Source organism: Lepidochelys olivacea, assembly GCF_965140295.1.
Source record: "Lepidochelys olivacea isolate rLepOli2 genome assembly, chromosome: 8".
NCBI lineage: Eukaryota > Metazoa > Chordata > Testudines > Cheloniidae > Lepidochelys > Lepidochelys olivacea.
The window spans coordinates 22,081,117-22,146,561 of NC_140418.1; the positions used below are offsets into that span (position 1 = coordinate 22,081,117).

The 65,445-nt window shown below is 52.1% G+C and overlaps 1 long non-coding RNA gene across 1 annotated transcript; it reads left to right on the top strand.

The window, feature by feature from the left end:
* The first annotated feature begins 5,796 nt into the window (after positions 1 to 5,796).
* LOC311525118 lies at positions 5,797 to 32,696 on the top strand. Its single transcript, XR_014712689.1, has 3 exons — positions 5,797 to 5,967; positions 25,759 to 27,119; positions 27,778 to 32,696. It is a non-coding gene; the product is annotated as an uncharacterized lncRNA (long non-coding RNA).
* The last annotated feature ends 32,749 nt before the right edge of the window (positions 32,697 to 65,445 follow it).

Sequence of the window (65,445 nt, forward strand, 5' to 3'; positions counted from 1 at the left end):
CTCCTCTTGGAAGAATGCTTTGCCCCAAATGTTTTTCTTACCGAGTTGTAACAAGACAAGAGTTGTAAAGATAGTAACCTCCTAAACATTACCTTATTAAGGCTTCTTAGAAACCACGGGGCATGACCCCTCTGGGTCATGGAACAAGACTGGAGCATCCAGCGAACAAACAGAGGGTAACGTTACATTTTTCACTTCATTTAGGAAACCTGGTTTCTAATTATAGGGTTTGTTTAATGGCAGAGTTTATTTGTGTTTCAGTCGGAGCCAGCTCGTCAGTGAAAGAGATGGCTGGGGGGCTGTGTGTGGGTGGGAACAGGAGCCAGAGGGGAGGGAGGGGAAGGAGAACTGCTCACAAGCTGGAGGGGCTTTCTATGTGGTGGATAGACTCAGAAAGCCATGGGGAGAAGGAATGGATCGAAGCAGTTCACCAACAGCCAGGGCTAGGGAAATGGGGGTAGAGAGCGTAAAAAATCATACAGAATTAGTACTAGAGGCATCTATCTACTATCCCCATATTCTCTATCTATTATCATCACCATCATACCTAAGTGTCTTTGGAAGAGCCCCAAACAGCTTTCAGCTGTGTTACTGAGGTACTTGGGACCATTTCTCTCGGATGGTCTTTCCCATCTGTTTCAATACTGTGACCCCGTCCCATCTAGCCAGGACTTACCCGGGTCCCCTGTCATTTAGCAATATGGGCAGGAGAGGAACGTTAATGCAACCCCCTGCCACTAGTTCACAACCTCCTTGGAGGTCGTGACCTCAGGCTGAGAACCCAAGCTCTAGAACAAAGATGGCTAAAGCAATGAGCTCATTTGAGGCTGATGGGCAGAGCTGGCTTTACCTGCTGCCAGCCTTCTCTGCTTTGAGTCTGATGCAGTATGACTTTGCCTGGAAATGGGCTGTCAATGCACTTTAATGGGTCCAGCACAGTGCCTGCTGCCTGGTAGTGCAGGCAATGGGCACCTGAGGCAGGGCACGGCCTGTGATCCAGGCCAGCAGAAGCAAGCAGGACTGCAAATCCTTTTCCAACCCAGTTTCAATTTCATAAAAACAGACTCCAGCGAGAAACTGCTGAGCATGAATTAATATGCAAACTAGATACCATTAACTTGGGTTTGAATAGAGACTGGGAGTGGCTGGGTCATTACACATATTGAATCTATTTCCCTAAGCTAAGTATCCTCACACCTTCTTGTCAACTGTCTAAATGGGCCATCTTGATTATCACGACAAAAGGTTTTTTTTCTCCTGCTGATAATAGCTCATCTTAATTAATTAGCCTCTTACAGTTTGAATGTCAACTTCCACCTTCTCTCTATGTGTATATATATATATTCCTACTATGTATTCCATTCTATGCATCCGATGAAGTGGGCTGTAGCCCACGAAAGCTTATGCTCTAATAAATTTGTGAGTCTCTAAGGTGCCACAAGTCCTCCAATTTCATATGGGCTCAGCTCTTCACACTGAGGAGGGAAAAGATGTGTCTATGTGGTGGGAGACGGGGGGCTCGGGTGATGGGAATGACAAAGCAAGAGCTGATAGGAGCTAATTGCTCCTATGGCAGTGGCAGATGTGATGGCTATCTTGCTACAGGGACTTAGGCCACCCGTGGATGGGTAGAGAGTCAGCTGTGGTTCCCCAGGGGAGGGAGGGGAGTGCCCATTAGCTCTGCCTGTCTGCAGCAGCCTCACTAGATGGGCTTCATATTTCAGGATTCAAACTAAATGCCTCAGTGGGTGGTGGTCTCTCCTTAAAGGCAGAACGGGGAAGGTTCTGTTCATACTCCAGACTCAATCATGCTCATTGCTGGGATGCTGCAGAGCCAGAGCCACTGACCTTCAGGTGAGCAAGTCAATCAGCCTCTTGCCTGCACATCTCTAGTGACTGGCCAGTTGAGTAGAAGATCTCATGACACTTTCCCCATGTCTAAAGCCACTGGCAAACTTTCCTCCCTCCACAGCAACAGCTCAGCTGCTAGTGTGCCACCGTGGGCAGGAATTAGTGTGGAGCACAAGGTGGTTGGTCCACTTCCCTGTTTGGACACGCCACCCTCGCATCATGCACATTGCTTTGTGAAGTGCTGTCGGCAGGGGCAAGTGCAATCCAAACCTCAGACTCTTGGGGCAACTTCCAAAAGTATTTTGGGCATTGTGGGCCAAGTCCATCCCAGGTGTCACTCTACTGATACCAGTTTGGCCCTCTGATGTTTCTTGGTTTATGTGCACCATTGCTGTCTGCTAGTGAATGACACCTCCTCACTTAGCTGTTCCTCCCCCATTCCCCCACTCAGATAGTGGAGTTGCCCCTTACTCTTACCAGCTAGAGGCCTGTGTTTATTGAGATGAAGGTCCATAGTTTGCAAACCGTGCTACCTCTGCAGTGTGAAGTATAGCAAGCTCAGCTGGTAGCACATGCTGTAGCAAAAGGCTCAGTTCTCCCACTCTCCTTTTTCATAATCTTTTTTCCACTGTTTTTTTCCCTGGCTTATCTCAGCCCAGTGGTGAATGTTTCCAGACTCGTTGATCATTCTTTCCTGTGTATTCTGATCCATATTTTGCACACAGAAGATTCAACAGTGGCTGAAGGGAGAACCACCAAGGGAGAATTTGGCTTGTTTTATAGATCTCACAGGTCAGACTTTGAAATAACTAAGTACATGATTGCTTAATGTAGTCAGGTTATTTGCATGCCCAGTTGCCTGATTTGCACATGCAGTTGTGATAACTAGACACATATTGTTTGTATGCCAAAATTGCTTGAAAATCTGACCCTAAACATATTCCATATATTGTACATATGTTGTTGACTCACTGGAAGCCCTGGTCTCTATTTGTGTGTGATGGTACATATGAGGTTGATTGGCGGCCATGGTCTCTGTATTTGTGTGGCGATGGATTGTGATGGGCAAAGCTCTGTAGGGATTGCCATGCTTTTACCTTTTTAAATCCTGGTTCTGGTTTGAGGAGCAAGGAGGAATCAGAAGGGAATGACTGCCCATTACACTGAAACCGTACAGTTTGCGATGCTGTGTGCAGTGTGTATGGATTGAATCAAACCCTGTAACCAATGTCAGGACAGGGACCTCATTCCTTGAATGTCCCAGGAGATGGGTGTAGCATTAGGATCAATTCCAGGAGCTGGTAATGATTCCGGAGAGTGAGGTGGCAAATCAGGTCTGGTACCCTGAGATGGAGTTCGAACACTGGCACGATAGTAGTGGGAAGCTCTGTATTTCACAGTAGGATGGGAGGAGAATCCAGCCTTGTTTCCAGGGTCTGCCTTTCCATCTGTCCCTTGCATTGCACAGGACTCCTGGGTCCTGAGGGAACTGGAGACGGTGTGAATAATCCCCTTCATTGTTTTCTTTATATGTTCTCCTTCCCCATGCCATCAGGCACTTGTTTATAGCCTGTTGCCTTACTTAGAGGAGTGTATCCAAACTGCCAAGGAAAATGCAACACCAACTAGGACCCTTTCCTAATGCCTCACATTCCCTTATGAGAAATAGCCCTGGAGCAGCAGTTTGTAGTGATAGCAAAGTAGGAGAGGGCCGCAAGGGGGAACAGAGAGGGTCTCCCTAGTTGGACTATAACCCTGGATGGATCCTAGCTGATCAAGACCATTGCACACAGCGTGATGGGTTATCTCCTGCTGTGTGCAGTGCATAGACGTTCCCAGGCATGTCAGTAGCTTCCTCTGCACGTAGAATCTATGCAGCATTTGTAACTCTGCTGGTCACTCATGGGCTGACCCTGAGAGGCACCTGGGGCTGCTCGGAGCCCTGAAGATCAGACCTTTGCTTTTAATAGGTGCTGATACCTCCTGGGAAAACATGGGGCAGAAGCAGCCGGGTCCGCTGTTAGATAACTTCTGGTTCTCAGCTCCCCATTTGTTGTTATTGTCTATTGCCAAGGACCTATACTTGAAAGTGAGATCTCTGAACCCTTAGGAAAGGCAGCATGGTCTACTGTTTAGAGAGGGATTCAGGTGACTTGGGCTCTGTTCCTGGCTCCAGGCCAAGGCACTTCCACTGCCTGTGTCTCAGTGTCCGTGTGTATGAAATGGGCTAATGAACCTGGCCTTGCACGGCATGAGCTCTGTCGAAAGGCCAGTTTACTATCTGGAGTCCTCCTTCTGCTCTACCTGCTTATTCCTCAGTTGGCCCTTATGACCCTCCATCACAGCTAATTGCTGTGGAGGTGACTGTGACACTGCAGGCAGGGTTATAGCCTTGAGGAATTTGGGTTGGGGGGATTTGCATCAAAAGCAGATGAACCCCTCCCCCCACAAGGGACAATGACTTTGGATTCCTGCAAACGTTTCTCGTGATGGAGAACCAGAGGGAGAGAAATGCAGGGACCAGAGAAATGGGGGGGGGTGTCTAACCTGAGTGGTTTTCAGGAGTTGCCAAGCAGTTGCGAATTAAATCATTCTCTGGGAATGGTACATGCCATACATGGGCTTGCATTCCACATCTGGGCATGCTCAGACTCTAGGGTGCTCTTTGCAAATGTGGGAGTTGGGGGCTCCTCAAAGATCCCCTGAAAAAGACACATAGGACTGTATCTGTGGGGCCAGGCAGATAAGATTGAAGGGAAGGCCACCAAAAGCAAAAGAGAACCCCCTTTCCACCCTGTACCCTCAAGACAGCAGTCCTGTCTCCCCAGCTCTGGGGCGTTGGTTACCCTCAAAATAGTTCACCTTGAACATCCAGGATTGCAAGCCCAGAGCCAAGCCTCTTGGGTCTGACCCGCAACTATGGGGCCCTCGTGAGGAACACTTGCTTTAGTGGTTGGTGGTGCAGTCTGTATTGAAGCAGCAGGGTGAGGTGTCCAGCCCATTACTGATGGCATTGCACTCAAGGTCCTACACCTCCCTGAGGGGTGACAGGCTGAGGAGGGTCAACGGGGGCCTCTGCTGGGCAGAAAGCCACTATTGCTCCAGAGAAGAACAACTCAGCTTCTGTCAGACTGGTAGGTCCCCCCGAGCACGCACTCAGCACAGGTCAGGCTCTTTCACTCACATGCTCAGATGCTCACATGCCTAAATGCCCTTTTCAAGCTTGACCAGGTGGAGCTTTTCAAAGTAATGGGAATCACAAGACACACTAAGCCAGGCCGGGGAGAATCTCCACTCCCCGCACTGCCCTGCAATCGGGGATGCAGCCAGCCAGGAGGAACGGGCAGGGGCTGCATCTGAAGTTGAGTATTTCCCCTTAGCTCCCCAGTGCGTTCCTCTCCCTCCTAGAGCAGCAGGGGGTCCTGTTGCCATTGAGGCAGGAGTTATTCCTTCCGCGCACAGTTCTCAGGGCTCCTCTGCTTTCCCATATGGGGCAGGAGGCCGGAGAGGAAGTCAGTTATTACAAACAACTTTCTCTGAGTGAGTTCACTTATGTTCCCAGGCATGTAGCTGGCAACTGCCACAGGCCTCTCTCCCTCTCCTCCCCCTCTTTCCCCACCTCCCCTCCTTCTCTCGCTCTCCCTCTCAGACTTAATGACTTCCACATGGGCCTCTGGCATCCTGAGCCAAGCCTCCCAGCATTGTCTGAAATCTCCAAATTTAGAAGAAATATGAAAATTGTCAAATGCTCCTTCCTTAGGGGGTAAAACCAACACTCAGCTGAACTGTCGCAGGTCAAGGCAGCAGGCCCACGTGATCAGGCCGCAGCCAATGGCTCCCCTCGACGCCCCTGACAGATGTGGCCGTCTGCAGCCTGGCCTCCTTTTTCAGCTCATATAAGGTAAAAGAAAAAGGTTTTCCAGATTCTGAGCAGCGTGGAAGGAGTTTTCGCCGAAGACCCCCATGCCAGCTGCTTAAAAAACCCAGGCTGGCAGCACCGGATCCCAGTAGCACGTTATATTTTGAAGAGTGGAGGTGAGGCCCCCCCTTCTTCCCCGGCTGGGGCCTAGTGCACAGCAGGTGTGAGTGAGTCCTTCGGATCACCGTGCAACATAGGTACGTACACGCCGAGACCGAGAGAAGCAGAGCTGAGTGTGTGCATGAGATTCATTTTGGCACAGCTGCATTTCTTTGTATGTCTATCTATCATATGTACGTAGCTCTGGGTAGAGAGAGAGCTAGCGATAGGAAATCCATAGCTGTAATGGTCCCCATGCTGAAATTCTCTGCTAATGGGAATACCAATCTGTACCAGACACCGGCTTCCCCTTGTAAATGTACCCGATCGCCCAGCTTTGCTACGCTTGCTTTATTCTGTGCTGAAATTTCAGTCTCTGTTTGTGCAACAGCTTAGTTTCTCCCAGGTTGGGTAGGAAGGAGAGCGCAAAGCAGATGGACAGGAGGAAGGGGAATGGCAGGGGGGAAACAAGAATGGGTTTACCAGGGTCCCCCTTCTAGCAAATAATGGGGCCTCAGCCTATGTCTCTCCCCACTCAGATCACACCCAAAGGCTCAAGGCATGTGGGCTGGGGGTGGTGGGGATCGCTGTGTAGCGACCAGCCTTCAGATGGTGTCTGTTTCAGTGGAACACACTATCAGGGGCTGCCTGCCCAAGTGGGGCAGGACAGCCCCTCTCCCCAGTGTAGGGAGGTAGAGCTCTGCATCCTGCTCTCCCCTATTCTGCAGGGGGGAGCTGTAGTTTTGGAGTCAGCGGTGTCCACGCGCAGCTATGCAGAGTGCTGCGAGGAGGTAGGGGTCTGGGATAACAATGCTCAGGGGGGTGTTAGGCCTGATGGTTACACTAGAGAGATTCTGGTGAGTTGGGGAAATTGCTTGAGTCGTGTCTCTGAGCATCTGCAGCCCTGGGATCGGGGGAGGGTTTCCAAGCAGCCCCCAAGACTGTTTGAACCTGCAGTGAATGAACCCACTGCCCTGAGCTGCAGTTCCAAAGGCTGAGTGGCCAGCCCAGCTGGCTCCCTGTGAGAGTGGGGAGCAGGGTGCTCCTGACCCCCAGGGCTGCTGGCCAATGCCCTGCAGGGCAGCTCTCAGCGGCCAGGGCCAATAGTTTGCCCCAAGGCACAGCGAGTCACACTGGGCTGCATTTTGCTCCACATATATTTCCGGGGGGAAAAATAAGTAAGTTGACATCCCAGCCAAAGCTGGCTCCCTGCGCTCCCCAAATGGAAGATGCCAATAGACCATGTTAGCTGCATTGGGTTACAACTGATCTGGCCAGAGATGTTGCTGCCATTTTCCCCGGAGACCTGCAGCAGGCAAAGCAAGTGCTCTGGAGGAAGGGGGAGGGGCTGTTCTGAAGATGTTTAGGGAGGCACCTCTCCTTGCCCAGGAACTCTTTGTGGATCAGTGACTGACAGGATCCTGGCTCACAGGCTGACGGGACCCGCTGCTGCTGGCTTGGCTTGCTTTTCCTCCAGCGAGCAGCGCTGGCTTCCTCCCAATCAGGAGTTTCCGCAGATCCCTGCTTGGTGGCCCTGGCAAAAGGTTGCTGCTCTCTCCAGCTGCTGTTCAGCATGGTTAGAGCGTGTGGGAGAAGAGGGGACCTGTGGCCGAGCCACTTAGCACCCCCTACTTAGGCTGCAGTGAACTCCTAGAGAACACAATGGGGAGGCAGCTGCCTGAAAGCAAATCACTGTATGGGCCTGAGGGCTAGACAGAAAACTATTAGATCCTCGAGGGATCAGAGTCCAGCCTTCTTAGCCTGCCCCCATCCGCAGCTGCCGGAGCAGCCTGGTTCCTGTGTAAATCCAGAGTAATCCCACTGACTTCAGTGGAGCTGCGGCGCATCGACACGGGTGTGAGATCCGTGTCTTGCCACCGGGCTTTGTGCCTCTCTGCCTGTCTGTCTGCCTTTAGGAGTTGGCAGGTGAGCTCAGTGACGGGGTGGGAGGGTCACAAGGCACTTTCAGGAGGCTGCTGGGGGGCTTGCTAGGCTGGTGCCATCTCCTGGCTCCCAAAATGTCTCCTTGTTCTGATCTAGTCAAAGATCCAGCAGGCAAGTCTGCACCGGCTGCTCCAGAAAGGTCTGCAACAGGAGAGCTCAGCTGATTGCCCTGCTAGGGCTGACGTTTCCATAAGGTCACGACTGGCACACCCCTGTTAAATCTCTGCCTTACCATCCCCTCTCCCTGACACCCAGCACACAAAGAACAGAGTGTCTCCCAAGCCCAGACCTTCCCCAGGCACTTGAGTAACCCCAGGGCTGCTCAGATCTCTGGTCATAGCAGGGCTCTTTGCTAAGAGGGTTGCTTGCATCTAAGGGATTCTTCTCTCCCAGAGATACCCAGTCACTCTCCCCTGCTGCCAGCTGTGCAACTTAGGGGATAGACTGATGGACAGTTCAGCCCCAGGGCTGTGGGAAGGACGAGTACCGTGCTCAGGCAGCAGGGGCAGTTCAGAGCTGTCCGTGGCAACAGAACCCCTCTGCTTCCCCCCCCCACGCCCCCACATCTGTGCACCAAAGTAAAAACACTGGTACCTATTGAGGATTGCAATATCTCAGGCCAAAGGTTGGCCCATGTAACCAAATCAATAACAGGAGGGAAGGACTGGCAAGACACACACACCCTAACCCCACCCCAGTGCTTCCCACTGCAGCTGTTCACTCCTTGGGAAATTCCAACATTGGGGGGAAGGGGAGAGGAGATTGTTCCAAACTGGAACACAAAGCTGTTACTTTGAAACTTCCCAGACAATGAAAATTCTGCAGAATTTTCACTTCAATAATGTCAAATTGTTTTGATTCAATGCACTTGTGTCATTTCAGTTTGGGAAAATGCTTCCTTTTGACCTCATCATTTCAATTCATTTTATTTCTATTTTTATATTATATGACACTATAGAGTGTAACAGTATATTCATATGTTGTATTTAATATAAAAGGCAAAACAAAATAAATTGAAATGATAAAGTCAGAAGGAAATATTTTTACCTTATCAAAATGAAATGAGAAAGCTGAAATTATTTGTTTAGACTGTTGCCCAGGAAAAAATTAATCAAAATTGAGACATTCCGGTGAACCTTTTCAGTTTTGATGAAACCTTTCTTTTCCTATGGAAAACTGTTCTGTCAAAAAAATTGTAACCACAGCTCTATCTATTTCCCACTAGCCCCTCTCAAACCCCCTCCCCCCCCCGCCACCAGTTTCGTTATCCCCAGTATCCAGATGGGGAAACTAGGCACAGAGTGCAACCCTGACTTGTACAGTATGTTAATGTTGGAGCTGGGCTTGGACTCCGAAGGTCGTGGCTCCCTGTCCTTGGTCTGACGGAGGAGGAGATGGGGAAACCATCCTCTTGCACCTTAATCTGACCCCAGGAAGGGTCGCGCTTGGGGCATGTGGACAGGCTTGACATACAATGGCTTACACTCAGAGAACCCCTTAAAGCAGATTGCCCAGTAATGGCTCTTGTGGGGGACCCTCACATGAACCCTGCCTCTTTTAAAGGACTAATGATCCCTTCTCTGCATGTTGCAGCACAAGCTGGAGTTGCTTGGAAAAGAAAGTTACATCTTCTGGCTAAAGGGAGGAATTCAATCCCTTTGCTACACTTCCAGCGGCAACTGGCCAGGTCACCAGCAGGCATATGACCAGATGTCAGTATTACAGGGACGTAGTCCCCCTGGACTCCCACCCTTCCAACTCACCATACTAGTAGCATTCAGGGGCCCGATTCTGCTCTCGCAGAGACCAGCTGTAGAGTTACGAATGATTTACCCAGTCATAAGCCCTAGAACTGCCTAGTTAGAGAGAGGAGGCTTTAATGCCTTTGTAGTTTCGTGCTGCTAGGTGAGGAGTTCATTTCCAGCACACACTCATGCGTGACGCACCTCTGCCAAAGCTTTCCCAAGGCATTATCAGCAGGCATTCAGGGGAAGGCTGTGTCTAGACAGGCTGCAGCTCTGAGCTGCTCCTGGACAGCGCTGCATTTCCCTCTTTGCTTGTCAGGAGTGTTGTCTGGAGATGATTAAGCTTTGTATTTTTTAACCACAGATTGCAAAATAGGTTCTGGGTTCCAAGGCTGAGAAGCTGGGAAGCTTCCCCCCTTCCCACCCACCCCAGACAAAACCTGCCATCTCCATTCCTTCCTCTCCCTTCTGTCCTGCTCAGCAGGGCCAGATATTACAAGGGTTAAAGGAGTGGGGGTATTGTGTTGTATTGTCTATTGTGTGATTCGTCCCAATCACAACAATTAATAGTGGCGTGTTTTAGTGTGAGTGAGTCAGGGTGCGTGTTGACGTGTGCATTTGTGTTTAATGTGTAAGACTGTGTGTCAGTGTGTTGTTTAAAACATGCATATTTGTGTGTGGTTATGTTAGTGTGGTGTGAAATGTGTTTTACAGAATGAGCGTGCAGTTGTGTGTACATTTGTGTGTGTGCTAGACTGGGCATGTTTGGGCATGTTTTGGTGAGAATGTGTGTGGAGAGTGTGTTACAGGGTAATTGTGTAGTTGTGTATGCATTTGTGTGTGTGTTTGAGTGTGTGTGTGTGTGCCGGGAGTAGTGTGCATTATGGGCTGAGGCATATGCCCTCAGCTAACACAGCCCAGGGTTTTAACCTGTGTGCGTGCGTGAGAGGGAGAAAGCTGCCTTTGCTAGTGATTTGAAGCCAGATAGGAAAGGATGAGGCAAGAGGCTGGAAATCTGAGCTCTGGGGCCATTTCATCATTAGAAACCCTGGCCAAAAACACACACAAAGAGACTGAAAGAACAGTAGATGCGCTGAACGGAGCGGTTCCAGGCTAATGCACTGCACAAAGCAACAGCAAAGAGATGGGCTGAAGTTGCTGTTTCAGTCATGAGGACCCCAGTGACTTTCCACACAGCCAGGTCCTTCAGCCCCCAGTCCCTTCCCTCTCCCTCCCCGCCCCCACGCTGCCTGTCTAGGATAAACCATTGCTCGCCCCCAGCCAATCAGCACCCTGCATTGCTTGACCTTGCCTAGAAGTCCTGGGCCAAGCCAGAGGGCAATGCAAGTGCTCAGCACCTCTCAGGATTTGCTTCTTACCCTGTCCCTGGGTGCAGGGATCCTGATTGACTGGCAAGTGGGTTCCTTTCCCACCTGGTGGAATATGCCATCAGAGCAGGGGGGTGTTACCTAGCTGTCAGTGGGGCTGCCCATTAAGGTGGAATGTCTAATCCCAAATGAACCATCCCACCCCCTCAATGCAGGGCAGAACACCTTGTGATGGGTCTCCCCTCCCCTCCACATGGTAGGAGCTGTGGCCACAAGATGGTGAAGGGGAGTTTCTGGCTATAGGTAAATGGAAGGTGAGAGCTGTCTTGTTTCAAGAGGCTGGCTCAGAGTGTGTTACAAAAGCACCGGGCTGGGGCCTGGGCTCTCCCAGAATGACAATGCTGGACGCCCTCTCTATAGGACAGAGGGGAGAGCGAAGATGGGGTGATGTGCACTTGGGGTTGTGCAGCCAGAAACCATGCATATGTTTGGATGTGTAAGGGCACAGGGACACGTGTGCTTATGTGCATGCTATGCAGGTGAATGTATAGGCAGCAACCAACTTTGTGTGTATATGCAGGAACATGTATGCCTGTGATTGTGTGTGCTTGCACGCATGCATGCAGCTGAGTAGGGTGCATGCACACATGTGGACATGTATGTTTGTGCATGTGTCTATGTATGGGTGAGTATGTTTGCGTGTGTGTTGGTGTATGTATGTCAGCTGGCGTGTGTGTATGGTGGTGTTTGGGTGCACACACAGTGTGTAGTTATAAATGTTTGTGTGTGAGCAACACAATCTTTTATAAGCTCTGTTCATTTTGAAGATACTGAATGTAACCAATATTTATTAAATGAAGGATTATATGTTAATAGTGCTGACTCTCAGTATCAGGCCAGCACAAAACACACAACCATCAACCCAACCCATAGAATACTTGGAGAGCCACAGCAAAGGGTTATGTAGGTGTGTTTATTTTGTGCATTTGACAGCACTTTGGGAGAGTTAGTATCTCTGCTTCCCCTTTACAGAGAGGTAATCAGTTTCTCCCTTGTTAAATGCTCCATCAGGAGGGGCGCAGGAAAACCCTTACAGCTTGTAAAAGGGATTTTGTTAAAACAGGTCAGCTCATGTGTTTTGAAGCAAATGGACGTTTTCAAAACATAGCTTCAGAAAATGCAAATGGCCAGTGTCCCCTTTACAGAAGAGTTATTTGGGCTCTTTGTGCTTTCTGCTGTTACTACTCGAGAGGCAGTCTCAGCGGGACATGCGCATCAGAAGTTTAGGCCCCAGCCCTGCCCACACACATGAGCTTCACTGGCGTTCAGTAGCACCACTCAGACAAGTAAAGTTAAGCATGCACATAAGGGGGTTTGCAGGCTCAGGGGCAAGGATGTTTATTGCAGTTAGAACGTGTACTTAAAGCTATGAGTGAGCGTATTCTCCGCCGGCTAGGCTAGCTACTAAGGGTGTGTCTACACTTCAAGCTGGCGGTGTGGTTTCCAGCTCAAGCAGACTAGCTAAGGCAGTTCTGATTGAGCTTGTGCGTTAAAAGCAGAAGGGTAGCTACAGCAGTGTGAGTAGCCTTGGCTACACTTCTATTTTTAATGTGCTAGCTACCTCGGGTATGTCTCCTCGCGCTGGAAATCACATCCCCACCTGGAAGTGTAGACACACTGTAAATCTCAGCTCAAGCCACAATCTGGTCTGGTGCTCAGGTACTGAAGTGAGCAGCTCCCCCTTTATATGTGGTCATTGGAACCGGCAGGAGCCAATGGACACAATTGGCTGCCCAAGTTGTCCTATGAAGGAGCAGAGATGTCTTTCTGTCTAATTGAGGGGTAAGCCTACCTCTCACTAACGTACTGAGTTCCCAGTTCTCAGCCTTTGTGACACGGATGCCAGGAGGAGTTTTCCTCGTTCTCAGCCTGAACCTTTTCACTGTACATTTTCCTGTGTAGCTACGTGCTACCTTGTTAGTCTGGCTGCAGCTCTTTGCTTCTCCTCACGCACTCACTCGTGAATTCGACTTCCCTTCTTTCATACCCTCATTTCTTTCTGTCACTTAAACCTTTCTGTGCCTCTTTCTCTTTCTTTTCCAAACTCCTCTGAGCCAAGCACGGTTGGCCACCCCTGGGTATCAGAACACCTTCTCCCATGTGCCTGCACACAATACAGACACGTCTTGTGGGGGAAGGTTTAACAAACGGCCCTGTGTAGGAGGCATGCTGTGCGCCGTGATCTGCTAAGAACAGGCTCCTTTTACTTCTTATACAGGCTCAAATTAATTCCAGCGAGCACACATAGCACTTAGAGCCCGGTGACCCCCATCCATCTGAAAATCCTAACCTGTCTGACAATGCTGCACCCACTAGAGTTACAAGTAGCCCCCAAGTAACTGAAGGAAGTGAGACCCTTTGTCGCCGTTTATGGTATGCATTCATCAGCCCTTTGTTATTGGCACTGTCCAAGCTCTGGAGAGCCCGTCAGACCCTAGTCCTGCAAGGAGTGCAGCGCCTGTGCAGATCCCATCCACTGCAATGGGCCCCATGCAGAGCTCACGGCAGGAGTGGGGACCCGTCAGCTTCTCCCTGGCTGAAAAGATCCTTTTATAGAGGTATAGCAAGAGCAGAGCAGAACAAAGCCTTCTTGCAAAAAGAATGATTTCAAAAAAAAATCTGGCCATGTTATTTAAAGGAGACGCTGTCAGAGAGAGTCATATTTAACCACAAGTTTGTTAAAAAGACTTGAATTTGACTGTGTCCCTTCCCATGCCCCACGTTCTCATGTGATGCCTCCTACCCTACGGAGCAGCTGTGGGAATCAGCTTTGAGGGGAAGCCCTCCCAGATTGGAAGAAGAGTGGTCAACAGCTAAGGCCTTGAAGTTGGCTCCTTGGAGTGGTTCAACAACTCCCAAGTGGCTTTTATTAAAGAGCTGCTCCAGCCTCAATAACCCGCTGGCTGCCCTGGACAGCAATGCAGAGGGGAGCCGACTCCTGCTCAGACTGAATTCCTCCTAACACATTATCCTGCCACATAAATTAATGAGCTTCCCTAGGCCCCACAGCACGCTGCTGGAGACTTCGTATGCTCAGAGGCTCAGCACAGGGAGATGGGAGAACTGGTGGATTCTAGGGTCAAATTTTTATTTGCGAGGGAAGGGAACAGGGGAAAGGCAGGTTATTATTTAGTCCCCGGAAATGGATTTACTCCTCAAGTGTAGGCTCCCCTTGTGGGAGTTGAAGGTTTTGGGTTCAAATCCAGCTATTGGCAGGACTCAAACCAGGGACATTCAGGGCCCGAGAGTCTGATAGCTGCATGTCCCACCTCCACTGGGGGATGGGATTAGGGCCCTACCCTTCTCTGCTTAGCAGACTCATCAGCATAGGGCGGCAATGCTGGGAAAGCCACCAAACAGCAAAGCTCTCAGTTGGTCATGATGCTACCCATTAAAGGAAGTGGTTTGCTAATGGGACCCATACAGTTTCCAGAACTAGCTTGAGTAAAGGCAATAAAAAGGGAACAGCCACTTAATAAACACTAGCTAGCATGGCAGCTTAATGAGCACCAGCCCCACCATGACTGGGACTCTTAAAGGGGCAGTTCATGGGTTTCCATCCCTCCCCCACACAAAAGAAACTTTAAGGATTATATTTTGCTGCTCACTGCCCAGTCCTGCAGTCCTTGCTCAGACGAAGGGTAAACAGGCTGAGCCAAGTAATTATAGCTCTGTCAGTCTGACTGATCCTCGGCAAGATATTGCAGCAACGGATACAGGACTCTATTAATATAGAATTAAAGGAGAGTAATATAATTAATGCCAATCAACATGGGTGTATGGAAAAATAGATCCTGTCAAGCTGATGTGATACCTTTTTGGATGAGATTACCAATTTGATTTGTGAAAATACTAGTTTTGATGTACTATACTTAGATTTATGTAAGGCTTTGACTTTGTACCGGCCGCCATTTTGATTAAGAAACTAGAACGATATAAAATTAACATGGCACACCTTCAGTGGAGTAAAAGCTGATGAACGGATAGGTCTCAAAATGTAACTGTAAACAGGAAATCATGTGGGCGTGTTTCTAGTGGGGGCTGCAGGGATTTGTTCTTGGCCTTGTGGTATTTAATGTTTTTATCAGTGATCAAATCAGCACTGATAAAGTTTGCAGATGACACAAAAATTGAGGGAGTGGTAATAATAAAGAAAACAGGTCACCAATACAGAGCGCTCTGGATTGCTTGGTAAGCTGGGCACAGGCATATACAATGCATTTTAATACACTTAAATGTAAATGTATACATCTAGGAACAAAAATGTAGGCCACACTTACAGGATGGGAGACTCTCTCCTGGTAAATGGTGACTAAAAAGGATTTGGGGTTCAGGGTGGACAATAGGCTGAACATATGTTCTCAGTGGGGCTAATGAGATCCTTGGTGCAAATCCATGGTACACCCACATCTTGAATACTGTGTGCAGATGTGGTCGCCCCTTCTCAAAAAAGATATATTGGAATTGGAAAAGGGCAACAAAAATTATTAGGGGTATGGAACGGCTTCCGTATGAGGAGAGATTAATAAGACTGGGACTTTTCAGCTTGGAAAAGAGACAGCTAAGGGGAGATTTGATTGAGGTCTGTAAAATCATGACTGGTGTAGAGAAAGTAGATAAGGAAGTGTTGTTTACTACTTCTCATAACACAAGAACTAGGGATCACTAAATGAAATTAATAGGCAGCAGGTTTAAAACAAACAAAAGGAAGTATTTCTTCATACAACACACAGTCAATCTGTGGAACTCCTGGCCAGAGGATGTTGTGAAGGCCAAGACCATAACAGGGCTCAAAAAAGAACTAGATAAATTCATGTAGGATAGGTCCGTCAATAGCTATTAGCCAGGATGGGCAGGGATGGTGTCCCTGGCCTCTGTTTGCCAGAAGCTGGGAATGAGCGACAGGGGATGGAACACTTGATGATTACCTGTTCTGTTTGTTCTCTCTGGGGCACCTGACACTGGCCACTGTCTGAAGACAGGATACTGGGCTAGATGGACCTTTGGTCAGTAGGGCGTTCTTATGTTCTTGGATGCATAACAACCTTGAGTAGGAGGAGAGAGGTTATATCATTTCTGCATTTGCAGTGCTGTGGCCGCTGCTAGAATACTGTGCCCAGTTCTGGTGGCTACAATACAAGAACGAGGTTGATCAGTTGGAGAGGTTTCAGAGAAGAGCCCCAAGAACAATTAAGGGATTAGAAAACATGCCTTACAGTTTTCAGAGTAACAGCCGTGTTAGTCTGTCTTTGCAAAAAGAAAAGGAGTACTTGTGGCACCTTAGAGACTAACCAATTTATCTGAGCATGAGCTTTCGTGAGCTACAGCTCACTTCATCGGATGCATACCGTGGAAACTGCAGTAGACATTATATACACACAGAGACCATGAAACAATACTCCCTCCCACCCCACTGTCCTGCTGGTAATAGCTTATCTAAAGTGATCATCAAGTTGGGCCATTTCCAGCATTTCCAGCTCATGCTCAAATAAATTGGTTAGTCTCTAAGGTGCCACAAGTACTCCTTTTCTTTATGCCTTACAGTGCTAGACTCAAGGAGCTCAATCTATTTAGCATAACTAAGAGCAAATTAAGAGGTTAAATATCTACAGAAAGGAACAAATATTTCAAGCTAGCAGAAGAAAGTATTAAATGATCCAATGGCTGGAAGCTGAAAGTACACAAATTCAGACTGGACATAAGGTGCTATTTTTTAACAGTGAGGGTAATTAACCATTGGAACAATTGACCAAGGGGTCATGGTGGATTGTCCGACACTGGCAATTTTTAAATCAAGCTTGGGTGTTTGTCCAAAAGATTTGCTATTTTGGGCACGTTCTCTGGCCTGTGTGACACAGAAGGTCAGACTAGATGATCACAAAAGCCCCTTATGGCCTTGGAATCTATGAATAGCTCCCAAATTAGTGGGCATTTTGCCTGCATCAGGACTGGGCTCTGCATTATCAAAGACCTGTCCAGGCAGTCAGCTCCTCCTGCCTGGTTCATTCCATGACATCCCAGCTGGGAGGCTTGATGGCCTGGGACATCACCAAGGCTGAGGTGCGCTGTGACTTCATGGCATGGGCTTGGGCAGGAGGAAGAGGAGGCCAGGAAGTGTTTGTAGCAGGGGGAACAGCAGAATTGTCTCTTTCCAGCTAAGCCCAGGAGAAGGAGCTAAAATGTTAGCCAGGTTTCTTCTGCTGTAGAGCTTGGTACTTTGTTCTGAATTCTGTGCCCTCTTGCCGGCTCCCTCTGCAGCTTGTCTCCCTCCAACCCAGGTGGAGGCACTGATGGCTTATGCCTCAGCCATCCACGTGCATCCAGGATTCTGACAGCCAGGGATTTTTATCCGGGCTACTTCAACCTTTTGAATTGGACTCCAGAGATTTCCCTCTTCACCTCTCCTCCCGCCGTCCCCTCCGTTCCCCCGCCCTCCCCATCCTCCGCATCACATGGATCTAGCTACTAAAAGAAAACTGGCTCCTGCAGGGCCATTGACGTGACTGTCTCCCCTGGGAATTCACCCTGCAAATTACTTCCTCTTTGCTAGGAATGTGATGTGCAAACAGAGCAAGAGTTGCTCCCAGAGCCCCTAGCTTACACGCCTCAGGAGCACTGGCGGAAGTGGTAAGGATTGGGGGGCGGGGGGGGGGGTGAAGGAGGTCATCTCAAGACTTTTGACACAAAATCAAGGCTACAGTTTTTGTTTCCAGACACAATTTCCTCTGCATCTCCTTTCCCACGCCCATTCCCCCTCCCCTCCGCCACCCCCGTGCCTGCTTCTGAGAAGGGTAAGGGACAGGCCTGAGCATGAGGGGAAGAGGGGAGAGGCGGGCCAGGCCCTGATGCTGTGCAGGTCTGGCTACTGGAGAGTGGAGGAAGGAAGGCAGGCCTGAGTGAAGGCAGCAGGATGGGGAATGGTGTGATTGTGGGCAGGCTGGTTGGGTGGGGAGGGGCCTGGGAGCAAGGGGAAAGTGGATGAAGCTGGGAGAAAATGAGAAGGGCTGGGCGAGAGGCCTGGGAGAAAGCGGTGTGGTGGCTGCTGTCCCATCGCATCTCAGTCACCCCTGCACTGTTCAGGGGAAGGGGAGGCTCCACCTTGCGTTGGCCGAGGACCTGAGGCCCATTTGCTGCCATCCCCACTCTTCCTCAGCAGACCCTGAATGCTGAACTTAGACCAGGAATGCCCTTGCCTAGTCCTGTCCAGGGCTGGTGGCAATTGGGCCCCATCCCCTCCTAGCCTGTTCCCATCTCTGGCCCTAGTTAAAGAGCCTCCAGGTGGGTGGGCAGAGAAATACAATGCTGGGTTCTGATGGACGGAGGGGTGCTAGGCAGAGCTAGGGAATGTAACTGAAGTTCTCTATAGATAGAAACTCGCACCTCAGAAATAATGGATTAAACCTTCCTCCCCCCACACTGCACTATGTCCATCCCCCCAAACTGTGTGTGCCTCTATGTACCCTTCCCTCCTTCCCATAGTGTGCACCATCTCCCCCAGTGCCTTTCTTTCCCGCTCCCTCCCCCCCACCCCGCCACCAGGGTGCGCTGTCCCCTGACTCCACTTGCAGCATGGCGAGGTAGGGAAGATGGGGCCCATGGTGGGGAGGAACATCCCATGGGTGGGGCAATGGCACACACAATTTGGGGTCTTCCTGTGCGTGGCACTGGCCTTGGACTTTGGTTGTTATCAGAACTTTTTGCTAACTTTCAAAACGAGCCCTCAAAGGGGCAGGAATCCCATGTACCACAGCGCTGGCTTCCCATCCTGGACTCCAGCTGGCCCCATGGAAGCCTAGCCTTAGCTCACCAGCTGCAGTGTGGTGAGGGGAGCCTGTCTCCATGACAAGCCCCCTGCCATTTCAGGGAGACTCAGTTGGCAGGTGTGTCTACAAGTGCTCAGACTAAGGCCTCGTAAGACTGAGCACAGAGCAGCACCTTCCCAGCAAGAGGATAAGAATCTTTGGGGGGGGTCAGAGGGAAGGGCAGCAAGAACCCCCCGCTCCCTTTGCAACACACCCCAACCACAATGCTAAACCCAACTGCCCTGTTACAAAGTGGGGGCACAGTTGTGGGTCAGGGAAGAAACTGCAGCTGTTTTTTTCACCCTAACAAATGCACACACACACAGTCCCAAACACATCACATGCAAACACATCATTAGGCGTAAATATTTTCTCTCTGATAGTGACTCCCAAAGGCCCATTGTGCTGAATGTGAGACAGACCCAGGGAAGAGAGGATTCCTGCCCACAGGGCTTACCACCTGTCATACTCAGAGTACACACACACACACACAATATACACACAGCCGGTATACACATTGTGCACATCACACACACACACACGATATACACACAGCTGGTATACACATCATGCACAACACACACACGATATACACACAACCAGTATACACATTGTGCACATCACACACACACACACACGATACACACACACCCGGTATACACATCACACACACACACACACACGATATACACACACCCGGTATACACATCACACACACACACCCGGTATACACATCACACACACACACACACACACACACCCGGTATACACATCACACACACACACACACACGATACACACACACCCGGTATACACATCACGAACATCACACACACACACACGATATACACACACCTGGTATACACATCGTGCACAACACACACACGATATACACACAGCCGGTATACACATCGTGCACATCACACACACACACACACGATATACACACAGCCGGTATACACATCGTGCACATCACACACACACACACGATATACACACAGCCGGTATACACATCGCACACACACGATATACACACAGCCGGTATACATATCGTGCACATAACTATACAGGCTTGCATCCATGCACATCCACGGCACCTTCCTGTGGCCTTGCTCACTTCGACAGAGCTGTGGCCTGCAGTTTGGAAGCCTCAGAGAGCACGTGTGTTTGCCCATCATTCTCACAGGGAGCCTAGTTCCCAAGCATGGGCACTAAAATAGGATGTCTGTCCCTGGCATGGCTTGCTCAGACCAGCAGTGGGCATGGGTACCATGAGCCCAGAGGATAGAATGAGAGGCATTTCCCAGCCACAACTTCCAGATGTCTTCACATCATCTCCCCGCTGCACTCATCCCTTCCTCTAAGCCATTAAAACCTGCTCTCTGTTCCTGGCATTATAACTGATCCCAGTAAAGCCCACAGAGCAAGAGCAGCAGCATGAAAGGCCCAGGACTGCATCCCCTGGCCCCCTTGGCTTGCCCCCAGCTCAGCCCCAGGAATCTGCCTCGTTGACCATAAAAGGACAGGCATTTCTCATCCCCTGGAGGGAGGATGGGAAAGGAAAAGCAGTACTATTTATAGCGAGCATCAGGGCCTGGGCCTGAACTCGGGGTTAATCAGCCTGCCAATCTAGGACCAGATTGGGATCTCTCTCCCGCTCTCCTTTTTCCTCATAAACCTTTGATTTAAAACCTGACCTCATGGTGATGAGGCAGGTTTTGGGGAAATACTCTTCTATGCCCCCCTCCCCTGCCCCTTCCCAACCACCCTACAGGGCCCCAAAGGGTTGCCATGAGGCACGGTAGGGGCTCCATGGAGCTGACAGTCTTTGTATGAAATAACACTGCAGTATGTGAGCTGTAGGCACTGGGCTATATACCCGAGGAGTGTTTACAAGGGAGGTGCACTGTGCAATGCTTGGCAAAGAGAGAGGCACGTCTGCCTGAGCGGAGCTAAGCCTGGCTTTGAGACGTGCGAGTAAGAGCTAAGATCACATCAGGGAGGTCTCCCCCTCCAGCTGTCTTGTCTCTGTTCCATCTGTCACAGCATGACATTGGGTCTCAAGCTGCTCCTTGCAGTTAGAGCAACCAAAGTGCCTTGGCAGAGGGCGAGATTCTAGTCCTAGATCCCCATGGCCGCCTGGCACATTGTCCAATGAGCGTTGCACAGCCGTGGGGCACTGGGCGGCAGAGAGGGGAGCTCAGGTCCAGGCGCAAGCGACTGCAATATTAGTTAGTGTTTTGCAACCTGCAAACGCCCCCACTGATGCTGGGGGGAAAAACCCTGAGGGGGGATCTCACAGGGGCAAATAGGATGGCTCAGGCAGGTTCATCCAGGAATGTGCTGATGCCACAGCTGGGAATATGCAAGGAAAACTGAATACAAAGCACAATCCACCTAGAGTTCCCCAGACAGACCTGCAGGTTTGAAGGCCAGTGAAGCTTTTCAATGGGCTTTGGATCAAGCCCCCCGTGTATGAATGCTGGCAAAACATATGGAGGAAGGAAAGGTGCTAGAGAAAGTAATAATGCCTCTTTGCAAAGTCCTGCATTATGGCCCAGGATGGGGAGCCAGGAAGGCCTGAGGTCTAATCATAGCTCTGCCACAGACTTGCTGGGCAGAGCCACCAGGGGAAAAGTTTGGGGCCTGTGAAAAACATCTGTGACAATGAGAAAGTTTTCATTTGTTTCAACGTTTTCTTGGCTTCCTTTAAAAAAAAAGAGAAGAAATCAAAATGGGGGGGGGGGGCTTTTGGTTGCTGAAAACTGAAAAAAAATAGGGTTTTGGAGGTTCAATTACAACAAATTTTAGGGACAACAGACAGTGCCTGTAGAAGTGGCCTTTTTAAAAAAAAAATCAATTTTTTAAAATTGAAAAATGGTTTTGAACAGAAACTTTTAGCATCTACTGTGATCAGCTGTCAATCCCTCTGGCCCAGAGGGCTATCTTGGGAATCCAGCCGGCCTTGTGATCTGTCTGTAGCAGGGCTCAGTTCCTGGGAGGATGCACACAATCCAGAAAGATGCAGTGATCCACTGGGCGTGGAGATCTCCCTAACCTGGATCCATGTCTATAACTAATGCAGGAAGAAACACATTCATTTTGTCAGGAAGGTCAGAAAACGGTGGGCCAAATTCTTCCCTGATATCCATTGATGTAAGGGTGGGATACCAGGACTCATGGCTCCAGGGCAGAGCATGCATCACCTGCTGAGACCTGGATTCTGAGCCGAGGGCTACACTTCAAACTTAGATCAACATAGCTGTGGCATTTAGGGGAGTGAAAAATCCATACCCTGGGGCACCATAGCTATGCCAGCCTAACCCCAGTGTAGATGCAGCTAGGTCGATGGAAGACTGCTTCCATCGCCCTTGCTACCACCGGACGTGGTGTTCCTGCAACGACGGAAAAACCCTTCGCTCAATGTAGACTGTGTCTACACTGTGGGATTTTGCCAGCATAGCTATGGCACCATAGCAATCCATAGGAAGGCAACCCCCTCCACTAGAGGGTGGCTGTGTGGTCAAGTGGTCCAGGAGGACACTAGTTTAGATGTTCTGCGGACTCTGTGGTGACCTTGGACAAGTCACTCCATTTTCCTGTGCCTGAGTCAGATCCAGCTAGGAAATTGGGTGAGAAGCAGGAACCTCCTTGCTCCCTAGACATGGAGCCTAAGCCCTGCTTCCCTGCAGAAAGAAATTAGGGAGAAAAATAAATCTCCACCCTGACTGAATTGGCCTTGTCAACACTGGTTCTCCACTTGTAAGGTAACTCCCTTCTCTTCATGTGCCAATTGATTTATACCTGTATCTGTAATTTTCACTCCATGCATCTGAAGAAGTGGGGTTTTTTTACCCACAACAGCTTATGCCCAAATAAATCTGTTTGTCTTAAAAGTGCCACCGGACTCCTCGTTGTTTTTATGTGATAGGGGCAGGCCCAGTGTTTGCTCTGTGCCCCTCTTCAGGGACTGGAAAGGTCTAAGCATGGGAGGATCTTCCCTCTGGCACTGGAGGGAGGAATAGTTCCCAGCAGATGTTTCTCTTCCAAGCGCCGTAGGACGCGCAGCCCTGAGCATTCCAAGAGTGCTTCATGGCATTTCTTCGGCTGCCGTCTCCTCCCTAGGGACAGCAGCTGAGCCCTCAGAGCCCTGCATTCGGGATGACGAGAACTCTGTGCTTTGGTGTTTCCCACCAAGTCGTTTGGTGCAGGGCGATGGCTGGGGCCGGGAGCGGGCCAGGAGCTGGGCAGCTCCTTGGAGCCTGTCCCACGAGCTGGGCTTTGTGCGCTCTCCGCGGGAAGCTTTGATTACCATCCAGAAGTGGGGGACGTGCCAGCACGGCTCTGATCTTGGAGAGCAGAACATGCCCTGGGCCTCTTGGTTTGGAAGCAGCAGCAGGAACATACAGCTCATTACTCACTTGACTGGAGTAAACCCACGCAGGCCTGGAGCTAAAAGGAGGCTCCCTCCCCAGATGCCAGTACCCTCCGCCGCATGCACCCTGGTTTGTTGTTGTAGGGTTGTGCATGAGTGCTGGGGTCATGTACATCTTGGTTTGTTATGCAGTGGTTGATTCTGAGTGCTGGGGCTTCAGACACTGGTTTGTGATTGTAAGGATTCTTAAAAACGGTGATTTGTTATTGTAGGACTGGTTATAAATACTGGGACAGAGCATATCCTGGTTTGTTATTGTAGGGTTGCTTCTGAGCACTGTGCTATTAGTCCTGTTTGAAGGGCAAGGGTAAGCCAGTATTAAAGCATTTCCCTGGAAGACCAACACCCACCTGTGAGAAGTGGCAGGCACTTTGCACTCAACTCCGAGAGTGAAGCAGGGCTCCGACTGTGAGGTCTGCCAAGCACAGCAGTGTCTCCTGAACTGCTCTGGGGGGAAAGCACGGGCGAAAATTAAGCGGATCATCCTCCAAGGAGCTTTGGGAGACAGCTGGGCCCTCTTCACCCCTAGAGCTCACACTCACAGCCTGCAAGCCAGGGCCAGCAGTTTAAATCCCCCATTCCCAGGGGTTGCAGGAGCTGAGAGCGTGTGAGATTTGTGCTCTTTAGACCAAAGCACGGAGGGGAAAGAGTGGGAAAAGGGCTGAGCTGAGCAGCCAGGGAGCACCAGGGATACAAATACCCCTCAGGTCGGCCAGCCACTCCCTTTTTTGTCTCTCTTCATCTTTTCTGTTTGCTCCTCTGTCCTGGGCTCTCTGTGCCGGCCGAGTCTGTTGTCTTTTCTTTTAAACTGGAGGGGTGAACCTCTGTGTGTGTGTGTGTGTGTGAGTGCATACATTGGGCACATGCGTGCTGGTGTTTACAGTGTGTGTGGTCCCTTGTTCAGAGACTTCTCTGACCAGAATGGCTGGCTCCCATCTGTGCAGCTGCTGCATTTCTAACCGTTCAGGGAGTAGTGCAGAAAGCATCCATTGGCCCGCAAATCAACCTTTCATTGCTATACCTGGAGCAGCTTCCAGCACATCGCAATGGTGGGCCGTCAGTGTCTGTAGGGCCCCCCAAGACGTGGGGTGGGAGCTGGGACCAGCCAAGGCATCTCCAGTGCAATGCCCAGGGTGACTTCTTGGGGATGAGAACCTCATCACTGCTCTAGTGCCTTCCAGCTCTGCCTAGTCTCACTGCCGGGACCTGCCCACAGCACCAAGGGGAAGGGCAGCACTGCGAATGCCTGGCACATACGCTGAAGCTTTCTGCTGAGTCACCCAGTGCTCATATAGCCTTATGCACACCTAGGAGCCATGCGCTGATACTGGCTGCACTGGGCCCAGTCGCCGGGGGCCTCCCTGGCCATGGACTCTCACACATATCCCATGTGCCAGCACATGTGGGCATTTGCACACACACAAATGTGCACCCAGAATTGTGCGAGCGGGACTGCACAGTGTGTGAGCGCAGGGGTCACTGAAGGGTTCGCAGGAATGGTGGAGCTGGGGCTGGGGTGTGTCTGTTGCTCAGCTCACATTACAGACGCTGTCCCTGTTTGCACTGCAGGCTTCCCTCTGGTGTCTGCTTGCTGGGTCTTTAGAGGTGGACTGGGGCACTTGACTAGTTTACAGGACAGGGCAGTGGGAGAAAGGCTAGCGCCCCCCAGGGCACTGCAGGGGACCTGGCCTCAGTTTGGAGGCCTGACCTCCCACTGTCTGGGCGAGGAGCGGGGTGGCTGCAATGGGCTGGGAGTGTTTTGCAGCACTGGAGGAGTCAGGCCTGACAGGTGTCAGGGGTGCAGAGCAGAGGGAAGGATGCTGCGGGGTGGGGTAGATCGTGTGTATCGGGCACTGTAGCTAACTGTACTAAGGGGTAATTTAGAAGCGAGACTGCCATATTCTGGGTGGGATTGCTGAGGAGCCCCACAGGAGTGTTGTCAGCTTGTGCCTCGCACTCTTTCTCCTGCTGTGTTACACTGACCTTCTCCTGCTGCCCACAGATACTAACAATAACAATGATCATAGATTTACCAGAACCAGCCCCCTCCCAACTCCTCCAAGCCAGGCTTTTGGGGTCGAGGGGGTGGGTTTTGAGAGCCAGAGTTAGCTCTGAATTTTGCAGCTCAGGCCTGGCTCTAATAATCACACTGCATGTTGCCCTTCTTCCAGCCTCTCATCCCGGTGAGCTAGGCCAGTATTAGTTAGCCTTGTTTTACACAGCTCAGCTTTGCTTGGCAATTGTCCATGAACACGGCTGGATCTGGCCTGGCTGTGCTCCGCTCCCGGTCAGGACAAGGCTGGCGCTGGGCCTGGCCATGAAAGCCCATGATCCCAGCAGAGTTCCCGTCCCTTGAAACACCCCACTCTCACCATGCATCCACACCAGCTTGGCCTGTGGCCTCTCCAGGCCATAGGGCTGCTATGTCCCAAAAAGCCAAAGAGCTGAGAAGCAGCTCAACTCATGACACTTGTGACTTTCAGCTGGGTTTGCATTGATGTCCTGGCTAGCAAGCCCTGGTGACAGGGCCTTTCCTGGCTGCCTGCTGATCTCCCATTCTCTTTGTCTCTTACAGGCATGTGACGCAGAGGACGCTTGCTGAGTAGCGGAAGCAGTGCACAGCTGACAGCTTTGGCGAAGTCATGACTGAAGGCTGCCTGAAGGGGCTGTCGAGTGACCCATTAAGGGGAGCAGCCTCAGAAATCCAAGCAACTGGCAGCAGGTCAACATGGCCTGTTAGCATAAGCTGATGGTCACTAAGCACCAGCATCTGTCAATGCACGCGCCACCACTTCCAACCACTCTAACTTTCTTGTGACATGTATGTACTCTCACTCTCTCTCTTTCACACACACACACACAAGCACTCACAGATAGGCACATGCACAAATACACACATATTTACCAGTTAATGGACACAATCTTTAGCTTGTGAAATTGCCTCAGACTGGATTCTGTGGTCTTTTGTTTGCACTTTTATAACCTGTCCCTTTGTGTTGCAGAGGGGTATTTACAGGCAGTTAAACAGGTACGTACGAGAACTGGCTCTGAATCAGAATCCCGCCTCTGACCCCCTGGTTCTGAGCTTACAGTTGAACCAGAACAGCCCAAAGGCTGGGAAAGGCTTATCCAGTTCTGGGCCCTGGGCTTTTGTTCCAGTCCAGCTCTTGTCTATACGCGATGTGAAATACCCGTGTGGAGAGGCGTCAAGTTTTGCAGCGTAGTAGTGTTATACACAGGTAAGAACTGGGGATGTGGTGTAGGATGATTCTAGCTAATACACACAGTTAGCTGGAATGGCATAGTCCCCCTAAGCCAGTTTTTGGTGCAGGATTGTTAGGTACTAACAGTCCCATGGAGCTAGTGTAAATGTTGTATAGAAGGGGCGGTTATTGGGGCTGTATGTACTCTCACACTCAGGTAAGTCTGCACGGTTAGTTATTCACTATATAAGGGGAAGGCTGGCCTCTCTCTATACAGAATACAGGAGAGGGTAGCTTCAGCTTAAGGTCCTTATTTGTGTGTTTTCTTTGGTGCTGTGATAGCTCATCACCTAAAACTCCATCCTCCCCAAACCAGCCTCAGACCTGCCTACTCTGAGCTGGGATCTGCCCCCATCTGCTATTTGCCTTATGTTGTTTGGCTGCATTGTCACTGGCGGGTTTGCAGCTCTGGTGAGTTGACACATTCCCTCACTGCTGTTGCTCATGTTCTGAGTAAAAAATGCCTTTCTCTGCAGATCGGGAGGGTGCATCCCTCACAACGGGCCAGGCCAGGTTTGTATCACAGCACAGAGCGAAGGTTTGCTGTGTGGCTCAGCCCAGAAGAGGATGGTCTCTCCATCTGGGGCTGGCTTATTGCCTGTGGGTAGGAGACTCCTGGGATCTCTTTGCGTCAGCATCCTCTCCATGCTAGCCAGGAGGAAAGAGATACTGGGTGAGCATTTTGAAAGTTGGCTGCCTTGTTATCATCCTCTCGGTTCTCCTGGGAGTCTGTGTGCCATTTTCCTTTCATGTGCTGAGCCATCTCTCTCAGCTAGTCCTTTAGTGAGTGCCTCCTGTCTCTCTGACCGCCAGCAGATTGATTTCCAAACATGGCTGCAGCTTGCTGCTCGCTTGCCCAACCAGTTCTGGGCCTGGAGATAACGCCACAGCTGGAAATATTTCTAACCCCCTGATCTTTCAGGGCTGTGCTTTCAGGTGGCTTGTTCAAACCACTTCAAGGCTGAAACCTGAAAGAGCTGATGTGGTAAGCCAGTCTGCTCTGCTCCTGTCTAGCCCTGGTGACTGCAGAGAAGCCACGGGCAAAGCTTGCAGCTTGCAATAGGAGAAATGTACCCTGGCCAGGAGAGGGTGTTGTGTTAAGAGGGTTTCTCCCATTTGTGTGATGATCTCTGTGATGTCTGGAAAGGTGTTGATTCCTGTGGCGCAGGTGGAAAAGCTGATCTGAGCCTGTGCGTCTGATACCTGGTCTATGGGCTGTTATAGGTGGGCTGCCTGCAAATAGCTGGGGAAGGCTGGGAGAGCTACTTTCCCAGCTGTTTTTCCGATTCTGCACAAGCCTGGCTTTAATTTTGCTCTTTTCTTTCCCTCAGTGAACCTGGAAACATGGGATTGGTTGGGAGCAGGGGGGTTGGCGCTGGAGAAGGACCAGGACTCTTGGTACCATTGGACGGTCCTGGTTCCTGCTCCGCCCGTTGGAGTTAGCTGTAGAACTGACACCTGGCTTGCACTTTGCTCAGCTCCGTGGAGGCAGCTCCGTTTCTGTGGACTCCAAGCCAGGATCCACGGGTTGGATAGAGGACGTAGAGGAGAGAAGAGGCGCTGCCAGCGCACCGGATGGAAGGAACTCCAGCCTCGAGAGCTGCCATCTGCTTCTTGTCAGGTTGCTGTGCGCATCCGTTCCTGGCTGCCTGCTGACGGAGGTTGCTGGATCCCAGCATGAGAACGTTGTTATGACAGATGGTCTGTTTACCGCTTTTCATCCCTGCTCAGGATTGCACAGGATGTTAGTGCTTGTCTGCAAAAGACATTTCTGGGTCTGGTCTCTCGCCCTCCCCCACTGTCCTTTTGCTCTCTCCACCCACCTCCTTCTCACCCCCTCTTTTCTCCCCACCTCCAGTGCTCTCTGTTGCTACCATCTATGGTTCTGATCTGTGCACGCAAGCCTCATGGGATTCCTTCCTGAAACACCTCTGCCCACAGTGTAGGCCTCCCCTCCATGCTAGTCAAGCCGCACAAGTGAGCAGATTTTGTTGAGAGTCTCAGCTCCAGGGGCGACAGCTGGGATCAGCATTGGCTCCTAAGCCTTCAAGCAGGTGTTGGCCAGCTGTGTGGCCTCTGTCACAATCAAGATGCGCTGTTGCTTCATTCAGGGGTGAGGATCAGAGAGGCTGGTTTGACTTCCATTAACTCCTTTATGCCTGAGCCGTTCCCAGCTGGCACGTGTCCAGGGATGGGGAACATGCAAGGGAGGGGGTTGAATTGCTAACATTGTATTGGAGACCCAATGCCCTGGCCCTACCACTAGCCAGAGGCATTCTCCCTGCTGCTGACTTTGCAGACATCTCACTGCGAGTTCTGGCTGGAAGGGCCCAATAGCCCAGGGCTCCCATACAGACATCAGTATTGCCCTAGTAACGCCTTCCCTGAGCTCTTGGCATCTCTCCACTCTGCCCTCTGCCCAGGCAACAGCTCCAGCAACACCCCTCCATCCCTCCCCACATCTGCTGCAAATCCTGGGACCCAGAAATCCACCACCGTCTGCTCTCCTGTTCGGTCCAAGGGGCGCAGACTCCTCCCAGTGTCCCCCAGCAGCAGGGACAGTCCGGCTGGCATGCTGGGCGGGCCCTCGGCTAACCCAAGCAGCCCCTGCTGCACGCAGCACTTTGGGAAATGCAATGCAAACAGTTTATGCTGGGATCAGCTCTCCTCATAAACACACTGAGACGCTTCCAATTGCCTAAATAGCCCCCAGGCACAGCTCAGGGCCTGTCCTGCTCTTTGTCCACAGCAGAGGGGCTGATTAATGGGCTTCTTTCCGGAGGAAACCGCAGTCCTGCTTTCCATAGCCCTGCTGACCTGCCCCTCCCTCCCCCTCAGCAGGTCTCCCAGGGCCAGCCAGCCATCTGCAGCCGTGTTTAGTGCAGGAGGCATAAATTACATGCCAGCTCAGCTTCAGAGAGACAGGAGCCTCCACTGCCATATAAAGAAAAGGCGTACTTGTGGCACCTTAGAGACTAACCAATTTATTTGAGCATGAGCTTTCGTGAGCTACAGCTCACTTCATCGGATGCATACCGTGGAAACTGCCACAAGTTTTTTCATGCAGTTGATAGATTTCCACTCCATACGGCTAAATGCAGTGCCTTGCATAATGACAGGTTTCAGAGTAACAGCCGTGTTAGTCTGTATTCGCAAAAAGAAAAGGAGTACTTGTGGCACCTTAGAGACTAACCAATTTATTTGAGCATGAGCTTTTGTGAGCTGCAGCTCACTTCATCGGATGCATACCGTGGAAACTGCCAACAAGTTTTTTCATGCAGTTGATAGATTTCCACTGCCATATAGGGGACTGAAGAGGCCTGGGAACCTCAGTCAGGCCCTGTTTACTTCCTCTCCTCGCCTTCTGCTCCCATTTCATGGGGGACTGTCTGTCTATGTAGCTATCTCTGGGCTTACCCTGCACCCAGCACCCCAGTATCTGGGCCTCATGGCTCTGTGGCCTTTGTCTGTTCTTTGCTTTTCAAACAGAAGCTCGTGTCCTTTCCCCAGGAGCTCCACTGGCCGGATTGACAGCCCTGGAGCCAAAGGTCCCTGCTTAGCCCCAGAACGTGCCCGGCTACGCAGCAAGTGTCCGCTGCCCACCCCGACCTGGCAGAAGGCACTGCAGTCAGGCCCATTCAGCCTCTCTGCTGCAGCTGCCAACAAGGGGTCAGTCAGGTCGTTCACGGTGGCCGTTCCATGGGGAAGTGAACTCAGATCTAGCCAAGGCCATTCCAAGTCAAGGCCTCCAGCCAGCCTGCACTGGGAAGAGCAGCATCTGGAGCAGTGAGGGGATAACCCCCATGAAGTGCTTGGAATGTGCTGGTACAAGGCCTCTGTGAACCCTGGGTTTCCCTGGAGCCCTCCCCCCTGAGGAGTATGCCAGCCTCACCCTTTGCTGGGGTAATGGCAATGTATTCTCCCCCCACTCTCAGCATCTGTACATCGTTGTGGGTCACCCCAGGCTCTTGTGAGCTCCTTAAAACCCTGGCTGTCCAACTCCATACCGCTCACGTCTCTCATGCATGGGTGCCTGCCACACTGACTCAACTCCCCAGCTCCTCTCCCAGCCTGCTCTGGGCTCCGCATAAAACCCAGACTGGCTCTTTGCAGGCGGCCTCATCCCATGTTTCATTAGCTGCTCCTACCCCAAACAGCCCTTTCCCTGCCCTTGGCCGTACAGCTCCTTCCGCTGACCCATGGCTGCTGCTGCACCTTCGCCCCGCTCTGCCCGAAATCCCAGCAGGAACCGTGCCATGTCACTGCTGACACACTCTGTGATCAGGGCGCGTGACAGCAGGAGGGGGCTGGAGACAGACACACGGTGCCTGAGACACACATATATACACCCATCCTAAATCAGCTATACCCAGTCACACACACTCACAGAGACACAGCTCTCTCTCTCTCTCCCTCTCCCCCCCGCCACATGTCTGTGCGAGGCAATGCTGGATGGCTACAGATGGAGCTCCATCAATGTCTCCCAGCCCAAGGTGCAGTGCTGCATCTCTGGTCAGTTGTGAGTCTGAGATGAAGCACTGTAGCTCGGGAAGGGAGGAACTGTGCAGCAGAGGGACATGCATCCGTTCAACAGGCCGCACGGGAGCCCAGGCCAGCAGGACTTATGGCTCCAGGCAGCAGCTTCTCTTGATGGGCAGCAAGAAGGGAAGACTCGCCACTTGGGTTCAGACCGAAGGAGTGGCATAGGGTGTGAACTGGGGAGACAAACCCCCTGGCCACCTGAGGCTCAGCGCAGAGGTACAGGGGAAGGTCTCTCGCACCAACCAGGCCACAGGGTGGTCTTCTGGTTCCAGGCAGGGGGTGGGAAGGTTAGGAGGGATTTTCAGGAAGCCTGTTATCAAGGCAGCCTCTAGTTGCCCTGCAGTTGCCTTCATTGCTGGCTCTCTGTCCCAGTCTCCCCGCTGAACCCTAAGGTTGGGTTTCAAAGAGCTCTGGGTGTGCACGTGTGAATGCACCTATGTGGATCTGTCAGCACAGTGAGTATGCATGTGCCGGCCATGCTAATTCCCTCCCCTTCCATGGGCAGAGTGTGGCTTGCCTATCCCAGCTGCACTTTGGGAACGTTCCCTAACGCTCGGCAAGGAGCCCGGAGCAGAGAGGAGCTCTGGGGAATGACCCTCGCCCATTACAAGAGCTCAGATCTGTTAGGCCTGGGCAGGAGACGGACTCCATGGCAGTAGAGCCCCCCAGGGCTGGCCATTTGAGGATCCTATGTCGCAGAGTGCTTATCTCGAGCTGTAAGGCAGAGAGACATGTATGGGGTTGCAGGAGGTATAAGGAAGTGGCACACCCCAAATAGTGGGCTGGAACTTCATGGTTAGTGCCTGTGGGCTTGTGCTGCACCCCCCTCCAAAGTCCCCTGGGAATGCAAGGCATGTTAAGGGGGATTCATCTTCCACAGTGGGAGTAAATTGGCTAAAGGAATGAAGGGGGGGGGGCTGACAGGGGTCAGTGCAGGGAGGTCACAAGCTGGGTTTAGACACCTGTGTAGCACTCCCTCAGGGTGGCACCTGGCGCTGTGGATGGCTAAAGGATGCTCAAGTACTGGGGACAGCGGAAACCACACTTTCTCTCCCCGCCGTGTCCTCAGGGTCCAGTTTTCCCAGGAATCCCTTAGGCACTATGACGGGGATTCCTGGAAATACTGTTCTTGAGGCCATGGCTCAGCAGCTGGAGAAGACCTGCCCCCTTCCGATGCAGAGCCCTCCAGAAGTCAGCGGAGCTGGAGAGCAAGGTTTGGAAGCACGTCTGGGGATTCGCTTCTGGCAATTCCAGGCTGAGAGGAAGGGAGGATGGGAGGGCGGAGCCCTCCAGCGCTGTCATGCCATGGCCATGCTGGGTGTGTGTGTGTGGGGGGGGGGTGTGAGCCCTGGTTTAACTCACCCCAGGTCCTCCAGACCAAGGTACAAGGCCCAAGCTCAGCCAAGTGCATAGGAGCTATTGCACCCCCCAAGACCATAACTCAGTGCAGTGCAAAGCAATCTAGGGGACCACCAGCAGGCCCGGAAGCTGCCCTATGTGCTGGGATCCTGCAGGAACGGAGCCTCTTCCTTTATTAGCTCAGAGCTGGGAGTCACCGCTTCCCTTTGTATCTCCCAATCACCCCACTCCCTGGTGTGCTGCCATCAGGGCTGTGGGGTGAGTCGCACATGAGTAAACGCCTCCCCGGGGTCCTGGGTGTGTTACTTGGTCGCTGCTGTGTAAATAAAGATCTGGGTTCATCACGCAACTTGTCTGTGGCTGGTTTTTTTGTGGGGCAAAGGGAAGTCATGCCCTACCATCAGCAAGTACAAACAGGGCAGCATGGGGCAATCAACTCCACAGATCGCCACCCATTGCAGCCTCTGCCCCTCCTAGGCAAGGAGAAGCTCAGCGAGCTAGCTCTTTGGTTCCGTACCTAGGGCTGGTCACCACCTAGTGCCACAAGGCCCTTGCCTAGTTACGTTCCTGGTACTACCCCAACAGACTTGTTAAATCACACTAACTGAAGCCCCCACAAGGGTGCCTTCCATAAGGCTGTGCAGCGAGCCTGGGATAGGCCCCGGAACCTGAATCCCCAGTGCAGGGGCCTCGCCTCATTCCCCGTGACTCCTCTCCATTTGCCTGTCACCACCACACCACGCCTTGGTCATCTTCACACCTGGGGGAGGCACTGATGGTAATTCCACATGCCAGGGAATCACCAGCTTTGATGTGACTGGAGCTCTCTGATAGCCTGTTAATGACTTCTTCCTCCGCCCACCCATGGCACATGCCCCATAAGCCATCCTACCCCTGCAGTAGGATGGCTGGTCTCGTCTTCTGCCCGCCCGCCCCTAGGGCCTTCACTGGGAGTGTGAGTCTCTCACGCCACCTCCAGCTCTTGTGACTGCCCCAAGCACATGCCCCTGCAGTACCGCCAGCCCGGCGTGCACCCACTTTCTGCTCCAGTGCAAAGGCTGTAAGTGCACTGGGCATTTCTCTGCAAGCCCTCCCTTCCCTGCCAGTCTGGGCCCAGTGCTCTGGCCTACTTTAGCCATCATGCCCACACCCCCCCCTTGGACCTGCAGCCGGCTGGCAACAGCAAGTACAAACCTGCCGACTGCAGCGTTGTGGTGCAAAGACTGAGCCACAAGCACCACCTTCTGGCTTGAGGTGGTACTGTCTAGGCCATAAGGCACCCCGCAGTAACAGGACTCTGCCTAGGCCAGTGATGGATGCTCAGTGAACCTCACTGCAGTGCAGGGGTCAGGAGTGGTGCAGGGACAGTGAGGCTGTGGGGTGCCCGGTCACACTTATGATGCGCCTCTTCTGCAGTCTGCTTACTAAGCTGCCTGCCTTGGGGCTACTCCAACAGCCCAGGCCTCTTCAAACAGCTGCCACCTGCCAGAGGAAACCGTTTCCTGCTTTCCCTACAAAACTCTCCCCAGGCCTGAGGCCCAGGATGGGCAATAGAGAGCCCTGCCACAGTGATGGGCTCAAGGCCTACTAACCCTCCAGGGCTAGACACAGGTGCTTTAGCTTGATTCCCAGCGGGACACTCTGTATGCATGTCTAGGCCTGAAGGGTTTGGGCTACTGCACTCAAAAGCCACATTCGGTCATTTTTAGAGTGGGATTGCAATCGCCACACAGGCTATGCAATTGGGTTCCTGCTGCTGAGGGTGAGGTCAATGAGAGGGACAGGTGACGTGAGTTCAAATCCCGCTCTTCTCAGAAAATGACATGGATTGGGAGGTGCCCGCATCCACACTCATCTCTGCTCTGCAGAGCACCAGGAGCCTGGCACCTCCGGAGAGCTGTGTAAAGGCAGACACACGCCCAGCAGATGGCGTTGCAAGTCAGGCTCATAGCCCAGCATTAGCCAAGCAAGGCTTCCTATGGTTCAGGATTGAGGGGCAGTAGCAGAGTGGGGTGACCCAGGATGGGAATAGCAGGGTGTGGGATGTGGGATCAGGCCTAGGAGATTAGCATAGTTTTGTGGGGAGCTCAGGATGGGACTAGCCTTGGGGTGGGGGTGGGCTGCAGGTCCGGCTTGAGGGGCCTCATTGCGTGCAAATATGCTGGTGCATGTGAAACACGTACCAAAGGTGCTTTCTGACTGGGAGCTCCAGCTGAAAAAAACCAGTTGCCCTTGAACAGCCAGTCCCCCAGCACCCATGTTCTCCCTCTAATGAGGAAAAGCCACCAGGTGCTGCTCGAATGACCCCCTGAATGTCAGCACAACAACCGGCTTTGCAGCGCTGGGAGGAGGAGCCAATCATCATCAGCATCTCCCTCCCCACCACTCCTGCACAGGCCCTCTCTCTCTGTCAGATCCCAGGGGGTCCCAGGCCCTCACGTCCTTTGGGCTACTCACCCGGCTTCACCGGGCATATCTGGGAGCCTGGGGGAAGGCAGGACCCTGTGTGAAAAGCAGCCACTGGTCTGAGCTGAACTTGCTCTGGAGAAGGGAAGGGAGGGAGAGGCATGCTGGAGAGTGGGACAAGGAGGGGGACACAGCCCAGGCCTGTTCCTGCCAAGGGGAAAGGGCTCAGGCACCAGCAGCTCTCAGGAATGGGTGCATGGAAAGGTCAATCTGAGCCATTTCAGTTCAGGTGAAGGAGTGACCGGAGCAGACCCATGTTCCAGTCTGCCAAGCCCATTGGGATCTCGCTTTCCTGCCACCCCAACACTCCAGAGCCCCCCCAAATAGCTGCCCAAGGATCCTTCTCTTGTGCTGGCTGAATCCCCCGGTCCCTGGCTTCCCATCCACACCTTTGAAGCTCTGTGATGCCAGCCTCGGCTGGCACCCCATCCAGCTCGCTATGCTCTTCCTGAGCCCCCAGCCTCAAGCTCCCCTTGGCTCCTTGACCCCTGCGGCCTGGCGCGGCTGTTACCTGGCAGCCGGAGAGGCAGACTCTGCACTGTACTGGAGTAACACACAGCAAATCTCTTCCCCCTCAGCCCTGGGCTGTGTCGCATTGTAGGGTGGGGGGTGGAGTAGCTGCTGTGGAGCCCAGAGCTGTTTGCGGGAGCAGGCTGGGGTGAGGCATCGCACTGACGCAGAGCAGCTGCAAGCAACACGTCTATGTCACTAGCCGCCACCCCTTCCCGCCCAGCTATGGGTGAAACAGGCAGGGAGCCCAGCCCAGCTCCGCCTGCATGGCTCAGCACTGAGGCGCCAGGGGCCACAAAGGGAATTTCCTTGGGACAGTCCCAGATGTGAAGGGTGCAGGGCATAGAGAGCTCCCCCTTCCCCCAAGTTGTACCGGAAATGGTCACAGAGGGCTCCCTGCTGCCAGCTTTCTCAGAGCCGAGCCGAGCCAGACTCCCTGCCAGCATCAGGCAACAAGCACTGGCAGCTGAGCCCTGGGGTCTCCCACACAGGCATAGGCCTTGCCAGCTGGCTCTTTCCGCCTGGAAGAAGAACATTGGGCCGGACTAAACCTAGCAATGCCGAAGGGTGGGTAGATAGCTAAACGGATGCTGCGCTGATTGGATAGGAACTAGCTGACTATTATTAAAACAAAACTCTTGATGTCCCTGTTTGCTGTCAAAAACCAGCCCCACAATGTCTCTTACCCACAGTACCCAGGCCCTTGCCTAGCCCACGGTCTTGGCTCCAGGCCATGACCCCTTGAAGCTCAGACCGACATTACCCCAGGAAGATGTTAAGGGGGCAGGACTTTTGGGGCACCCCAAGTGCCTGAGTTCTCCAGCCAGGCCCCCCACCTTGCGTTTCTCTGGCTGGGCCCCACGCTGGGGGAGCAGAGAGGTTCTGGGTTAGTGTGTGGGAAGGGGGTCCCAGTGCTGTCTGGAGCAAGTAGCCCTGCCACCCACATCCACCCCAGCTGGCCATGGGAGCTGCAGGAGGCCTCGTGACTCATGCTGCCTGCCTTTCCCCACCAGAGGGCAGCGGCAAGACTGTACTGGGCTCCCCCATCTCCTCAAGCCCCAGGGGGCTGATGCCTGACTCACTGGGGAGGGGCGTTCCCAGGGATCATCTCCAGGTGATTCATGGCCAGGAAACGCTTCCTTAGCGCAGCCCTCTGGGCCACGCATCGCATCGCCCCATGCCAGCTGCCTGCTGCGCTGATTCCCAGGGCCCAGGCTGCCGGGCCTTGCCCATGGCGCATTTGCTCCACCTAATGGTGGTCAGTGCCTCCCCTCTCCCCCTTCCAGGCTGCTGCAGGGCGACCAGCGGGGGTCTGCACTGCTCCGGAGCCGGCCGGGGTTTGGCTGGGATGGGGTGCACCGTGAGAACCGTATCAGCTGTCACTGCCAAGCGGATCCCAGCCAGCCACCGGCCCCACTCAGGGGAGGGGAACCTGCCCTCTCCGTGAGCGCTGCCAGCTGCTCTGGGCACTGCTTGGCAGGTTTCCTTCACCAGCGGGCCCCGGTCCTAGGAGGCACATAAAGAGTTAGCTCTGCAGGGCTCACAGCACAGAGAAGGAGTGTGGGCTATCTGGGTGACCCCTGCCGGGCTGTCACTGAGGAAGCAGCCCTCGGTGCTTCCTGCCTCGTGGCAGTGGGCCCCTCCACACTTCCACCCCCAGGAATACATGGTGCGTGCAGGCCCCGTGGTGTGCCCGCCCAGCGCAACCCAGTGCCCATGCCTCTCAGTGCTCCCAGCACCTGCCTGCCCCACAGCGCGAAATTCCCCATTCAATGGCCCTTCCTGGCTCAGGGAGCCAGAGCAGATCTGATCATTGTTGTGACCTGGGAGGCAGCTGAAGGGAAGCAGAATGGGAGGAGCTCAGTTCCTGTTACTGTCTGTCAGGGGATACAAGTGACAGAGAGGCTAAGAATAGCCCTGAATCTCAGCCACCGTGCACCACTGGCTTGCCTGGGAAGCTGCAGAGCGAGGGGCTGGGGGTGGGTGGGCAAGGACTGGAGGCATGGGTGGCTGTTGGGGCTGTGTCTGGGGGGCGGGGGGGGGAGTTTGAGAGCAATAGAGCACGGTCACTTGACACAGGCCGTGGCATAAAGTATAGGGACCTTTGGGGAATGGCCCCGACGGTGGCTCAGGAGCCTGCTGCTTAGGGCGCATGATGGCGAACAGCCTTGCATAAAGGGCTCTGAGCAGGACATCGTCCCTGCTTGTCACAGGGCATGTCTGCACGACAGGCTCTACAGCTGTTGTGTAGACACCACCAGCATTGACAGAAAGGGGCTTTTCTGTTGCTGTAATTAATCCACCTCCCAGAGGAGCAGTAGCTAGGTTGACGGAAGGACTCTTCCATCAACCCAGCTATGTCTATACCAGCGTTAGGTCAATGTAACTGCTCGCACCCCTGAGCAATATAGCTGGGTCAAGCTCAAGTTTAAGTGTAGACCGGGGCTTAACTACTGCAGAGGCCCACAGAGACTGTGGGCAGCCAGACATGGGTTGGGGCATCCCCAAAGGCTGCTCTAACCAGCTCCAGGGCCTGAGATGGCTCCCTTCAGCCCCAGCTTAAGGGAGGCACAAAGATGGTGCAAAACACAGTCCCTGTGCTGGGCTCATTTCAGGCCCGGGGATGAACTGGAGCCTGAGTGTGGGCTCTGGGGTCAAGGGTGAGTGTGAGAACTGCCTTCCATTCAGACTGAAAGAGGGAATGATTAAGTGCTCCATTGCAGAGTGACAGCTGAAGCAAAGGAACACCACCAGCCAAGGACCAGAATACATACAAGCCTGGGCGGTGGTTGGACCATGCAGTCCAAGAGGCTTCCTAGGAGTCTGATAAAAAACATAGTCCCCACATGGGTGGATGACTGATTTGATTGCAACTGTGTGTGTGGGAGGGGAGAGGTGTGGGAGAAGCAGCAGAAACCCAGAGAACCTGATAGAGAAGCAGCTGAAAGCCAAGGAGACAGAACAAGCACTCAAGTGTGGCCCTGAGGAAATATGAGAGCGAGAGAGCTTTTGGGCAGAGTGCTGGCTGAAAGAGGCTTGAAACTGAGAGCAGAGAAACGTCCTCCTGCTGCTTGATTGCTCCTGTGTTCGCAGAAACAGGACATTGTGCATTCTTTGAAAATAAACAGGACTGCATCACAGATACCTGACTCCATGATCAGTTTCTTCTCCTAACAGAAACAACCCTCGAAGCCCCAAATATTGGTTACGTGCTGGGGTCAAGAGGGGCCTTTGCCTAAACAAGGCCTAAAGCAGAAGGAAGGACACTGGGATTTGTTCTGCAGGAGTTATCTAGTGGTCTCTCGGGCTTCCCCAGACTCTGTTCCCCACACACCCACCTCAGCCCAGACACACTATGCCAAGGGACAGGCCTTCTCCACCCCCCAGCGGTTTGTTTTCTGCCCTGCTCATTCAAGCCCTGACTGCCTGGCTCTCCCAGGTTTTTGCCTGTCACAAGGGGCAGTGAGGGAGTGTCTGGGCCCATCTCTTGCTGCTAGGACTTTCTCACTGACTCATAGCCGCCTGCTACAGCTGGTGGGCAAAGCATTTCCTCCAGCTTCTGTGGCCAGTTCCCGGGAGTCCACCCAAACCCCAACCAACTGGCACCAATCCCCAGCTCCCATCAGTATAAGGCTCCAGTCACGTTTCACGCGGCTTCCAAAGGCTCCCACTGACAGCAGCTGCCCCTCACAGACACTCACAGCAACACAGCCGTGAACCCGCACACGGATACCCTCCCAATACCACACACAAGGGATCTGCGCACATCACATGCTCACACTAATGCCTCCTCTTTCTCTCTCTCTCTCTCTCTCTGACTCACACACACACACAGACACAGAGTAGAACAACCCTGAACCTCCAGTAGGCAGGCGCACACGTCAGCCATCCCAAGGTTAGCAGAGATCAAAGTCTCTTGGCTGCTGACTCAGCTTTGCCCAGCGCAGGCAGGACACACCCCAGGAGGGTACAGGACAGGGCAGGGGAACAAACTCCTGCAGCCTGCACCTTTTCTTGGCAGAAGTCGCCAGCCCTGCCTCCCCCACCGCCTTGCTGGCTCTCTCCGTCCCGCTCCTCTCTGTGTTGCAGGTACCAGACACAGCCTGGTGTCACTCTCTGTCTCACCTCACTGACGCCTGTGTCTCACCGGAGCCAGCCACCCACACGGAGAGCGGAGCGTTAGCTCCTCTCACACGCTGGCTGTGTCACTGTAAGCGCCATCAGTGTGCTCAGAGCTGCCCCAGACACACACAAAGACATGGTCACAGCCCCCATGGTCACAGCCAGACCCATCCCTGCTACCATAGCTCCCCTGACCCCAGCGGGCTCCCAGTCCCAGAGAAAAGTTTCCAATAGGGCTGGGAGTGGGAGTACAGACTAGAAAAGCTGCCTTGATGAGAATTGTGGGGCTGCCCCATTGCATCCAGAAAGAGCTGGAGTCAGCAGCAGGGCTGAAGCCCGGCCCGCCCCTAGCACGCCCCTCCCTGAGAGGGGGGCGAGCAGCATGTGCCTCCGTGCCAGCTCTAGGGACCAGGGGAGCAGCACCTACACATCTGCCAGGTGAATTAGGAATCTGCTGCCATGCTGTGGTGTGGTGAAATGGCCCTGCCCCCCCCCCACATCCTGCCCTACTCGTGTCCTGATGGAGGTGGCAGAATGCTGGTGCCACGGGTGGGAATGGCTGTGATATGGAGTCTGGAAAACTGTCAGCTTGTAGGTTGGCAGAGACCCGGGTGCCTTGAGACAGGGCAAGGGTGGGATAGGCAGGATCGTCCCACACAGACACCGTATATTAACACAGGGCCCCCAAAGACTCCTGTGCGCTGAAAGGCCCCACAAACTGCACCCGCCACCCTCCCCACCGCAGGAGGACCCACTGACTGCCTGCTCTGCTCACCTGCTGCTGGCTGAGCGGGTACCAAACTCTGAGCTTTTGCATTTGATCCACTTCATCCTGAAGATGAACCCTGCTGCTGAAAGAGGCTGGCCTGGGAAACCCAGTGACCAGTATGGGCTCCCACCCCCCAAGCAACATGGCACAGATGAGTCCCGGAGAGGCCACCCCTGGGCCTGCGTTGGGCTCCATCCCCCCTGGCCCCAGCCCCAAACACAAAGCTGCACTTGCTGAGATGAAATGCCCTCTCCTTGGAGCGGGGCTGGCTGGGAGAGGGTTTCCATCCTGGGAGAATGCTTGCGATTTCAAAAAAATGTTCCCGTCCCAGAACTAGGCCAAAAGTAGCACTCCTGAAAATGTTCACAAGCCGAAAACCTGGGGGGAAATGTCAGTTCGGGCTAATCCAAAAGGTTGGCATCAATTTCAACCATTTTAAACCTTTCTTTTGGTATACATTGTTCCACTTCAAAGGTGGACGGCATCCCGAGCCAGAGAAACAGACCGCATTTTTAAAACGTCTCAATGGGTTGTTTTAACAATTGCAAAACTTGCTTTCCACGGGGTTTTTTTGAGTTGGGACGTTCCAAACGCCCCTTACCACAAAGTTTTGGTTTAGCCTCGTCAGCATTTTCAGCAACCCCCACCCCCAAAAAAACCTGTTTTGTCAAAACCTTCTGACCAGCTCCTTTGTAAGGGTGCAGGCCCTAGGCCAGGTGTCTCCGCAGCACTAAGGCCCTGTGACGCCATCCTGGGCCTACAAATCGTGGAAACGGTCACCAGGCCTACGCATGGCATAAGGAGAGTCTCAGCTGGTGTAGCGCTACGCCGCTGCCTTCTCCGCCAAGGCAGCCTTGCCCACCCTCCTCTGCACCCGTGGGAACTGAACAATGGAGGGTTAGGGCCAGGGACCTCACAATTCCGCAGCAGGTCCTGAGCCCTGCTAGTAAAACAGCTGCCTCCATCTAGGCCCCTTGAATAGAATAAAGGGATGTTTCCATTTGAAAAGCAGCTTTCACCCTGTGGGATGCCCCAGACATTTCAAACTGTTGACATTATTATAGCACCATTAAAATACAGCTGTCTCTGGGGTGGAGGGTGGGAACCAGACGTCCTGCAGGCAATACTAGATCATGACATTTTGTGCTTCCACCGCACCTTCCATCTCAGGCTCACAACCTGCTTTATAAAAGCTAGTTAATATAGCCTCCCAGCAGCCCTTGGAGGGAGGGAAGGAGCATAGATCCTTTTGCTGACGGGGAAACTGAGACAGAGAGGGCGCCTATGTGACCAACACAATGAAGTTGTCTCTTGCCTTCCAGTCCCTGCTTTAGTCACAAAATCCTCCTTCTTCTCGTGGTGGGAGGCTAAGCTTGGGGCCAGGACGCTAGTCAAACTCCTGCCCTTACAAGAAGTGCCATGGGAGCTTTCCTGTCCATGTAAAATTTCAGAGTAACAGCTGTGTTAGTCTATATTCGCAAAAAGAAAAGGAGTACTTGTGGCACCTTAGAGACTAACCAATTTATTTGAGCATTTCTTTTTGTCCATGTCAAGGAGACAGGAGCTTAGGGGCCAAGGTCAGATCTGACTGACGCAACACAGTGATCCACAAGGGACTCCTGTCCCTCAGAAGGGTGAAGGGCTTAGAGGTCACAACTGGGGTTTGAATCTGTGATTCTAGCCAGGCTGGATGCTGCAAGCCTGATGCTCGCATCCTTAAATGTTGGCCCTGCACCTACCTCAGCCTTTGCTTTAATGGCTGCAGCTCCTTCCCGAGGTCCGTGCATCCCTCTTCCAGGATCCAGTTCCCCACTGGTTCCAGCCCAGCTGCTGCCACCTTAGAGACTTTGCAGAGTTAATGAAACCTTCCAGGGATGCTGCACTGCAAGCAGATAATGGCTGTAGCTAGGTGGAGCCAGCTGCCTCCTCCTAAGCCCCAGAGCAACAGCAGGTCCACAGGTGGCTGCACCAGCAGGGCTGATTCCCTGTATCACCCCCGAGCGCATTTCAAAGGGGCAGTGAAGACACTGACTTCATCCCACTGGCAGCCCAGCCCTTCCAGCCTTAGTCCCAGTCATCCCAACCTGGGGTCTTTCCAGCTGATTGTTTTCCTGGAGGTGGGGGAGGAGTATTTGGTGTCTGAGCCCATGCAGAGCCTTTTAAGCTATTCTCCAGAGGTTATTATACCGTGCTTATCACCGTAGCATCTGAGCAACACGACCGCACATCTGTCCCGTGTTGTTTGTTCTCTCTGCCTCTCCCTGAAGGGAGATGTGTGTGGCATGGAGTGTCTTGCTCTGGAAGGTTTGTTGTTGTTGTTAAATATACCTGTTGCTATGTGTTTATATTAGAGAAGGCAAAGAAATGCCTTCAGTACTGGTGTAAGTGTTCACCTGTACAGAGAGCCCCTGGGCTGCACAGAAAGGGCTTCGGACGCTGGGGATCGCTCTATTGCCAACCCCAAGCATTGGAAGAACAGGAGCCAGGCCCCCAGAAATCATGAGACTGGTTTAGAAAAAATACGTAGGGGGTATTTTTCTTTTCTTTGCCTTCTGGTTCTGAACTGTTAGACTGCACTTGGGTCACATTTTCCAGCTTTTCTCCCCAGCCACGAAGGATAGAAACTTCCTTTTTTTTTTTTTTTTAAAGCTGAGATTCCCACATAATCACATAATTCCAGGAACCGGTGGCTGCAAGAAAAACACCAAATAACATGAGACTCTCAATAAAATCACAAGGGTCGGAGACAGTGGAACCACTCTAGTACAATCCCTGACGGGGAAAGGGAGTGCTTCTGCAGCTTGTCCCTCCCCAGAGCCCTCCCGAAGGCTATTCAGTTAGATCCTGCTTCAGTGGGATGGGTGTGGCAGCAAGGTGCCTCTTTAGATGCTCATTGATCCTCAGCAGGTGATGACAGGTTAGCAGAGTGGATTAATGCAGGAGGCTTCCCATTTGGGTCTGGTCACAAGTAGAGATGGCCCCAAACCCCTGATTCAAACACCCCCAGACTGTGGGAAAGTCCAGATCAGCTCTGAGCTCTGGTTTTGCCTCCAGTCACCCATGTGACTCCTTCCTTAGAATCTCCTTCCTTAGAGGTTTTTAAGGTCAGGCTTGACAAAGCCCTGGCTGGGATGATTTAACTGGGAATTGGTCCTGCTTCGAGCAGGGGGTTGGACTAGATGACCTTCTGGGGTCCCTTCCAACCCTGATATTCTATGATTCTATGATTCTATGATTCTATGTGCTGAATTTGGTGGAGTCTCAACACCGTCTCTGGTGGACGTTTGCCTCCATCCATTTTGAGCTGACACTGCCAGTCACATCAAGATGGAGGGCACTTTGGGGGGGAGCCAGGCGTGGGACAGTACAAGCTGCCCACATCTAGGCCTAACAGGAGCTGTTAGCTTTCACTTTTATGCATCCTACCAATCCTCAGATAAGTGCTTTGGGATGTCCCAGCCTGGGCTGCCTATTTGTTTGCAACAGCTGGGATTTTGTCAACAGCCAGAGGCCGTCTCCGGGGAGATGGCAAACCCTGGCTGCAGGGTCCATCTGAGACATGGTTGAAGGCCTTAGGGCAAGGCTGCTTCTAATCCTAACTGCAAAGGAAGGACCCACAACTCCCCTGAAGGCAGCACTAGAGTGAAATGCCCTCTTCTAATTCCCCTGTTTGCCGGACTTCCCCGTACTCAGCAAATCATCCTAGTAATGCACTTCGAGGGTCGCACCCCCTCCTGACCCTCAACAGGTGGGTCATGGACCCACTGAGACCTGGAAAAGGAAGCTGGGGCAGAAGAGCCAGGAGAACAAATCAAACCGCTACCAGCAGTGTTTGCAGGTGTGGTGGGGCTATCAGACAGACCTGCTGCAGCAGGATCCCCTATAACAAATGGTCCAGGGGTTAGGGGGCTGGCCTTTGACTTAGAAAGCCATGGTCCCTTCCCTTTGTTGTGACCTTGGGCAAGTTACTCAGCTTCTATGTGGGATAATAGCACTGCCCTACCTCCCAGAGGTGTTGGGTGGATAAATACATAGAAACTGTGAGGGGCTCATGCCCTATGGTGATGTGGGCTGTATAAGTATCTAAGATAGGCAGTAAACTGAAACATATGATAACAAAATGATAACAGTATTGTCAATCTCAAGCATTGAATAAATCAGGAGAGTTTTAAAAAACGAATACCACTTGGGGTTCTTTTTATTTGGCTTTGTGAGTTTGAGCCTTTAGGGCTCTCCAGTTTTCATGCTTTTCTTTGCAATAATGAGGGTGAGAAACTTGCCATATTTTTAAATGAAAGCTGAGGTCCTCATGTGATCCCCTGACTCCAGGAGCTGGGGCTTTAAGAAAAGCACCGAGTAGCGTGAGACATGTGATAAAATTACAAAAGTTAACAACATGGTGGTAAGCGCCTATGAAACTCCTGGTGGTTCGTCCATCAGGATCATCGTAATACTTTGCCTCTCCACAGCAGCTTCTGTAAAGCCCACTTCATACATTAACAAAGTTCCAGGAAACGGACCATGTGAACCATCACCAGCTGGGTGAAAGACATCAGCTCTTCAGCACCAAACAGAACCTAACTGGCTAGGAAAACAACACCGTATCCAGCTGAAACTGCTGGGGGCTTCAGAGAGGCAATTCCCTTCTGCCTAGGGCACCAGGCCTTATATTGCTGCTCTCACAGGCCATGCCCTGGGATCTTTTCTAGCCTCGGTCAGCAGGATCTGCCTTACATCCCCTTGCCCCAAAGCTGCCCCACCAGCCCAGCACTCACTGACACACGATGCACTGGGGTGTTACTTCAGTACTGATGCAGAAGAAAGGGAGCCACCTCCCCAGTCACCCTCACTACTTCCAACCCCACCTACGTGCTCCTTTGAAGGTCTCCCTCCCAGATGCAGCCATAGCTTAGCCCAGCCCTGCTCAGCAGCACGAGCTGGGGTGGCCTATGAGAGCCAGAGGGAAACCTCATGAAATCTGTGCTAAGAACCAGCCAGAAAGAAGTCCCACCTCCTTCTGGCAATTTTGCCAAGACAGGTGGGCTTCGGGGGTCGGGGGGGTGGAGTCTCATTTATGGATCATGCTCCCCTCACATGGCAAAGTGAAGCTTCTGTCATTTCTAGAAACCATCTGGATTTCCTGAGGCATCCCAGATCCAGCTTGAATCCATAGATCCATATGAAAACTCCTTAGATCTGATACCTCACAGAACCTCCCCTTGTTGGTCAGATTTTGGTCTCTGTGCCCCAAGTTTCCTGAAAAGTTGCTGTCATTACAGTGACTCGGCTACTGTGAATTCTTACACACACACACACAAAAGGGAAACCATATGAGAATGCAAATTCGTAACATGTCAGCTACTGCCCCAGCTACCAGCCTTCTGCTGCTGGAGGCTGCTCTCTGAACATGCCATTCATGGGCTAGGATGGTGGTGACTCAGCATATATCTACCAGTTCTGCAAGATGAGTCATGGCCAGGCTTCCAGAACGAGGCCATGCCTGCTTTATGGGCTGGCCTGCTGGCTTTTTGCAGCTGGTGTTGAATCATAATGGGGAGAGCAGTTCCTCCTGGTTAGGAATTGAAGGCTGCATTCTGGGCATCAGAGCAGTGGCAAGAGGGGATGCCAACAGAGCACACAAGAGTAGGTTTTTGTGGGACACCGGCTGCACGGAAGCTGGGTTTGGCATAGCATCTAGGTCTCCCCATTTGCTATTTATGCTGTTACGCAGACCCAGGATAGCCGCAAAACCTGTTCCTGTGCAAACTGTGGGTGATTCAGGAATTGCTTGCCTAAGGATGACCTCTGAAATGGAAGCTAGCCAATGTAGCAGCCTGTGCAAATGGTCACAGCTGATGCTCTTCCTTGTGGCACCTTGTTAAGATGTGATTTGGCGGGTACAGGAGACATCTGCTCTAGGAGGAGCTTGTCTGTTTCTCTCCATGCACATTTCCAAAGAAATCCACATTGCCCAAGAGAAAACAAGCCCTGACAGTGGCTTCAGGCCCTAGCCCTTGTGAGGAGAGGTGACAAGGACAAAACACATCGGGAACAGAAAGGACAAGAGAGAGGGTGAACTCCAGGAGAGCAATGGAGGAGAAGCTCCTGTTGGATAATGGATCTATTATCCAGCCTATAGCTGGATATTATACATATTGTCCAGTTATGGGTATTGCAGAAATTCTGCCTAATTAGAAAAAAAATTGTAAGCAATAAATAATGATGATACCTTCAAATATACTTATGGGCTAGAACTTGCTCCAGGGGATACATTTAATGAAGGTTTATACTCCAGGGGATACTGGCAGAGATGAAAATCCTCCCGGCAACACTTGTGATAAGCTGTGCTTACAGCAATACTCAGGCTGCAAGGGGTCCTGGAAATGGGCCGGGGGTTGAAGAGCAGATTGTAGAGTGAGAAGATCAAAGAGTAACTTACCAGAGGGACTCCGAGCCGAGCAGGAATCCTTTGATTAATTCTTCATGGCAAGAAATCAAAACAAATCGTCGGGTTTGTTCCCATTGTTCAATGGGAGTTTTCCGCCCATCCCCAGTGGATGATCCCAAGGCCCTTGGCATAAGGCTGCTATTTCCTCCAGCAGCCCCCAGGCAGGTGGGAGGGGTGTTCGGGCACCACAGCAGTGGCTGGGGAGTAAATGCAGAGAGGGCCTCCTGAGTTCCACCGGCCGGCACCTGCAGCAGCACAGTGCATGTGGCCCCGATGGAGAGGGGCAGGAGTCAGGGCCCCAGGGTGCAGGAAGGAGCTTTCCGGCTATGCCCTTGGCTGCATGAGGTAAGTACGGAGACAGCCTGTCAAAGAAAAGGTGTTGGAGCTGTTATTTGCACAGCCTGTGGGGACAATCAGTTTCTAATCAGACCTGTGTGCATGTGTGACGGAGAGATCTGATTGTCCCATTTGGGGCTGTAGGGAGGAGGATGATGGCATGGCAGGAATTAATATGTTCTCGCTCATCCCCCCACCATCCGATTCGCTAATGGAAAGGGGGCAGCTGTTCCCTGTGCCACCCCATTCAACAGCAGGAGGAAGATTGCCCCTCACTCAACTTCCCACAGCTCTGGGCTTGATGCTGGGTGTCCCATAGTGTCTTGAGGAAAGCCCATCAGCTAGCAGGTCGAGGCAGGGGGCTCCCACCCCAGGGTGACGAGTGGTTCAGAGTTTGGTGGGTAGCGCCGTACCAGAGAGATGAACTGGGTTCTGATGAAAAGGGGCCGCTTCCCTCTGGCCTTCACTTTGCCCTTCTCCAAAACCTGCCTCCCGCCAGCCAGGCTTTTTTGTAACAGGGGAGATCCGTGCTTGGATGGGGCCATCCGGTCTGTCCGGGGAGGCAGAGGGGCCCTGCTGGGACTCCCTTCACCTCCCACACTCCCTCTCTGCTCTGACAGTGCCATGTTAATTCCACCCCTATCCCAGGCGCATGCAGGCACCATGTGACTTGCCAGCAGCGGGGGAGACTGCGGAGTGATGTGAAGCATCTCCTCAGTGTCAGCGCTTCCCTAACAGGTGGCAGAAATCAGCTTAAAACTAATCCCCCTTGTCCTGCTTTGTCCTCCAGTGCCTGAGAGAGGCTGCCTCTCACATGCTGCACCACTCCATGGGCAGGAGCTGAGGCCTCCGTGCTTTTATCTGGTGCCAAGGGGAAGGGGAAGGAGTCATATCCTAGGAGAGCAACTTGTGTTGGTGAATCCACCCATCATCAGCTGCTCGAGCTGCCAGAGGGGAGCAGAGCCATGGTTCTGCGGCTGGGTCGGTGCCAGGAGAGTGTACATGGCCGAGCCCTGCACATGCCTCTGGAGTCCATCTCTCAGGCAGCCCCAGGGCTCAGCTCCAGCCAGGAGCTCTGTGGGTTGGACACACACACTCCCCTGCTCCTCACTTTGTGGATGGGGAAACTGAGGTACAGAGTGAGTAAGAGCTTTGCCCAAGGTCCCCCAGGAAGTCTGCCCTGAAGTCTGCAGGGCCAGGAATAGGGCCTGAAAACAGAACCCACAGTCCCTGGGGTTTAACCTCTACCCTGTGCTTCCACCAAGAATAGCACAGACTCTGCCCCCTCCAGGCCCAGTCACACAGCACCTTCACCTCAGCAGCGTCCGCCCCAGCTCTGTCCGACAGTCACCTTCCGCAGATACAGACAGGCTCCCGTATGAGCAGCACCCGCCTTGTGCTTACTTGTTGGCTGCCATCTTAGCTGACATGCCGTCACTGAACCGTGGACCTCCTGAGCTAAAAGCACAAAGCTAAAGCGTTATAGCTGTGGGACGTCACCAACCCAGATAGTCCATGGATCGGCCCAGAGGGGGCCCTGAAACTCTCACTCACCAATGAGTTACCTTTACATACAGCTCAGCCTCTCTGTGCAGTGGCCCAGGAAGCACCCTCAGCTCCCCATTTCACGCCCCCCCCCCCCCCCACTGGGCAACATGTCAATACAACAGCTCTAGCTTCACCCGGAGTCAGGGTCATGTGCTGTTTTGAAGTGGATGGTTCATTGTTCGGCCTGGTGGGGATCAGGAAGGCACTGGGCTAGCCCAAGTCCTCACGGCTGCTCCAGCTCCGAGCTCCTGTGCAGCAAGACCCACCTGCCTGCTCCAAGTGCCAACCCCTGCACGCCCCGGGGGCTGTGCTTTGGAGCATGGGGCCACGGGTCTGCTCGTCTTCTAGCCCTGAGCTGGGGACAGCCACCTGCTCAGCACACATGCTTTTGCAGACCTCCTAATTAGAACAAATAAGCACATCTATAGCTAGAGGCAGAGCTCCCCTCCCACCCCCCATCTCATTTGTGCTCAGTATTTGTAGACCAGGATTTCCTGGAGTTCCTGCTCATGGGAGGAGCTGGCTGAGAGCCCAGGAGCCTAAACACCTTCAGCATGAGTCATACCATTGAGCTGGAGGGACTCTTCTGGCTCACTCAGTCCTTGGCCTCTCTGCCATGACTTCCCAAAAGGGAGCCAGTGCGTGCCCGGTGTGATGGGGGCAGGGCGTTCGGTCCATGGATTCTACGGCACAGCAGTGGCCGTTCCTGGAGCATGATACAACTGCTGCCAATGCACTGGAGCAGATACTCCTGCAGTGACCGAGCAGGGCTGGCTCAGAGAGGCCTTGGTCGGTCTCATTTCCATGTGTGACTTATGGCCGTTTCAGGCAACGCTGAACCTGGGCGGGGCAGCCACGTGTCCCTGGCTCCCCAGGGGAGAGGTAGCAGGTTGGCTCAAGCCCCAGCTTGTCAGCTCAAAGGAGGCCTGGCCCAACATCCTCTTCAGGGTGCGGCTAGTGCACTCCTCTGTCCTCAGGCACTGCTCAGGAACAAGGAGCTTGTCACCAGCCTACCCCCGGGGCCCCCCTCACTGCCATGTTGTAAGGGGAAGCAGCACAGCTGCTAATTATGGTTGCTAATGGGTGAAGGGCACTGTGGCTGTAATTAGCCTCTGTTGCACTCTGATTCTGGCCCAGTCACCCCCAGCAGACCCACATGTAGGCGCACGCTCGCTCCCCGGCACAGGAAAGGATGGCAGAGAGAGAGGAAGATGAACCAAAGCCCCTTGGTTGCCTCACGGGAATCCCCTGCACAGGCCTCTGCCAGCCAGGACCCACCCCAGTGCCTTCTCTGTAGGTGATTCCCGGGGCACCCAGCTGTCACCAGGAGCAAACCAGTCCTGCCCGAGAGAGTGCACCCTGAGCCCCCCACCCACAAGGGACAGAGCCGTGGGGGCCCAGTTTCTGCCGTGCAGGAGACACAGACCCACCGATGAGTTATGCTGCTTTGTGCTGTATTAGATGAGACCATTGACCCAGCCAGTGCCCTGCCTGCACTGCTAGCACCAGCTACTTCAGAGGCAAGTGAAGACCCAGGCCATGGTGCAATACTGTGCAACCTGGATGGCATACACGGGGACGTTTCCTTCCTGACTCCTGGGGGATCAGTTTGCACCTTGAAGCATGACACTGGCAAATGTCAGGACACCCTGAGCTGCAAAGTCTGAGCATTTGCCCAGCTGGCCTCCTGAGGCATTAAATCCCACACGGTGGTCACAATAGCATTTCCTGCTAACCATTCAACAGCTGCTCTCCTGCCAGCTTATTGAAGGCCTCTGCACCCACTTGCCTAGCTCTTGGCTGATGGGGCAGGCAAATATTTGAAGGAGCTGGGTTCATAGTCTCTCTCCCTCCGTCTGCGGACAAAGAACCAGCTGGGTCACCCCAAAGCAGGCTCACCTTCAGAGCGATCCCCTGGGCATCGCGTGGACCAGAGGCCATGCCCAGAGCGCCTGGCAGGGGCTGCCGGAGGGGCGGCAGTGCAGATGCAGTATGAGTGATTAGGAAGGACAAGCCTGAGAAGCGGGGGATGAAGGGGGTGCTGGGTGCCCTTCCCCGGCCAGGCACACATTCCCGCTGTCTGCCCTTCACCCATCACAGCACAAACGCAACAGCAGGGGAGTTACTACAGCGCAGTACAGCTCTCCCGCTCCCCGCCTGCCTGAGTCAGCACTTCAGGAGATTCATGTAAACACCGAAGCGCCCGAGTGCGTTTTCCAGGCCTGCCTCGTGTGCGTGATAACAGCTGCGTTATGCAGCTCGGGCACAGCCGAGCACAGAGAAAGCAAACTCGGCAGAGGGGACCACACAGGAAAGGCCCAAGGGGCCAGGGTGCAGCAGAGGGGGTGCGCCTGGGGCTGGGTACACTGGGGTTGTGGTGCCCGTGGGAAGACAGCAGAGGAGCGGAGGTCATACTCCTGCCCCCCTGAAATGGGCACTGCGAGGCGAGGGCCTGTCACTTTTCAGGAGGAGCTGCCGACCCCAGCACAAGAGAGCAGCGAGACCCGAGGGGCTAGAAATGTTGGCGCTATTGGTATGAAGTCTAGCCTGCCATTCCAGTGCCCCCTGCCAACCTAGCTATGCCAGTGTCCCCACCCGCACCCATGGCCCTAACACGCTACTCATCCCATCCCTGCCCTGTCCCACTGCCCCCCGGGCCTGTGAGCCAGCAGCGTCAGCTACGCTCAGACACCCTTGCTGGTGGCACTGGCAGTGTGGGGCTTTCTGACCCAGCTCTCTGCTCCTTTTTAATAGAGGGGATAAAGCTTCCTCTGCCAGCAGACAAATGGGAGCCCGAAGCTCTCGGGCAGGATGGCACAGGAAGAAAGGAGGGCCAGGCCAAGCCCTGCCCTGGAGAGGGAGCCACGGCCCAGACATGCCCAGACTGTCAGCCAAAAGCAGGGCTTGAAAGCTCCATCGTCAGCAACCTTCCTGGCCCAGAGCGGAGCTGGCATCCCTGCCCATGCTGATGAGCAGAGCAGCTCAAAACCTGCTTGGCTGGGGCTGGGCTGGGCTGGGCCATGGGCCACAGCAGTGCTGCAAAGCAGAGAGGGGGGGCTGCTGCTCCCCGCCCCGCCCAGGGCACCGCAGCCTGCTGTGCAAGCACCAGGAGTGAGATAAGGGGCCAGTGCACCAGAAAGTGAGCTGAGTGCAGACAAAACACAAGCCCTGGCATATGGCAACCAGAGAGTCCTCTGGAGGCGAGAGGCTGCAGCAACAAAGACATCCATCCCCTGCACCCCATTAGGTGGGGGGAAAGCCCCCCGTTCATGGCAGGGCCAGGAATAGAGCCCAGCTCTGATCTTCCACCCCCACTTGGGCCTGCGCCTCATGGTGCTGAGTGCGGGTGGCAAGCACAGCCCTGAACCAGGCAGGAAATTAGCTGTCCCCAGGAGCTCACACACCAACAGAGGGAGAAGGGGCACACCGGGAGGCCCTGAGAAGGACCTGGTGGGGAGAGAGGGCTGTTCTCTTCTTGCAGGCATTCTAGGAAGAGCCTGAGGTGTGGTTGCAGGGCAAGCTGGGTCACGCACAGGCCCAGGAGCTAAAGGGGGCCTGGAGGTTGGCCAAACTAGCAGAGAGGAAGGGGTGGGAGGGTCACAGAGAGCCTAGGGCAGGGCTAGGGCAAGCAGGCAAATCCCAGTCACGCCCTTTCCTGCTCTCCCCTGAGATCAGCAATTGCATTCTGGCCGTTGGGGCGGATACCAAAGCAGCCTGCACTCTGACCTCTGGGCCCCAGGCTGGTGGCGGGAAATACCCGGGAAAGCAGGGTAGTGCCCTCTAATTAGCTCCTTTCTTCTTCTTTTGAGCCATTCAAAAGCTGCTGGGGCTTTATTACACCCATAAAACACAAGTGAAGCAGACTTAGCAGCTTTGGCTGCAGGTGCAGGAGCACCTGCTGGTAGGGGTTAAGTGCCCACTCCTACCCTATAGCCTGGGCAGGAGCTCCTGCAGCTAGAGCAGAAGGGAGGTTGACCCTCGCCAGCCTGCAGAGCTGGACTTTACTCTGCACATTCCAGTGGCTTTTCAGTAGACAGGTCCCCCCAACACACACGGCCTCCTTTGCTGGTCTGCAGCCATTGCCAGGCTGTGGTAGCTGCCTGGGAACATGAGGGGCTGCAAACCAAAGGGACTGCAGTGACAGGACAGGAAGAGAGTTCCCTGATGAATTAAGAAGCCAGGGCTGTCAGGCTCTCTTCTACCACTTCAAACTGCGGGACTTAACCAGCATAACAACAGCTACGTAGGAGAGGACACAGAAAGAAGCACGTTTCCCCTCTCCCCCTGTGCCTTTTGAATTAGGAGTCTGCTACATACTCCCCAGCTATATCTTTGCTAGAGGATCACCATGGAAGAGAGAATACTCCTGCTGGAATGGGCCACAGCATTGCCCCTGCCTGCCCTGACAGGAGATGCAGGAGAGAGATGGCGGACTTGCTTACAGGGGACAAAGCTCTCCGGCACAGGAGCCATCTTACCATTCTGTGAGTGTACAACCCCTAGCACAACGGGCTGGCCGCAGGAATGAGGAAAAATACAACATTGACATTGCTGGGGGGCTCCACCCAGGGAACAAGGGGCTCGCCCTAGCCAGCTGACTCTGCTCCAAAGAGAACCCCCTCCCCGTCCCAGCTCAAATCTCAGCTTGCAACGCGTCAGGGCAGTTGTCAGCAGCCGGCGTTCTGCCCCTCTAGCTTTTCCTTGTGATTCTGTTCCCAGCCCCTGCCTGTGATGGGGACCGAGCTGCTTCCTGGCTGGCTGGGGCATCACCATCGCAGTAACCTGGCCTGCTGCTGAACTTCGCCTTCGCCCCAGCCCTTTCCTGGGAGCCTGGCCCATCAGGGCTGGCTGGTCACAGGGAGGCTATGTAAATAATTCAGCAATCGCAGCTGAAATCAGTCCTGACAGGAAGGGGGTGGAGGGATCAGTTTGTATTTGGGCCAATACCAGCTCTTGTCTAAAGGATCGGCTTCAGCCGGGCTGCTCTCGCTCACCTGCTGTTGCCAGGGGACAGAGTGAAAAGCTAAGCGCACACAATCCTGCAGAGGATTACCGCCTGAGCGGCGTAAGGCCTGTTTGCCTTCCTGCTGCTGCACCTGGATTGAGAGCATGCCCAAGGGGTTCCTCAGTCTGTTAACCAGCTGCACCCCACACTGCACTGCTCATCCCCTTCTGCAGGGAAAGGGCCCAGGGGCTTGTGGGGTGTGAAAGGCAACACTCCAGCCCCATGGGCTTGTTTAGCCTGCGTGAAACTAAGGATGTTAGTTTTGAGATTTCTTCTTCCACACAGCCCTGACAAGCTGCCTACCCCTCCAGTTCCGCCCCGTTATTCCACTTCTGAGCTCTCCCCTCTAATTTACCACGGCACCTCAATACTGATCCCCGGTGCCCTTCTCCTCACTCCAGCCCTTGGCTTCACTCAGCACCGTGGAGTCTGTTTGCTCTACCCAGAGCCTGGCGAGGCCCCTGGGTCTGTGCAATGGTGAGAAGGCTGGTGCGGTCTCTGCTCCAGGATTGGCCTTTCCACTGGGTTGCAGGATGGGGCCCAATTATTTGGGGATTTCCAAGGTACTCCCCTCACCCTGGCATCAGGCACCCTGGGCCCAACTGATCAGAGTCCCACCCCGTAGGTCATGCCTTATGCTGGTGGAGAGCTGGTGCCATGTCAGTGCTCCCATGCTGATGGGTCCAGTGTAGTGCAAAGCTGGTTGGCAATCAAAGGAGACTGCTCTGGCCCTCAAGGAGAGTTCAGTCAACTCCACCATGGCTGTAAGACATGTGAGTAAATAAGGCAGGCCCTTGCACCATGCCCTGATGGACGAGGCCCCCAGGCTCTGTGGATCGGCAGAACTTGCTGCAGACACCCACATCCAGTAGGAACGGGGCTGAAAGCTCTGGCAGGACCGTGGCAGCCATTCTGCATCTCAGACAGGTCTTCACCATGGCGTCTGAATGCCTGGACTGGACAGTAGACTCCTATGCTGCAGCTGTAAATTTGACTCAATATTTCAACATGGCCCCTTCTTTCCCTGGTCACCCAAGGAAGCCAGTCACACTCCTGCGTGCAAGGACAGGGGCTGGAGGTCAGCACCAGAGGTGTGTGGAGTGGGGCTGGAGGAGGGAGTGGGGCACAGAAGCTTTCATGAAAGGAACTTAGACAGCATTGCTATTTCTTTCTCTCAACAATTGGTTTCAAAAGTGTTCTATGATGACCCTTTCTGTGCAAGCAACACATTCTCCATCTCACCCCCCAGCCCCACCCTCGCGACGTACTCTTATTGCCATTTCTCTTCTGCTAATAACTATTTTGGGGCTATGCCTTCCTGAAACTCTGCAGAAAACTGACACAATTAGTTCAGGACTCTATTGTCCAACTTCCTGCAGCGTTAGCAAAGCGTCCTGTGTGCTCAGACTAAACACCTCGGTTTAGAATGGCTGCAGCTCGTATTTATATCACTATGGCTGCAAAAGACAACACGGGATATGAGAACTAGAGCAACTTCGGGCCTGTGTGTAATTAACAACTCAATGCTTTGGAGGACATAGGGGCAAAAAGGGGGTGAAATGATTAAAAATCCTCATTTTCAGAAGCACTCGGTGCTGGCTGATCAGTTTGCCTTTGGCTTCACATGGGAGCAGAGAGTTAGGCTAACAATGTTTTGGAAAATCATGCTCTTACCTGTTGGAATGCCTAATCTCTACTGCCTCAGCTCCACTGGAGTCCCTTTCCTGAGGAAATCACCCCTCTCCACCCCCGATACTTATGCAAAACCATCATTGGCACTGGTATGAGTTCTGTTTGCCTTTCATCAAAGATTAGCAATTTAAACTAGGACAATTCATTGTACTGGGGCCAGAATCTACTGCTCTGGCTTCAGATTGCACCCTTAGCCCTAGGGCAATAGATTGATGCCATTGTCCCTCTGTTATAAATCTTACTTCATCTCAAGGAGAATGTGTTCAAATGCATCTTCAAGGCCAATAGCTTGTGGCATCAGGAGTGCACAGAGCAAGCCAGCCCACAGGTTTCGGGTAGGGATATAACCAGCTGGTAGTGTCCTTGTTTTTATGAAGGCCCATCACAGGATCAGGACAGCAGTGTTGCTGGCATATTCCTAGACCCAGCACTATGGCCTAGAAGACCCTTAAGGAGAGGTCAGGAGAGTTCAGGGCCTGTTGATCTTGACAACCTCCCCTCCCAGTCCCCTCAACGCTCACTGAGCTAGGACTCTGAGCACCTGGAGCAGGCAGAGTAATTAACTTGGCATAAAGCCCAGAGACACTTCCCTTTGCACACATGAATTACTACCCCTGGGAGAGAAGGAAGTGCCTCTTGTTTTCCTCACAAGTGGTTTTCTCAGCTCACTTAGCAAGTCAGTGACAGAGCAGGTGTTAGAGCCCAAATGACCTGACTCCCAACCCAGGGCTGTGCCAACATCACAAAATAATCCTTCCTCCCTGACCAGGCTTTGGAGTGGGAACAGACCAACCACCACAAGACGAATGTCATGAGTTATCCAGAAAGATACAAGTTCTAGCTACTGCCAGTGACCAGGGTGATCCAGCATCAGGCATGCTCCATTTGCACTCCTTGAGAAGTCGATTGATTGATGTTAGCCGATTACAGTTCTTCCACTTTAACAGCTGGGGCTAGAAGCGATAGAGCCACCTGGGGTATGTCTACACTGCACACTAAGCCCGGGCTCTGATCCAGGTTTGAGCCCAAGCCCTCTTTCCCTCCACACACAGGCCAGTCTGACTCAGGTCAGCAAACATTCAGGACCCAGATCCTAGGACCTTGCTAGGGGGGTGGGTCAGAGCCCAACTTGCCCTGTTATTTTGCCAAGTGGACACAACTCAAGCAGCAGACCCAAGGCAGAAGGGCTGCGTAGTGCAGTATAGACACATTAGCATGACTCTGAGACCCGGATCCAGCAATTGTAAGCTCAGGTTTACAATCCAGTGTGGACACCCCGAGTCCACCAGGCTGGGTTTACAGTGCACTACCCTGTAAACATACCCTGCATCTTTGAATCCAGCATGTTCACAAAGCTCAGTACAACCAGCGTTATTAAATCAATTGCCCAGTTCACTGTTAAATATTACACCAGGCTCAGTGTCCTCTGGCGGGATAACAACAGGATGCCACATTTAGGAGCGGAGTAGCAAGATGGGAGGGCACCAGAGGATTTGAGAGGAGGGAGGCTGCAGTTTGGTTTAGCAGCACTATGGGGGCTTTTTTGGCGGGAACTGGGGCACAGAAAGGCTGAACTGCAGCGCGATGGGGTAAGGGGAGACGCGGGGAGTCCAGTTGGAGGCAGTTCTCTTTGTGGAAGGGGGGAGATGGGAGGATTCTAGGAGGATTCTGCCACCGCATCCTAACATAGTGTCTTATACGGGGGCTGCGCAGTCACCCAGCTGAGTTGCTCTGATCAGATGGAGCACAGCTAATCCTTTCATCTAGCTGCCCTGGCGAGGGATGGCCTATGGTAGACCATGGAAGCTGGAGCAGGAATAAAGCCTTCTTCACTGGTGAGCTATGGTGAGCATAGTGACGATGGAAGGAGAACATGAGATGAAAGCCTTAGACCTTGTCTTCACTAGGAAAGAGAGATGAGTTTGTAACGCGTGCCACATACTACCATGCTTGTGTAGATGCTTGCAGCATTTAACACTAGCTTTAAAGCCAGGTGATGGCCCCAGCCAGTGTGTTAAAACTAGACTACCTTATCTACACTAGGATTTTCACTGTGTTTGTTTAGGTGTTAAACAGCCTGGTTTTTCCAGCAAAGACACAACCTTAGGCGGTGTCGTCTTCTTTTCTCGGTAATGCTGAGGAAATGCAATTACGCCACAGGATGGCCTCAAACAGGAGCAGAGCTCCTGCTGAATGGGGCCGTGCCGGTGCTGGGAGGCCAAAGGGCAGACGGGGCACACTGCAGCCGTTGTCAGGCAGTCAGAATGCGCTGCCCGCCCTGAGCCAACTGCCTTCCAATGACAGCTCTGTAATGGAGACAGCAGAGTGCGCCACTTTGGTTTGCGCCAAACTCTGCACTAGGTGCTATCCCATTGGCTGTACGCAAGGTAGGCCATAAATAACCCACTCGTCCATTCTCCCTCTCCCGGCTGTAAAGCACAGGCTGAGGGGGGTGTCACCTTTAATAACAGCAGGGGGACGGCTGGGAAATTGGAATCAGAGCAAATGATGGAGGCTGGTGGAGTGGAGCTGTTTATGGGGAAAATAAAACAGCACATTCTTCTACTTACAGCCCTGGCTGAAGCATCAGAATCGATGACTGACAGACACTTGCCTACTATGAACTAAGCATAGGATTTTCAGAAGCACCTCGTGAGTTAATAGCACGAAGCAGTGGGACTTGTACTCCTTTCTCCCTTTGGCCTTGTCTGCCCACAAACATATCACTTCAACTAGCGCTGTAGTTCAAACAGCACAACCCCCTGAAATGGACACAGTTATACTGGAGTAAAGGTGCTTTATAACCGTACAGCTCACGCCCCTGCCCATGCATGGAGCTGGTATAAGACACCGTTGGACTAACGAACTACAGCTGTAAGAACCTACCCATAGCTAACAGCTACATCAGTCCAAACCTAGGAGTAAACGAGGGCAGGGCATTTTTGAAAAGCCCTCCTTAAACTGCTCCCGACGGTGCCTTGTAAGAAGTTTACTGGCACAGAAGGTCGTTGGCTACTCATAACCACTCCCGTTAGGGAAGAACGTAGGCAGACTGTTAGAGCACAGGCAAAGACAGGCAGCAGCTGGTTGAGATGCACACGTGAACAGCTGAAGCCTCCTTTTACAATGACAGTTTTTGAGACAGAGGCTTTTCCATTTGCCCAGTGGAACATTTTGACTGACGCAGCGTTTGGCTCCAGTTGCACAGTGCTAGAGAAGCAATGCAGAGGACTGTACAGAAGCCAAGGTAGCTCTCTGCCCTCAGGTGCATAGGGCACTGAGCCCACACTGTCACCGTGATCATCTCAGCCCCACCCAAAGGGCAGACTGGAATGGAGGACAATAGCTGGACATAATTTTGCTTGGAGCTGGTCAGATTATTGGGGGCCGGGGGAGAAGAGGGGAAATCAAGAGCTTGTCTCCAATTCAGGCTATTATTTTTTTAACCTAGGCTGTGTGTACACTTAAAACGCCACAGCTCTGCCCCCACAGCACTGCAGTATTAGACAGTCACTACAGGTTCTCCGGTCACTGAACTCCCCGAGAGGCAGTAGCAAGGTCAGTGGAAGAATTCTTCCGTTGACCTAGCGCTCTTGACACCGGTGGTTAGGTTAGCTTAACTATGTCTCCCAGGTGTGTGGCTGTAAGTAGGACAGCATAAGTTTCCAGCATCAACCAGCCCCTGATAAGTAGCTGGAGGAGATAGCCAGTCTCCTCTACATCAGTTACTGCATCCTATTTGACACCCTTGGTAGACACCCTCCTCCTCCTCAGCCATTGGACAGTGATTTTATGTAGGGCTGCTGGAAAGCGTTGCCATGAGGATCAGCATCTCCTGCTTCTATGAAGTGGAACCGCTTCCTCTGTGACCGCAACTGTGGGAGGACCTCTGCCAAGGTCCTGTATCCCAGCAATAAAGGCTGGACTGAGATCAGAGCTTTGGCTCTAGTTCACACTTACAGCAGTGCAGACGGCAGTGTCCATATGGTGTCAGCTGATGGAAGTTCTTCCTGCATATATCTGTGCCCTTCTAGAAACTGATGTAGGTAACACACACAGTTCTTTCCTGGAAGGAGTTCACATGGGTTTAGTATTTCCCCCCCTTGCTCTTTCCAAATGGATCCCAAGTGCTCTGCATTCTCCCTTGGGACTATGGTCCCAGACACACGAAACAAACAGCAGCAGCTGGTGAATGTCACTCTGCAGGAGGAGCGGGATCCCTCCCTGCCATTAGCCGGGTATGTGTTCGTTTCCTCACTCCAGTTCCATGATCTCCCGCCAAAAGCAAGGACTGCCAACATCTAACTGAAAGGAAAGCTGAGCTCTGCTGCAACTCAATATGCTTCAGCTCCAACACAACCCAGGAGGTGTCAACTTGCTCCAAAGAACCAACTGCTCTTTGGAGAGGGAAGAGCTGGGCACGCCGTGACAGCCACGTTTTTCCCTTCAGAGAGACAGTTCGCGTGCAGTCCATCAGGAAACCTGTTGCAATTTGGTTATTTGCAATAAACGGAAGAAATGCTCTATGGAAGCAGCGCTAGACCCCCAGAAGTACTCCTAGGATTCAGAGAAGGCTCTGGCCCAGGAGGCCAAATGCCTCGGCTTACATACTGCAAATCTGGAGAACAGGGCCAAGCAGCTGCTGCCTACATGAAGGACTCCGGCTCTGACCTGCGGAGTTCATCAGTATCAAGGATGTCCTCCTCCAATGTTAGAAGTGATTTTAATGTTGGCAAAATGAGCTAGACAACCAAGTCTCTCTCCACACGCCTCTGCCTGCTTTGACTCTGACCTCCTTTGAGTCCCTGCAGGTAATGAAGTCTCCATGCTCACCCAAAGCCTCTCTAGAATACAGTTAATACTAGATTGCACTTACACATTGGCAGGGCAATTTGAATTCTGACATGCTCAGCCGGAACAGAATGAAGGGCCATAGGCCCAGTGACTTCATTTCTCCCCTCAGTGCCTTCCCCCACTGTAGCCAGGAGGGGTAATGGAGGAATAAGGTGCAACAACTGGGCACCAGTTAAAGGAAAACTGCAACCCCACCTCCAGTTATCCCTTCTGTTTACCTGTTTCCTGGCAAACGCCAAGGAGGCGAAGGCTGTGGTGCGCTATTTTCACGAGCTGCCCCCTTTTAAAGGTAACGAGGCAGGCCAGAGGCAGTCTGTGCTGGCCCCTCTTCTAGAGCGCACCGCACCCTGGCACTGACCAGCAGCCCAACAGGGAGAGAGGAAACCAACAGCAGTGGCCTTTAACCCCACCCTGACCAGGTGATTTGATTGGGCCCATCTGGCCTTAAATTCGGACTTCCTTAGTCTCTGGCAGCCAGAGTGCAACAGAAGCAGGCAGCTGCTCATGCGATGGACCCTGGCTTTTGTTGAACTGAACGCATTTATTTTTTTTTTAAATTTAAAATACACCCACCAGTTAAAGGAACGTATCGTGATGGCAGAAAGGTGTTGGAAGACTCGGGCATTGCCTCGTGCCGTCAAACATCCAAACTGATGGCTGGTATTGGTCCACAAAGAGCTGGCCAGCCCCCCGGGGCGGCCTCTCCTTGGTCCCAGCTGATAAATTACATTTTAAAAGACCCAGCTAACTGTGCTCTTCCTAAGGGTACTTCTTCCACATAAAGCAATTACTGGAGGCATCACAGGGAGAACATGCAAGCACAAAAAAAGGGGGAAAGAGGTGCATGGGACAAACCACGTTTGGACATCCTTAACAAGATCATTTGCTATGGGGGGGGGGATTTCGTGTAACGTGTAAGAGCTGAGGTTTTGCTGCATGACACATGAACAAACCATGCCTGAGCAGGGTTAGAGATACTGCAGTCTCAGGCTTCACTTTGCCTTCTGGGCACATGCAAAGATCTTTTCCCAAGGACATGACACACGAGAAGAAAAGCAAGTCTCTCTCTGAATTGCGGGGAGCACATTATTATGCTGAGGCCCCTATAATACCCTCTACATGGGCCCGCTGACCGGAGAGGCTCTGAGTGTTATCAAGAGGTACAGGAACGGTCAGATAAGATACAATTTAAAGAGTTGTCAGCATGGAGAAAGTTCATTCAACAGAATGATTTATGAAAATGGCGTAATCAGTTTCTGGGGCTTGCTACCAGATCAATGCTAGCCACAAAGCCATTATCACAAGCCAGATGGGCTCATTGCAACCGAGCCCTATAAACTCATGTGAAACATGGATAAGTGTTGGGCAGTGCCGCACTGGAGTGCCTGTAGCACATCTATTAAAAATATTGCTGACTCCAGTTTAGTGCACCTAGAAGAGCGAAAAGTACATTGATTAGGGCGAAACTGCAACCCCCTGAGGAGGGACTCAGGGAGGGGTATATTTCCAGGATGTGACTCAGTGTGAATTTCAGGTGTTATCTACTAGCACCACTGCAATTTGAGACATAAATTGGCAAACAACTGAGTCACATCCTGAAGGATTATTGAGGAGTACTCTAGATTTTGTAACGGCCCTAAATACTAGAAATGCTTATTATACATATTAATCAGCAGGGCTTGCCTTTTTACATGTTATGACACAACAGCAGCATAGCCTTGGAAGTGGTCCTTCTAAAATACCAACTGCTCCTGCAGGAGGAACTGCCACCAAAAAAAAAAAAATGAGTTCAGCATGGAAATCTGAGCTTAATTGCTTCCAGTAACCAAGCTAGAAGGAACCTAGACTGTGTTCCTCCCCTCTGGTATTTTCCAGTTTGAGCTTTTCTCTGCTGCTGTGTAGAACTGTCATGCAAGTTACTGGCTCCACACAGATGCTGCACTCACCTGCATGAGGCGCTAGAAGTTAGTCAGGGATATCCCATGGTTCATAGCACTGCCATAAGCAGAGCCAGTCTGTGAGTCTTTTCCAGCAAACGATGGGAAAATGTCTGGCCTTCTAGGCACACCCAGGGAATTGTGGGAAGGCAGGATTTTTCTCAAGTAGCCCTAGGGGTCCGTATACCCAGGTTTGAAAACCACTGCTTTACATAATGCTGTTTATACAGAGGAAAAGCCTTGTCTCCAGGAGTAGGTCATTACACAGGTGCATGGAGAAAGGAACTTCCCTAACAGCAGGGAAGCTTATGAGCCAGTCCAGGCATTATGTCAAAAGGTGATTTTTTTTTTTTAAAAGAATGGGGAGGGAGGAGAAGAGGAATCCGTTTTCTGATCAGGTGTTTCTTTACATCCTGAATTGCTGTTTTCATTGTACTTTTAAAAAAAAATTGTTCAAAACTCTGCCACTAAACAAAAGGTGGCTAAATTTAGGTAAGTTGGCAAGCTCTACCTTGTATGTTCTTAAATTCAGGATGCCCACCCCATCCTCTGAAATATGTACTAGTTCCATCCAAAATGTTGCCCCACTTTTGTTAGTTTAAAAACTTGAGACTTTTCCTCCTCTTAGCTATGAATACTGATATTCTGCATGACACCGCAGAGAACCAAGATTCACTGACATACAAGCAGCTTCCCCCATTCAACCCCCCAAATGGGAAATTTAGGATTTCTCAAAACCAGAATAAATATTTCAGACGGATAAACCCAGGAGAGAAGCGATTGGGTCACAGTAGAGGCAGGGGGGGAAAAAAATAAAACACAAAGATCAAATATTTACTGAAAATTTGGTCAAGTACCTTCAGGAAGCAAAACATGAAAGCTTTCCATTAGTAATACAAAGTACTTAGACTTTGAACAATAATCTAGCTGTATAATTAGAGTTTGTGAAAGCTTGATTCTAATTTACCTACTTCCCCTGGAGTTCATCTCTTCTCCACAAATTACTCCTAGCTATCCGAATCCAGCACTGGCTAGTGGTGGCAGTCAGACTATGCATGGTGCACTTGTGAACAGTTTCTTTGCACATGCTCTTCGACGCATGCATTCAATGAGTCAACTAGACCAAAGCTTTCGTATATAAAAACTTTAATGCCTCAAACTCAGCTGAATATAATATGTTTGGGACCTGCAAGACTCTTTTCAAAAGACCCAATTTCTTTGAGATAGATTGTGTGTTAAGGGGATAGCTTTCTCTTCACAACTTGGGACAAAGCAGCTTCACATGTGTAGTCTGGAAAGGTGTCCATCAAAGTAGTCCTCAAGGCCGTGCACTGGACAGCCTTACACCTCTTGTTTATCAGCCCAAAGAGACTTCACTGCATACAGGATTTGCACCAAGGGCCAATTGGTTTATTCCTAGACAATGGAACTTTAAAGATATACTGTCGCACACTGGTGCAAGCCATGAAGGGAGCTGTCCTAGAAAGGTGGTTTTCTATAGTCCCTTGCTTGCCCCATTACAATTATGGGAGACATTTGTGCTTGCAGCAGTTAAGAGCTCTTCCTCACAGCTCAACTTCACCTTTCTGCTGGAGTCTGCGGTGCTTGTAAACTTGCATTTACGACACCAGGCTGTTAATGAATTCAGCATGATAGCTTCACTCTAAGTAAGGAGCAGATGGAGCTGAGGAAGCAGGCTGGCTCAGCAACATCTTCTAAATTGGAGAACAGTGTCAAGGGAAATTAAAATCCCATGTGAAAAGCTCACTAGATGTAAGTTTTGAAATAGACATCGAAGATTCCTTGGTGCAAAATTCCCACTTCAGAAGGTGTACAATCCACAAAGCCACATGCAAGTTCAGGGAACCTTTCAGAAGTGCACACTTACAATGGTAGAACAGAATAGATACATCTCTTCAACAACTGAATTTAGGTACAAAAGTTTAATAAAAACCAGAATGAACCCTCAGACACCTCAAGAGAATAAACTTTGTTAAAGATTGCGTACATCAAGATTATACATTGAACAGGCTTTCAATGTGTTTGGTAACCATTTGGCAGGCTCCGTTCTTTAAAACGAACCTGCACGTCCCAGTTAAAACCTAGAATCTCTTACGAGGACCCCCACTGCTAATACCCAGTGAAGTAAGCAGAGCGCTTGTTCTAACATGAACAGAAAAGTGCATGGAACTTCGGTGCCCTACAAACTTGGTAATGTGCCTACACTTTAAAAACAGCATCAAAGTGACAGTACACTCTTGGTGATTTAAACAGTTACAAAATTGCTTAAAACCTGTTTTATTGTATTATGTTCAATTGTCAGGAACTCTGGTTCTCACTAGGAGGCAAGTTCGCATGGGATGGGGTCTTAGTATGTGCCATATATATGACCATCGTAGGTATGTTATTGCTTGGAAATCTGTTGCAAAATATTTTGCTTTGCCCTTTAGGGCACTGGATATTATTAGTAAGGGAACCACCCATGTGACATATCTGGCAGAGCTGCAACTGAAAGCCATTAGCCCAGATTCACAGAGTTTAGTACTTTGGCTTCAGTTTTACATCTTGGTTACAGTATGTATTGCACAGTATACAGCCATCCAACATTCAGCTGGTGTTCACCCTCTTTGGAAGAGATTCTCTCTTTGTTGTTCAGCCTGATGGCTGCAGGAGTGGGAAGTGCCTTCCAAAACAATGCCATACTGTCTGATGTGCATATGACAGCATCTCCCATGCTAGACTCACGTTTTCACATCAAACAAGAACCATATACACGTATTAAATAGTATCAATTAGCTTCCATCCTTTCCTGCACATGGAAGTAGCACAATTCTATGACTTTTGTAGATTAACAGGATCTCTTGACTCCACCAAATCCAGGTTTTCCTGATAGGTGAACAAGGCAGGCAGCTAGGAATGGATTTCACTTATAGTGCTACACAACTGCTGAATCCACCCCCCCCCCCATTAATAATCCATTACATACTCATTTGTAAACAGAACAAGATTATAGCTACACAGGAATCTCCCCCCCACAACTGTCGTATCTTCCCAAAACAGTAGCTGACAGTGGCTGTGATGGCATCTCCCCACAATTTTGGGGAGCTACATTTATGCAAGGAAATAGCATTGGTGGCCTATGAAGTTCAGATCAACTAATCCTTTCTGGAAACGTTACAGCTGTCCAGGAGGAGCTTACATTTCAGATCAGCGTCTTCCACTTGTACCAGTGTGTCTTACAGAAGTGGGACTTTCCATTCAGTTTAGATATACCTCAGAATACTCTGGTTTGTGCCTAGTTGTAAATTATGTACCTAGATGCTATGGCAACAGGTGCCTTTGAAATATGGCTGTTTCCATTACTGAGACTGGGATTTGTCAAATACTTAGAATTTCAAAGTTTCCTTTGGC